General features: G+C 44.9%; 1 protein-coding gene across 1 annotated transcript; it reads left to right on the top strand.

Annotated features, from left to right (window-relative positions):
• Window positions 1-2,354: 2,354 nt before the first annotated feature.
• Window positions 2,355-21,494, top strand: LOC132387578 (nuclear factor 7, ovary-like). Its single transcript, XM_059959962.1, has 6 exons — window positions 2,355-2,831; window positions 3,436-3,531; window positions 3,942-4,175; window positions 5,987-6,009; window positions 6,097-6,215; window positions 16,623-21,494. The coding sequence occupies exons 1-6, from the start codon at window positions 2,421-2,423 to the stop codon at window positions 17,171-17,173; spliced, it is 1,434 nt and encodes a 477-aa protein (XP_059815945.1). The 5' UTR covers window positions 2,355-2,420; the 3' UTR covers window positions 17,174-21,494.
• The last annotated feature ends 33,506 nt before the right edge of the window (window positions 21,495-55,000 follow it).

Below are 55,000 nucleotides of genomic sequence, written 5' to 3'. Positions count from 1 at the left end.
CCGAAACTCAAATTTCAAAATAAATTTTATTATCAGAGTACAGATAAATCACCACATTCAACCCCGAGAAGCATTTTCCTGCGGACGTACTTAGAAAAAGTATAGAATAGTAACCATAACAGAAGCAGGCAGTGAAAGATCAGCCAGAGTGCTTAAGGTAACAAACTGTGCAAAAACACAGAAACACCGATAAAATAACGAGAGCATGAAATAACCGCAGCGGCTGCTGATGGATCTCCGGAGCTCTCACCGCTCCCCTGTGCAATCCGACAGGCGGAAGGCCAAGGGAGAACAAGGGGCAAAGGTAAACTCGTGCTTTAGAAAATAAGAAACAGGATCAAGCGTTGCCATTCGGCCCGTTGCACTGTTCTGCCCCTCACTCAGAACATGTTGAACTTTGCACTCAGCGCCACTTTCCTGAAACGTTCCCAACATCGCCGAGCTCCTAAATATGTCCGTTTACTTTAGGAAACTTGTGGAGAAAACTCCAAATATTCACTGCACTGTGTTGGGGAAATTTCTCCTCATCTCAGTCCTGCTGAGGTGGCCTCGGATTTTGAGACTGTGACCCCTTGTTCCACTGCCCAGCCAGGAAAAACATCATTCCTGCCCCTACCCTGTAAATACCCCATGAGACTGTGTCTGTCTCAGTCAGGAAGCTTCTCCATGTGAACCTTGTGTTAATGAAATTGGTGACAGTTCTTTCAGACCAGCAGCTTTGACCACAAGAACACCAGGCAGTGGTCAGCACGGAATGTCCTGCAGTTACTGCAGGAGAAGGACTGGATGGACACAGTGGAGTGGTTCCCTGAGCAGACAGTCCAGACCATCTGGCAGAATGCCTCATCACCAGATCTCTCCAACGGGCAGCAAGACCTCACCTGTCTGGCGGCGATTCGGGCCCCTCCCAGTCTGATCCTTGCTGCATGCCCGGAGATCAATCCCACAGCGCGCTGCCCCGAGATTACTGCAGTGGAGACGAGACGGTCACTCACCTCTTTGCGGACTGTGGGCTGGCGAAGATCTGTGGAGAAAGATGCAAGGGCCTGTGCCACAGCAGCTGCGTGACAGAAGGCTCACTGATCCTCGGGCTGTTCCCAGGATCCAAAGAAAATCGGACAGCGAGTGCTGCTGGAAGATCATCAGCTCGGGGAAAGACACTTTAAAAAACGATTGAGAACCGCTGTCGTACAGGAATACTGCCGAATGACACATTCCAGACTACAGGGACACCATTGGAACTACAGGGATCCTCTACACTGGACAGGGAGAGGCCGGGTTGGCTGAGGAAGCCTCACAGTTATTGTAGTAGTGAACCACCCCACGGCTTCTCCTTTCAGCGCAGGACTTCAATCGTCTTCCAGGGGAAGGTCCTTCCGACCGCAGGGATGGGGCCTTTTGAGATTCAGCTGACGTTTTTGTCGCACTGGGATTTTACAAGATGGGGTTGCTCACACACTAAACATAGAAATGGTCAGAATTTCCACTGAACACATCCAGCAAAACCATGTTGATTCCCGCAGCAAACACGAAGAAATATGCTGATGCTGGAAATTCAAACAACACACACAAAATGCTGGTGGGACACAGCAGGTCAGGCAGCATCTATAGGGAGAAGCACTGTCGATGTCAGGACTGACTGAAAGCAGAGATAGTAAGAGATTTGAAAGTAGTGGGGGGGGGAATGCGAAATGACAGGAGAAGACCGGAGGGGTGGGGTGAAACAGAGAGCTGGAGAGGTGATTGGCAAAAGGGATGCAGAGCTGGAGATGGGAAAGGATCATGGGACGGGAGGCCTCGGGAGAAAGAAAGGGGGAGGGGGAGCACCAGAGGGAGATGGAGAACAGGCAGTGATGGGGAGAGAGAGAGAAAAAAAGACAAACAACTAAATATGTCACTGATGGGGTAAGAAGGGGAGGAGGGGCATTAACGGAAGTGACAGAAGTCAATGTTCATGCCATCAGCTTGGAGGCTGCCCATGTGTTGTTCCTCCAACCTGAATGTGGCTCCATCTTGACGGTAGAGGAGTCCATGGATAGACATATCAGAATGGGACTGGGAAGTGGAATTAAAATGTGTGGCCACTGGGAGATCCTGCTTTCTCTGGTGGGCAGAGCGTAGGTGTTCAGCGAAAGGGTGTCCCAGTCTGCGTCGGGTCTCACCAATATATAAAAGGCCACACCGGGAAGACCGGACACAGTATACCACACCAGCTGTCCTGACGAAGAGTCTCGGCCCGAAACGTCGACAGTGCTTCTCCCTACAGATGCTGCCTGGCCTGCTGTGTTCCACCAGCATTGTGTGTGTGTTGTGTGATTCCCCGAGTCTGCAGCGCGCGTAGTGGACAATCCCGGTACTGCAGGGGATCAGCAACTCCCCGAAAGTGAAAGCATTCTGAATCAGGAAGTGCCGGAGTTAACATGGCTTCGAAAGGAGAGACCGAGAGTTTGAGCGAGGAGGTGATTTGTCCGGTCTGTCTGGATTTCTTCACCGATCCGGTTATACTGGAGTGTGGACACAACTTCTGTCGGTCTTGTATCACACGGTGTTGGGAAAGGGAGGAGAGAAACTCCTGCCCGGAATGTAGAGAGGAGTTTGCTGACCGCACCCTCAGGGTGAATCGGGCCTTAGCAAATCTGGCTGAAAAATTTCGAAATCTAAACCTGAATCCGAAAGGGAAGGAAAGTAAACGTCACTGCGAGGAACATGAGGAAGAACTGAAGCTGTTTTGTGAAACGGACAAGACACTGATCTGTATGATCTGTGCAGTGGCGGAGGAACACCGAGAGCACCGCTTCAGGCCGATTAAAGAAGCTGTTAAAAATTATATGGTAAAAACTAACGTTAGTTCAATACTTAAAATATTTCCTTTGTCCTACACGAGCCTCTATAACTAACATATCACTCCCTGCAACTTCCGTCATCTCCAACGGGATTCTAGCATCTCTCCGTCTCACAGCCCACCTCCTCACCCCGGAACTCTCCGCTCTCTATACGGATCGCGCTCCCCGTACTGTATCGCCCTGATCCACTCGCTCCTCCCCACTGATCCCTCCTGGCACCGACACCTGCAAGCGGGACAAGTGCTACACCTGACTCCTAACCTCCTCCCTCGTCACTATTCAGGGCCGCAAACAGCCCAGTTCCTCCCGTTTCTTCCATGGTCGATTGTCCTCTCGTATTAGATTCCTTCTTCTCCAGCCCTTTACCTCTTCTACCTGTCCCCTCCCAGCTTCTCATTTCATCACCCTTCTGTCCCATTCCTTCCCAGTCCTAATGAAGGGTCTCATCCCGGAACACCGACTGTTTATTTCCCCTGAATAGATGCTGCCTGACTCACTGAGTTCCTCCGGCATTTTGTGTGATAATCGGGTTTGATCACCTGTTTCTTTTGATGCATCTTTCTTTCTATTTCCTTCACTCTCGGACTTCCAGGATCAGCTAAAATCTTCCCTAGACTCTCTCACAAAAAAGAAATCAGACTTCCAGGAAAAGGAGCAGCAACAGAAAGAGAAGATTTCCGGAGTTCGGGTGAGGCTTCCTGAGCGGAATTTCTGATATTACTGTCGAGTTTTGCTCCATTTAATGCAGAATAGCCGAGCGTCGCAGCTCCAGTGACCTGGGTTAGATCCTGACCTCTGCTGCTGTCTGTGTGGAGTTTGCATGCTGTCCCTGTGACCACGAGAGACTCCGACACATCCCAAGGACATGCTGGATGAATGGCTAATTACCGTTAACCCTGTAAAGGAGGGGAGCGTGTGTGTGAATCAGATGGGAGTTTATCGGTCAATAAGTGAGAATAGGTTTCAGGAAAACGTGAGGGAATGGTGTTGATGGGAATGCTCTCAGAAGTAGCATGGACTCCAATAGACCGAACTGAACGACAAAAGGAAACAGAGCACAGCAATGCAGTATATTAATCTTCACCTTTCCTTCGACAGGAACAGTCACACAGCCTTCAGTCCCACATCACATCCCAGTTTGCTGAACTGCGCCAGATTATCACTGAGAAAGAGCAGAGCTTACTCAGGAATCTCAGGGAAGAAGAGATGAGGATTCTCAACCCAATGGAGAAAAATCTTCTAGCTCTTCAAGAGAATATAAGGATTATTCAGGAGGAAATCACTAAGTTAAAGGAACAGATGGATCAAAAAGACAGTGTGATGTTTCTCAAGGTGAGGGATTATATTTCACTTTGTTTCTGTCAAAGGGCACGAAATGAACAGTGGTATATTTGAAATAAACACAGCACAGCGGCCAATTCTAACAAATCAATTGCCGCTGCTGGCGACCTCACACAAGTTGTTATATTTGCATGATGCGCCCTCCAATCACTCCAATAATGACATTTGAAAATGTCCAAAATACGCTTTCAGTCCTTCATTAGCAAAATACAATCTCGAAGCGATGAAACTTCAGGGTAATTCATTGTAAAGTAAGCTGCAACACAGCGGTCAAGAACAGAATGACATCCGCCCGTCCCCAGCTCAAAACTGCCCAGAACAAAGTACAGATACCTAACTTTTTCCCTTCGCTTTTACCACGTCCCCACTCACGTGACGAGTTACCATAATAAACACGTAACACAGAATACAATGCAGACAGAAAACAGACGTGTTGCTCCTACACACAGCATTTACAAATGGCAGCAAACTGTTTCTCACCAGACCATTGATGCATCTATTCAGGGTTGTTGTTGTCCCATAATAACAAGATTATTAAGGGATTGGACACGCTGGAGGCAGGAAGCATGTTCCCGCTGATGGGTGAGTCCAGAACTAGAATCCGCAGTTTAAGAATAAGGGGTAGGCCATTTAGAACAGTGATGCGGAAAAACATTTTCACTCAGAGAGTGGTGGATATGTGGAATGCTCTGCCCCAGAAGGCAGTGAAGGCCAAGTCTCTGGATGCTTTCAAGAGAGAGTTAGATAGAGCTCTTATAGATAGAGTCAAGGGATATGGGGAGAGGGCAGGAATGGGGCACTGATTGTGTATGATCAGCCATGATCACAGTGAATGATGGTGCTGGCTAGAAGGGCCGAATGGCCTACTCCTGTCCTTATTGTTTATTGTCTATTATCCTAAAACTGGGCTTCCACAACTTCTGTACATCCCAGGACAGAATGCAAATTTCTCTGAAATTATTTACTCCGATCATAACACAGAGCTGCTGACTGTTTCCTTAATTACCGCATTAAATATCCTCTAAAACTCCCATTAACACCCGGTTCCAGTCACAGGCTGTGAGTGTGTCTGTTGCAGTTGGTGTGAGGGTCGCTCAGTCAATCAGTGAGAACAAAGAATTTGACCCACACATTAGATTTATCCTCCATATCCGGTTTCCATCAGATTATGGAAACTTTCACTGTCTCTTTATTTTTTGGATATATTTCACATGGGATTATATCCCATTCTCTATCATAAACAGGCCATTAGGTCCATCTTCTATCAGATTCCCTGCTTCACAAGCCCCCTGCCACCTACTCACCGCACCCAGCAACAGTGCCCCGAACTCCCTGGTCCCTCACGTGTTTATCCAGCCTCCCCATTACAGTCAGTCTCTGCTGTTCCATTTCATCCACTCCTGTGGCAGCGAGTTTCACATCCTCCTCACTTAATTTCTTGTGGAATTTGTTAAAATCCATCTGGAATTACATATCCCCACGAGTCTTCCCATAAATAGAGGTACTTCCTCCACCCGCACACAATCACATACATCACTGATCTTAAATTCCTCCATCCTATCAGACTGACGTCATATCCAGATGATAATGCACAGCCTGTCCTGTCTTCCCTGTAAGTTTCATCCTCTCAGTAATGGTCTGATATTCAGAAACTTTCCCTGTAAATTCATGGTTCTGTATTGTCCGTGTGTCTGAGTGATTGTGGGAGTGGGAATTTTCAACACCTTGCAATGATTTGGATGAAATTCAGGATGTGGATAGTAAGTCCAAGTCTAATCAGATTTGTGTTTTATTTATTTCAGGAGGAAGCTCGTCGGAACAGGAGGTAGGACAGGCTCTTTACTGAAACACTGAATGGATTTGTAAGATAGTTCAGAATAGCAATTTATAACCAGTAGTTTAATATTTACAGGATTAATGACGATGTCCAGGAATTAGCAGTGACAGATGAGACCCTACCGGTTGAAAACTTCGATCACCCCTATTTGTTGAACACAGTGCTGAGAGAAACGCTTGATGCTATTAATCGAGGTAAAACGTACAACGATTCATTTCCCCTTGTTTATGAAGCTCAATTTAGTTCCAATGTGAGGCAAAGATTGTCTGTAATACTGGGCTGAAGGGGAACTGAAGTTTATTCCACATCAACCCCACCGACTGGGAGGCATCACTGTCACATGGTCAGCTGGAGATGTCAGACCCCTGAACATACCAGCACAGGGTCACAACACAATCAATATACGGGACTGTCAGATGAACCACTGTGTTCCAAACCCAGGCAAATGCATTAACACACCAGGACATAAGTTTGGATCTACCAGAGGAGCTGAGAATTTAATACTGACAATAATATTGTCAGGAATAAAAATGAGTATCAGTGTGGTGATAGGGATTGTCAGGAAAATACACAAGTCGTTCATGTGCCCTGTGAGTGCAGACTCTGACTGACACAGGTCTTCCCCCTTCCGGATCAGCATCTCTCATTGTTGTTAGAGGCAGAAGAGGGGAGTGGTCGTGATCGGGGACTGAATCGCCAGGGGAACAGACAGGAGATTCTATTGATGTGAACGGGACACCCGAATGGTACGTTGCCTCCTGGGTGCCAGGGTCAGGGATGGGTATCAGTGCATTAGGGAATCGTCAGGGGAACAGACAGGATAATCTATTGATGTGAACGGGACACCCGAATGGTATGTTGCCTCCTGGGTGCCAGGGTCAGGGATGGGTATCAGTGCATTAGGGAATCGTCAGGGGAACAGACAGGAGAATCTATTGATGTGAACGGGACACTCGAATGGTATGTTGCCTCCTGGGTGCCAGGGTCAGGGATGCCTCGAATCGTGTCCGCAGCATTTTAGAGAGGGAGGGAAAAGAGCCAGATATCTTTGTAAATTTGTGACAATGACATTGGAAGTAAAAACAAAGAGGTCCTGAAAATAGAATTTGGAGAGCTTGGTAGAAAGCTCAGAAGCAGCACCCCCAGTGTTGTAATTTCCAGATGGCTGCATGTGATACGTGCTGGTGAGGGTAGAAACAGGATAATTTGACAGATAAACATGGCTGAGAAGATGGTGCTGGGGACAGGGATTCAGGTTCTTGGATCATTGGGATCTCTTCTGGTGGAGGAATGACCAGCTCAAAAGGGATGGGTCGCACCTCGACCCGAGGGAGAACAATATTCTCACAGAGAGGTTTGATAGAGCTGTTGGGGAGGATTGAAACTAATTTGGTGGGGGGGGGGGTGTTGGAACTGGAGTGAAGGGATAAGACTGATGGTAAAAATGCAAAGATAGCGTCCAGTCAGACTGTCAGATAGGGCGGACAGATGAGAGGAGAAAATTGCAGCCAGTAGGGTGAGTATCAGTGCATTAGGGATGCAGAATTAAAAAGGGTAGCAGATACAGTACACCAAGTGTTATATTCCAATATATGGAGTATGAGAAATAAGGTGGATGATCTTGTTGCACTATTACCGATTGTTAGGTATGATGTTCTGGCCATCACTGAATTTTGACTGAAGGATGGTTGTAGTTGGGATCTGAATGTTCAAGGTTACACAATGTATCGGAGGAAGGAAGGAAGGCCGATGGGGTGGTGTGGCTCTGCTGGTAAATCAGTAGCAAGATGTGTCATAGGATTGGAAGATGTTGAATCTTGTGGGTTGAGGTAAGGAACTGCAAAAGTAAAAATGACACAGACACCAGTCATATACAGGCCTCCCAACAGTCAGTGGGTTGAGGCCCACAGATTACAACGGGAAATAGAAAAGGCTGATGCAAAGGACAATGATATGATAATCATGGGAGATTTCAACATGCAGGTCAATTGGGAAAATCAGGTTGGTAAAGGATCTCAAGAGAGTGAGTTTGTTGAATGCAATGTGATGGCTTTCTAGAGCAGTTTGTCGTTGAGCCTACTCGGGGAACAGCTCTACTGGATTGGGTGTTATGTATTGAACCGGAGGTGAATAGTTAAAAGAAACCTTAGGAGGCAGAGCTCACAACATGACCGAGTTCAACTTGAAATCTGGTAAGGAGACAGTAAAGCCTGACATTGTAGTATTTCAGAGGAGTGAAAGAAATTACAGCGGTCTGAGTGAGGAGTTGGCCAAAGCAAATTGGAAGGAGATGCTGGCAGGGATGAGAGCAGAGCAGAAATGGTGTCAGTTTCTGGGAAAATGAGGATAGATATACTCCAAAAATAAATAAATACTCAAATGGCGAAATAGTTCAACCATGGCTGACAAGGGAAGACAAGTTAATGTAAAGGCAAAGGAGAGGGCATACAACTAAACAAAAATTATTCGGAAGAAAGAGGATTGGGAAGCTTTGAAATATCTACAGAGAGGAACTAAAAGGATGATTGGGTGGGAAAAAATAAACAAGAAATTGATTTGAATTGAACTGGCCTGGTTGAAGAAGCTGTCCCGGAGCCTGTTGCTCCCGGCTTTTATGCTGCGGTACCGTATCCCGGATGGTAGCAACTGGTACAGGTTGTGGTTGGAGTGACTCTGGTATCCAATGATCCTTCAGGCCCTTTTTACACACCTATATTTGGAAAACAAGATAGCAAACAATATCAAATTGTTTTTCAAGTATTGTAAAAAAATAAAACAGAGATGAGAGTGGATATAGGACAGCTAGAAAATGAGGCTGGATACATAATAACAGAGGATAAAGAGATGGCAGATAAGCCAAATATTTTGCACCAGTATTCACCGTGGAAGACACCAGCACTGTGCCCGGTGTTGAAGAGTGCGAGGGAAGAGAAGTGAGTGCAGTTACTGTTACAAGGGAGAAGCTGCTCAAAAAGCTGAAAGCCCTAAAGATACATAAGTCACCCAGACCAGATGAACTGCACCCTAGTGTTCTGAAAGAGGTCGCAGTAGAAATTATGGAGGCATTCCAAATAATCTTTCAAAATCATTGGACCCTGGCATGGTGCCAGAGGACTGGAAAATGGCAAATGTCACTTGACTCTTTAAGTAAGGAGGAAGGCAGCAGAAAGGAAATTATTGACCAGTTTGCCTCACCTCTGTGGTTGGGAAGAAATTGGAGTCAATTGTTAAGTGTGAGGCTATGGAATACTTGGTGATACTGGACAAGATAGGACAAGTCAGCATGGCTTCGTTAGGGAATATCCTGTCTGACAAACCAGTTGGGATTCTTTGAGGAGATTACAAGCAGGATCAATAAAGGGGATGCAGTGGATGTTGTATATTTGGAATCTCGGAAGGCCTTTGACAAAGTGCCACGCATGAAGGTGGTAACCAGGTTAAGAGGCCATGGTATTACAGAAAAGTTACAGGCATGGTTAGGACATTGGCTGATTGGTAGGAAACAGCGAATGGGAGTAAACGGAACCTTTCCTGGTTGGCTGCCAGTGACTCGTGTTGCACAGGGACACAGGTGTTAGGACACCTTCATTGTATGCTGTATATCAAGATTTAGCTGATGGAATAGAAAATAAGATATAGGAGCAGAAATAGGCCATTCGGCCCATTGAGTTTGCACCAATATTCAGTCATGGGAAGACCCAATTCTTCCGGACATCCCCACTCCCCTGCTTTCACCCCATACCATTTGATGCCCTGGCTAAATGAGAACCGGTACATCTCTGCCTTAAATATGCCTTGGCCTCCACAGCCACATGTCGCAACAAATTCCACAGATTCTCCACACACACTGACTAAAGTAATTTCTCCACATCTCAGTTCTAAAAGGACGTCCTTCAATCACGAAGTCACACCCTCTTGTCCTAGAGTAGATGGCTTTGTTTCCAGGTTTTGCAGATGATACGAAGATTGGCGGAGGGGCCGATAGTGTTGAGGAAACAGTTAGGCTGGACAAGGACTTGGATGAGGAGAATGGGAAAGAAATTGGCAAATTATATACAATGTTGGAAAATACATGGTCCTGCACTTTGGTCGTAGAAATAATGTGCAGATTTTTTTTTCAAATGGGGAGAAAATCAAAAAATCTGAGACGAAATTGGACTTAGCAGTCATTCTGCAGAACTCCCTAAAGGTTAACTTGAAGGTAGAGTCACTGGTGAGGAAGGCAAATCCAATGTTAGCATTGAATTCAATCGGTTTAAATAGCATTCATTTCAAGAGCAGGGATGTGATGCTGAGGATTTATAAGGCACTCACCATGAGTATTGTGAACAATTTTGGGCTCCTCGTCTAAGAAAAGATGTGCTGGCATTGCAGAAGGTTCATTTCATAAGGATGATTCCAGGAATGAAAGGGTTATCATACGAGGAAAGTTTGATAGCTCTGTGTCTGTACTCGATGGAATTTAGAAAGATGAGGGGGGATCTCATTGAAACCTTTCGAATGTTGAAAGTCCTAGAAACCTTTCGAATGTTGAAAGTCCTAGACAGAGTAGATGTGGAAAGGATGTTTCCCATGGTGGTGGAGTTTAGGACAAGAGGGCACAGGCTCAAGACAGAGGGGGAATCTATTTAAAACATGCGGAGAAATTTGTGCCAGCAGCTAGTGAATTTGTGGAACCTGTTGGGTGTATTTAAGGCAGAGCTTGATAGGTTCTAGATTGGACACAGCATCAAAGGTTACGGGGAGAAGGTCAGGTAGTGGGGCTGAGGAGGGAAAAAAGGGATCAGCCATGATTGAATGTTGGAGCAGACTCGATGGGCAAATGGCCTAATTCTGCTCCTATGTCTTATGGTGATCAGACCACTACATTGAAGCATTGTGAGAATGAGCTCGGACACACCAACAAGCATTGACATGGGTCAAGATTTCATCTCGGGAGAAGCACACACAGCATAACCGGCCTGGCAAAGCTCCCTCACACACATACACAGGAAGGACTGGCAGATTGTAGTCAGAGCCTCAGCAATGTACGTTGTTATTTCCCTCAGTAACCTGGAAACCAGTCTCTTCAGAGATAGTCACTTATTCATTTAAACAACTCAATCACGTGTGACACATTGTCAACACACACCAGACATGTGATGACACACTGTAACATACAAATTCTTCAATGTGCACACTATCCTTAAATGTGTATACACAACACACACACACACACACACACACACACACACACACACACACACACACACACACACACACACACGCACACACACACACTATCAGAGTGTGACACTCTGCCACAGAAATAGGCACAAATTCCCATTTAGAATTGAAATCTGCCGTCCTTATCCAGTCTGTCTGTTCTGTGGCACTGAGCTGCCCTCTGACGTGACGTCACATCAACACTTCACAGACAGACTCCGGGGTGAGATTCCTCAGGAGGATGATCTGGGAGGGTTTGATGGATGTTGAACTCACGGCCCACTTCATCAATCTGCAAGACTAAGATGTCTTCTTGAGCATGGCCCATTTGTGTGTATTTGCACACACCCCCCCCCCATCCCTCTAACCATTTCCCATCTGTGTTTTTATTTTAAAATATGTTATTTTTTACCTGTTTCTACAGCGTCTGAGGGCAAATTCCGTTCACCAACCTCCCTCTCTCTGAGAATGTTACCCAATTTCCCATCTCACTTTCAGTCTGATGCCTCTGGTTCTGTGCTCCCATTTCTTGGAAAAAGAACGTTATTTAAGCTCCTTAGAATTATTTACCTTGATAAGGGGTCATACCTGAACATCCTACACTACAGCTGAATAGCCCAAGCTTACTCACTCTTTGCTTTTAACCCAAGCCCCCAGTCCTGGTAACATCCTCCTGAAGCCTCCTGTCCAGTGTAATGACATCCTCCCCATATTCGGGAACCGGAAATGCAGACAATGCTCCAAGTGTGGTCCGTCATCGACATCAAAGGCCTTGCTGAATTTCATGTGGACAGTGTGGAATAGGCTGATGAATACACGACTGAAGGTGGTTTTTTAGATTGGGACAAGAAGGGCGGCGTGGGAGCTAAATTCTGAAGGAAGACAGTGTAAAAAAAAACTGCGTACAAGAACGGCGAGACTGCGCAGGACAGCGCGGAGAGTTTAAAAAGATGACCACCCTATACAGCGGGCAGCGGAGTGGGTGGCAGCAGAGTGTAGGGCTTTGGCTCAACGAGCTTAGGCGAAAGCGAGGCGAGAGCGAGGCACCGACTCTTTTTCTCCCCTTGGCAAATCGGCCCAATGGACGGGAGAACAGCAGGGCACATTAGCGAACGGTTTAAAAAGTTTGTGTGTTTGGTGAAGTAAGTGGGTGAGTAGACCTATCTTTCTTTGTTTCATTCCTGAAGAATTAGGTAGCATGTCTGCAGGGTTCGTGCTTTGTTCAGGGTGTCAGATGTGGGAATCCTGGGAGACCTCCAGCCTCCCTGATAGCCACATCTGCGTCAGGTGAACCGAGATTCAGCTCCTCGGAGACTGTGTTAGGGATCTGGAGCAGCAGCTTGATGACCTACTGCTTATTAGAGAAAATGAAGAGGTGATAGACAGGAGCTACAGGGAGGTAGTCATCCCTAGACTACAGGGGTCAGAAAACTGGGTGACTGTCAGGAGAGGGATGGGAAATGCCCAGATAGTGGAGCGCACCCCTGTGGCTGCCCCCCTCAGCAACAAGTATATCGTTTTGGATGCTGTTGAGGGGGATGACCTGACAGGGGACGGCTACGGTGACCGGGTCTCTGGCACTGAGCCTGGCGCTGTTGTGCAGGAGGGAAGGAGGGAGAAGAGGAATGCGGTAGTCATAGGGGATTCCATAGTCAGGGGAACAGACAGGAGATTCTGTGCGCCTGGTAGAGATACCCGCATGGTGGGCTGCCTCCCAGGTGCCAGGGTACGGGATGTCTCGGATCAGGTCCAGAATATTCTGAAGGGAGAGGGCGAGCAGCCAGCTGTCTTGGTACATGTTGGTACCAATGACATAGAGAGGAAAAGGGAGGAGGTCCTGAAGAGAGATTTCCGTGAGTTAGGAAGGAAGCAGGGAAACAGGACCTCCAGGGTAGTTATCTCAGGATTGCTACCTGTGCCATGTGCTAGCGAGGGCAAGAACAGTAGGATCAGGCTGATGAATGCGTGGCTGAGAGACTAGTGCAGGGGGCAGGGCTTCAGATTCTTGGATCATTGGGATCTCTTCTGGGGGAAGTATTACCTGTTCAAAAAGGACGGGTTACACCTGAACCCGAAGGGGATCAATATCATCGCAGGAATGTTTAATAGAGCTGTTAGGGAGGGTTTAAACTAATTTGGCAGGAAGGTGGTAAACCGGAATGTTAGAGTGGAGGAGAGGGAATCTATAAATCTAAGATAGTGAGCAGTAAAGATGTCAGGAAGGACAGGCAGGTGATGGGGCAAATTTGCAGCCACTGGGATGAGTTGCAGTGCAATCAAAGCAAAACTGACCAAATACTGTACTTAAGGTGTTATACTTAAATACACACAGCATAAGGCATAAGGTGGATGATCTTGTCGTACAGCTACAGATTGGCAGGTATAATCTTGTGGCCATCACTGAGACGTGGCTAAAGGATGCATGGCTGTGATAGCTGAACGTCCAAGGATACACGGTGTATCGGAAGGATAGGCAGGTAGGCAGAGGGGGTGGCGTGGCTTTATTGGTATGAAATGATATTAAATCATTAGAAAGAGGTGACATAGGATCGGAAGTGCAGAATCTTTCTGGGTTGAGCTAAGAAATCGCCGGGGTAAAAGGACCCTGATGGCAGTTATCTACAGGCCTCCTAACAGCTGCAGTGATGTGGATTACAAATTACAACAGAAAATAGAAAAGGCTTGCCACAAGGGCAGTGTTATGATAATTGTGGGGATTTTAACATGCGAGTGGATTGGGAAAATCAGGTCAACACTGGATCTCAAGAGAGAGAATTTGTAGAATGTCTACGAGATGGCTTTTCAAAACAGCTTGTTGTTGAGCCCACTAGGGGATCAGAGATACTGGATTGGATATTGTGTAATGACCCAGAGGAGATTAGAGAGATTGAGGTGAAGGAACCGTTAGGAGGCAGTGATCGTAACATGATTGAGTTCACTGTGAAATTTGAGAAAGAGAAGCCGAAATCCGATGTGTCGGTATTGCAGTAAAGGAAATTACAGTGGCACGAGAGAGGAACTGGCCAAATTTGACTTGAAAGGGACATTAGAGGGAAGGACGGCCTAGCAGCAGTGGCTGGAGTTTATGTGAGGAGTGAGGAATGTGCAAGACAGATATATTCCAAAAAAGAAGAATTTTTCAAATGGAAAAAGAGAAGTCAAAGCCAAAGTGGCTGACAAGAGAAGTCAAAGCCAAAGTAAAAGCAAAGGAGAGGGCATTCAAAGAAGCAAAAATTAGTGGGAAGACAGAGGATTGGGAAGATTTTAAAAGCTTACAAAAGGAAACTAAGAAGGCCATTAAGAGGGAAAAGATGAACTATGAAAGGAAGCTTGCAAATTATATCAAAGAAGATACTAAAAGCTTTGTCAAGTATATAAAGAATAAAAAACGGTTGAGAGTGGATATTAGACAGATAGAAAATGATGCTGGAGAAATTGTAATGGGAGATAAGGAGATGGCTGAGGAACTGAACGAGTATTTGCATCAGTCCTCACTGAGGAAGATATCAGCAGTATACCGGACACTCAAGGGTGTCAGGGAAGAGAAGTGTGCGCAGTCACAATTACGACAGAGAAAGTACTCAGGAAGCTGAATAGTCTCAGGGTAGATAAATCTCCAGGACCAGACGGAATGCACACTTGTGTTTTGAAGGAAGTAGCTGTGGAGATCGCGGAGGCATTAGCAATGATCTTTCAAAAGTCAATAGATTCTGGCATGGTTCCGGAGGAGTGGAAGATTGTAAATGCCACTCTGGTATTTAAGAAAGGGGCAAGGAAGCAAAAAGTAAATTATAGACCTGTTAGATTGAGAAATGGTTGTAAAGTTTCTGGAGTCAATTGTCAAGAATGAGGTTACGGAGTACCTGGACGCATATGACAAGATAGGCCAAACTCAGCATGGTTGCCTTAAAGGAAAATCCTGCCTGACAAACCCATTGAAATCTTTTGAGGAGATTACAAGTAGGCTAGACAAGGGAGATGCAGTGGATGTTGTGTATTTGGATTTTCAGAAGGCTTTTGACAAGGTGCCACACATGAAGTTGCTAAACAAGATAAGAGCCCATGGAATTATGGGAAATTTACTTATGTGAATAGAGCGTTGGCTGATTGGCAGGAAACAGAGAGTGGGAATAAAGGATCCCATTCTGGTTGTCTGCCAGTTACCAGTGGTGTTCCACATGGCTCCAAGTTGGGGCCACTTCTTTTTACATTGTATATCATCAATTTGGATTATGAAATAGATGGCTTTGTGGCTAAGTTTGCTGATGATACAAAGATAGGTGGAGGGGACGGTAGTGCTGAGGAAACAGAGAGTCTGCAGAGAGACTTGGATAGATTGGGAGAATGGTCAAAGAAGTGGCAAATGAAATACAATGTTTAAAAGTGTATGGTCATGCACGTTGGTAGAAGAAATAAACGGGCTGACTATTATTGAAATGGAGAGAGAATTCAAAATTCTGAGATGCAATTGTACTTGGAAGTGCTCGTGCAGGATACCCTTAAGGTTAACCTCCAGGTTGAGTCGGTGGTGAAGAAGGTGAATGCAATATTGGCATTCATTTCTAGAGGAATAGAAAATAAGAGCAGGGATGTGATGTTGAGGCACTATAAGGAACTGGTAAGACCTCACTTGGAATACTGTGTGCAGTTTTGGGCTCCTTATTTACGAAAGGATGTTCTGACATTGGAGAGGGTTCAGAGAAGATTCACGAGAATGATTCCTGGAATAAGAGTGTTAACATGTGAGGAATGTTTGACCGCTCTTGGACTGTACTCCGTGGAGTTTAGAATGAGGGGGAACCTCACAGAAGCATTTCGGATGTTAAAAGGCATGGACAGAGTGGATATGGCAAAGTTGTTTCCCATGGTGGGGGAGTCTAGTACGAGAGCATGACTTAAGGATTGAAGGGCGCCCATTCAGAATGGAGATGCAAAGAAATTTTTTTAGCCAGAGGGTGGTGAATCTGTGTATTTCTTGCGGCAGTGGAAGCCAAGTCATTGTGTGTATTTAAGACAGAGATTGATAGGTATGTGAGTAGACAGGGCATCAAAGGTCATGGTGAGAGGGTGGGAGAGTGGGACTAAATGGGAGAATGGGAAAATGGATCAGCTCATGATAAAATAACTCCTGCTTTAAAAATCAAACACAAGAAAATCTACAGATGCTGGTAATCCAAGCTGCACAGGTCCTGATGAAGGGTCTCGCCAGATCTCTCTGACACCTGTCTGGAGAGAGTTGATGTTGGGAGGATGTGGGTGGGTCGAGAACGGTGAGCACAGCCTCCGACTATAGGGATGTCCATTTAGGACAGAGTCTCCCCCGATCCCCGGGGCCGCGCTGTCCGAGTCTCCCCCCGATCCCCGGGGACTCTCTAATTCTCTGCTTCTCCCCCCAGTCTCTGTCACCCTGGATGTGGAAACGGCGAGTCCGTGGCTCGAGGTGTCTGGGGATCGGAAGAGTGTGAGATGGACCCGGACCCGGAGGAATCTCCCTGACACCGGGAAGAGATTCACAGACTGGGAATGTGTGCTGGGATCGGAGGGATTCCCATCGGGGAGACATTACTGGGAGGTGGAGGTGACGGGGATTCGGTTCTGGTGTCTGGGAGTCGCCTCAGAGTCTGTGGAGAGGGAGGAATGGGTCAGTCTGAGTCCGGAGACCGGATTCTGGGTCATCGGGCGGGATTATGACGTGTTACATCGGGATTATGACGTGTCCGGTCCCCCCTCCCCCGAGTCCCGTCTCGCTGCCGGTCCCATCCCCGGGAGGGTGGGAGTTTATCTCAGTTACGAGTCCGGGACAGTTTCATTTTACAACGCGGAGACCAAGTCCCATCTCCACAGCTTCACTGGGAATAAATTCACGGGGAAACTTTATCCTTTCTTCCGGACCTGGGATGTGAACCAGTGGCTGAGAATCTGCTCCGGTTCCGCTCCGGGTCTGTAAACGGGTCGGGTCCCGGGACCGGCGTCAGGAGTAAAGTCCCTGTAAATATAAATGTGCGGAGAGTGCAGCTAAATACGTGGCTCAGGGGATGGTGCAGGAGGGAGGGTTTCATGTTTCTGGACAATTGGGCTTTGTTCCCGGGAAGGTGGGGCCTGTTCCGACGGGACGGTTTGCCCCTAAACTGGGCGGGGGGGAGGGGGGAGGAATAACATTCTTGCGGGTAGATTTGCCAGTGCTGCTCCGGGGAATTTAATCCAGATTTGCAGAGGGAGGGGAACCAGAGTGTCAGAGCAGATAGTGAGGTGCAGGAGGATAAGGAACATGAGAGGACTGCATGTATAAACGGAAATGAAAAAAAAGCAGATGATATACATATTCTCAGGTACATCTATTTCAATGCACGGAGTATTGTCGGTAAAACAGATGAGTTCAGGGCTTGGGTTGACACGTGGGATAACGACATGACTGCTATTAGTGAGGGGCAGAACTGGCAGCTTAACGTTCCGGTAAAATTGGAGAACGGCCAATTTTGTGGAAATGAAAAAGGATCTAGGAAGAGTGGATTGGGATAAGTTTTTTTTTCTGGCAAGGATGTGTTCAGTAAGTTCACAGGCATAAGAAATTAAATAGAGATTGGGTTGGAAATGTTATAGCAATTTCATTTAATTCAAAATCGAGAGGAGTTGCAATTTCGGTTAATAAATCTTTACCAATTAAAATACAAAATGTAATAATTGATTCTGTGGGGAGATACGAGATTATACATTGTCAAATTTTTTCAGAATTATGCAAATTTTATGAACATTTATGCACCAAATGAAAATGATGCAAAATTCATACAAGAAGATTTTTTGAACTTGGCTGACGCAAATGATAAAATATTAATAGGCAGAGATTTTAATTTTTGTTTAGATCCAGTTTTGGAAAGGTCAACTACAGTTGTTACAAAATTAAAAGAAATAAAACTAACTTTATCATTAATGAAAGATTTAAACCTGATTGATATATGGAGGAAAATTAATCCAAGAGAAAGAGATTATTCATTTTATTCAAATAGACATAAAGCTTAGATGGAGATTTAATACAATTTTATTAAAACGTCAAGATTTTTGTGATTTTATGAAAAAACAGATTCAATTTTTTTTGGATACAAATTTACATTCAGTTGAGGGTAAAATTGTATTATAGGAAGCGATGAAAGCATATTTAAGGGGTCAGATTATAAGTTATACATCTAAAATTAAGAAGGAAAATTGGGAAAAGATATAAAGTTAGAAAAAGAATCTCAAAGATATATGACAGAACAAAAACAAAGACAACTTGTTAATAAAAAACTACAATATAATATCGTACATATCGTACAGAAAAAGTAATTATGAGAACTAAACAGAAATATTACGAATTAGGTGAAAGATCACATAAAATTCTTGCTTGGCAGTTGAAAACAGAACAGGCTTTTAAAACAATAAATGCAATTAGAACAAGTGTAAATAAGGTTGCTGATAAACCTTTGGAAATTCATGAAACTTTATTTTTTTTTTATATACTGAACTATATCAATCAGAATCACAAAATAAGATTACTGAGATGGATAAATTTTTATCACAAATAACCCTTCCGAAATTTAATTTGGAAGAACAGAAAGGATTAGATATGCCCTTTACATTAAAAGAGGTTGAAGAAGCTGTAGGATCACTTGAGAGTAACAAATCCCCAGAAGAAGATGGTTTTCCTCCTGAATTTTATAAAAAAAATTAAAGATATATTAATTCCTCCCTCTATGGAATTAATATACCAAGTGGAAAGAATGCATAAACTCCCACAATCTTTTTTAACAGCGATCATAACTGTATTGCCAAAAAAAGAGATCCTCTAAAACCAACATCATATAGGCCTATTTCTTTGTTGAATACAGATTATAAGATAATAGCAAAAATTTTATCTAATAGAATATCTAAATATTTACCAAAATTAATGCATATGGATCAAACAGATTTTATTACAATCAATGGATAATCTAACCTGGTTACTTAGTATAATTCATCTGGCACAAAAAAGAGAGGAAATGAGTGTGGCATTTGCTTTGGATGCAGAAAAAGCATTTGATAGATTGGAATGGGATTTTTTTGTTTAAGGTATTGGAAAAATATGAGCGAGGAAAATCTTTTATACAATGGATTAAAACCTTAAATACTAATCCTCAAGCTGAAGTAGTTACAAATGCTCAGATTTCAACACCATTTTGCTTAACGAGGTCAACTGGACAAGGCTGCCCGTTATCACCTGCTTTATTTGTATTGGCAAAAGAACCATTAGCTGAATTAATTAGAACAGATTCAGATATTGGCGGTTTTAGAGTTAATCAAGAAGAATATAAAATTAATTTATTTGCTGATGATGTTTTGATTTATTTTACAAACCTATTACAATCTTTGCAAAGATTATCTTTTAAATTGGAAGAATACGGGAAAGTATCAGGGTATAAATTAAATTGGAATAAAAGTGAAATTTTACCCCTTACAAAAGGAAATTATAATCAATGTCGATTAGTAACTCAATTTCGATGGTCAATAAATGGGATAAAATATTTAGGTATCAGAGTTGACAATGATGTAAAAAATTTATATAAACAAAATTATTTGCCATGATTAAAAAAAAATAAAAGAGGATCTTGATAAATGGATGATGTTACCAATAACATTAATAGGTAGAGTTAATGCTGTAAAAATGAATATATTCCATAGATTGCAATATATATTCCAAACTTTACCAATACAATTACCGCAGAAGTTTTTTCAAGAACTAAATAAATATGTAAGGAAATTTCTTTGGAAAGGAAAGATGTCAAGAATATCATTGGAAAAATTGAGATGTAAATTTGATTTAGGAGGGTTACAACTTCCAAATTTTAACAATTATGATAAAGCAATTCAACTTAGATTTATTGCATCTTTTTTTGATGAAAAAAAAACCCGGCATGGATTAGAATAAAATTAGATAAGATAGGAGAAAACATACCAGAAGATTTTACATATAAATGGGAATCCAAATTGATACGGGAAAAAAAAAGAATCTCCTATATTAAGACACTTGAATGATTTATGGAATAAGGTAAATATGGACGATAAGATAAAGAAATCTTTATTAGCAAAAATAAACTTTAATTCAAAATAGGCTTATTCCTTTTACAATGGATAATAAACTTTTACATAATTGGTTCCAAAAGGGGATTAAATATATATGTAATTGTATTGATGTCGTTTGAGCAATGAAAAAATAAATATAAAATATCAAACAACACTCTTTTCTCTTATTTTCAATTAAAGGACAATTACGAGAAAAGCTGGGTCAAACAATGTTGATGCCAAAACTTAGTGAAATAGAAATATTAATTCAAAAAGGAAAAATTTAAAAAATTACATCTTGTATGTACAATTTGATTCAAAAACAGACTGAATCTGGAATTCATAAATCAAGACAAAAATGGGAAACTGATTTGAATGTTAAAATTGTTGGAAAAAGTTGGTCAAAATTATGTTCTGATAGTATGATAAATACAATAAATGTTCAAATTAGATTAATACAATATAATTTTTACATCAATTATATATAACACCACAGAAAATAAATAGATTAAATTCAAATATGTCTGACCAATGCTTTCGATGTAATCAAGAAATTGGTACTTTTTTACATTCTACTTGGTCTTGTTTTAAAATTCAACCATTTTCGATATATCTGACTTTTATTGGAACAAAGTACTGGAGTTCAACTCCCAAATAGTCCAATATTATTTTTATTAGGAGATATTGAAGGGACAATACCGAAAATTAAATTGAATATGTATCAGAAAAAAATTATAAATATTGATTGGCAGTAGCTAAAAAAGTTATCGCAATTACTTGGAAATCTGAGTTATATTTAACTATGGATTATTGGAATAATGAAATATATAGTTGTATTCCACTTGAAAAAATTACATATAATCTAAGAAATGAATATGATATATTTTTAAAAATTTGGCTCCCATACCTACAAAAGATAGGATTAAATATATAGGTCCTTTGAAGATAAAATTATAATGTAATTGGGGAAAGTAAGAATAAATATTAAAATTATTTTGAACTCCATGGAGCATGTGGGTATCCTCCAATATCGAGGCAATCTTTTTCTTCTTTATTTCTTTCTTTAGATAAGGGTTAAGGTGGGGATGGGGAGGAGGACTAATATTATTTTTCTTTTTCTTACTAATTTTTCATTACATTTATTCTTTGTAATTTTCTAAAAATTTAATAAATAAATAAAAAGAGCATCTCAGTAATCCAACAGCCCACTCACCTTTGCTACCCTTTATGTTATTTCCTTACGTTTAACACAATTATTACGTGCCTTTTCCAGCTCAAACTGTGAATTGATTTAAAGTCAGTCCCATAATTTAATAGCTTTTATTTGAAAACTATCTACCCTCGCAAAGATTGTACTGAAGACTGCATTTGATTTTTCTTCAGCCTTGTACGCTTCACATTGAAATAGTATGTGTTTCGACGGTTTCATAATGACAAAATGTACACGACACAGAATGAAGTTTTCCAATTAGTTACAAGGCATAATTAAGCATAGTGTGGATATTTCTGTCATGTGAATATCATTCCTTCCCTTGTTTTAAGCCCTTCTTCTATAAACCCAACAGGTTTATGTATTCTGGAAAGGTGTCTGTCTTTACGTCCATTATCCTACGTCTTGCCATAAGCCCCTAATTCTTAACACTACCAACCCTTTAGCTTCTAATTTGCTAAGTGGAAGGTCTATATCCACAGCTTAACATTTAACAGCTTTTGGTGCTAAACAGTCAACATCATCATTTCCCTCAACAGTGTGATATGCAGGCCCCATAATGTGCAGACATATAAATCAAACTTTATATATGAAATACCGTTTGTCAAGTTTCCAACAGTCAATCTGACCTACTGCCAGAATGACCTGTTTAAGACTCATCAAAACTGAAATGTATTCTGAGCAAATTATAAGGACCAATTTCCTCCATCCACTGTAAGCCTAAACTGTTGGCAAAGAATTCTGCTTTCTATGCTGATAAATGGCTATAAGTCATTTCTTTATCATTACCTGCTATTCAGGCACACAAAAACAGCCACACCAACATCCCCAATTAAATTATCTTTTGATTCATCTGTAAAAATGGTTACTGTATGATAATAACTTTCATTAATATACTGATGACCAACAGACTCTCAGGCAGAACCGAATCCGATCGTGTAAAAAGTAAAATCACCTGAAGTCAATGGAAAAAACAATGTGGGGTTACAGAGAACGCTACAGTGGGACATACTGTGTCATCAAATACACCCATATTCGCAGCATGGTAAGAACCCAGCCACCCAAAACAAAAAACACTCTTCTAGTGATGTTCCCAACCGTCCTCTAGCACAACTTTAACAGGATGATCATTTCCTTGACCCGCAAATTAATCCAGTATGTTGACATCAACTTGAACCTCTGTTACTTTGAGGGCAATTGTCCCATTGCAATCAGTAAAGCCAAAGCAGGAGACAACATTACCGCACCAGAACACAATTAAAAGTCTGTAATTGTATCACATACAAACACTTTTAATTTGAAGATGAAGGTGATCCACAAGCCACACAGACATAATCATGAACAGATCAAATTAAACAAATATAATTGGTCAACAAAGATTTTCATGTTGCACCCAAGAATACCCACATAGATGTCTGAGGAGATTTAAAGCTCCTTTATATTTATCAATTATTTTACTGACAGGTGCTTCCCCATCAGCTTATTATTCATCCACATACTGAGAAATCTTACCACTGACACTTCCTCGAGACATTAATCCCATAAGTTAAAATCAAGTGCAAGTCTATTAATGCTGTTTGTAAACCACGTAATGTGTTTTAACGACTGAAAGCTTACAATCCTCATCAATCTGCCCACTGTTTGATCTATTAATTGTAAATTGCAGTTAATACCTCAAATCCATAAAGCTAAGTCATCTGTATATTGTGATTTACCCAGGGAATCCCATTTTCCCATCTCACAGAAAATATCATTAATCATAATATTAAATAATGAAGGGCTACAAATACTGCCTTGTGGGATTCCATTCTCTATCTCATAGACACAAACATGCCGACCGTTACTTGGACAGTCCATACAAAAAAAAACTCAGAAAAAAATACAATGACCCCCTTACTCCTAATTTAATCAAAAGTCCTTTCTTCCATATCATTTCCCTTTTCAGTCTCAATACTGCTATTACAACATCTTTATTTAATTGTGCTTTCCGAATATCATCTTCCAAACCTAAAACTGAATCTAATGTCATTTCACACTTCCAAAATCCACTCTAATAAAACACTTTATCACCACTCTTTCCAAAATATAACTCAAGCGCTTGATTACCATACATTCCATAAGTTTACATAAATGAGACTTTCACGATATAGGCACTTAACTAGAAGGATCAAATGGGGATCTACCAGGTTTTCAGGCACTACTATTTCCATTTTCCATGAGGAAAGTGGATGCACAATTCAAATATTTAATATTTTACAAATGCAAATTATATACAATTACAATTTCAAATATCACTCTTTCCTGGAGACACCTGACCTGCATTATTAATAGACTTCTTAAATTCATACAAAGAAATCTCTCCATCTGTGATACTATCATTGCTGCAGCAGACTTCCAACACATCAGGGTATTCACTGAAAAAACATATCCCTATATTGTTTAATTTCTTCACTTAAATTATCCTGATTATGAATCTCTGCAAATGACCCAGCCAGTAACCCAACCTTCCCTGTTTCAGTAACAATCATTTTGCCCTCAATAATCAACACAGGAATATTATGATCCCCACAAATCCCCCCATTTTCTAAATCATATCCCAAACAATTCCAAGTTTGATATCCCTTCCAATATTATCTCCATATAACCTCCAGTAAATCACCTCCTTCCTCACCACGGCCTTTGCCCTTTTATTGTTAATAATGTAACTCGGAGACTGATGCACCATCACATAAAAACTCACATTTCTCCCAATTTGCTTCCTGTCCCGTTATAAATCCAAATCCAAACTCATAAAGACAGGAAGGCTGACTGACGTTCACATAAACTAATCACCCTCCGAGTTCCCATTTGAGCGACAGGCACTGCAGCCAATGACAGCAGGCGTCAGTGTTAGGTCTGAGCTGCGATAGGCTGGAGGAAATCGGCCCTTGACCAGCCCCTCCTCTTCCGCTCCGTCGCCATGGCGGAGATCAGCGAGTCGCTTCTGTCGTTGTCGCCGGCCTCGGCGCCCACAAGGACGGGTGTGATTCCCCTTCGCGCCTCGGTGGGTCTGTTTCGGTGGCGTCTGTGGTGGCTGACAAAACATGCTTCGACAGGGAGCGAGCGAGGTCCAATGACTACAACTCCCAGAAGGCCCCACTGATGACGTTGTGGTGTTTAGGGGTAAGGTATAAAAGCAAAATGGAGGAAAATGTAATGCATTACGTTTTCTGGACTGTGTCGTGCCTTCAATAAACAATTAAACTAAAAGAGAGATTCCAGCGAGAAATAGATAGAACATAGAACAATACCGCACAGTACAGGCCCTTCGGCCCACAATGTTGTGCCGACCCTTAAACTCTGCCTCCCAATCTTAACTTCCTCCATATACCTGTCTAGTTGGCACTTAAACTTCACCAGTGTATCTGCCTCCACCACTGTCTCGGGCAGTGCATTCCACGCACCAACCACTCTCTGAGTATAAAATCTTCCCCCTTGAACTTCCCTCCCCTTACCTTAAAGCCATGTCCTCTTGTATTGAGAGTGGCGCCCTGGGGAAGAGGCGCTGGCTGTCCACTCTATCTATTCCCCTTAATATCAACTATACCTCTATCATTTCTCCTCTCATCAGCCTTCTCTCCAGAGAGTAAAGCCTTAGCTCCCTTAATCTCTGATCATAATCCATACTCTCTAAACCACACAGCATTCTGGTAAATCTCCTCTGTACCCTTCCACAACATTCTTATAGTGAGGTGACCAGAACTGGACAGAGTACTCCAAGTGTGGCCCAACCAGAGTTTTACAGAGCTGCATCATTACATCGCGACTCTTAAACTCTATCCCTCGACTTATAAACGTTAACACCCCATAAGCTTTCTCAACTACTTTGTCTACATGTAGCCCCAGCTCCCTCTGCTCCTCCACACTTCCAAGTATCCTGCCATTTACTTTGTACTCTGCCTTGGAGTTTGTACTTCCAAAGTGTACCACCTCACACTTCTCCAGGTTGAACTCTATCTGCCTCTTCTCAGCCCACTCCTGCATCCTATCAATGTTTTTCTGCAATCTTTGACAATCCTCTTCTCTATCTGCAACATCACCAACCTTTGTGTCTTCTGCAAACTTGCCAACCCATCCTTCTACTCCCACATCCCGGTCGTTAATAAAAATCACAAAAATTAGGGATCCCAGAATTGAAACTTGTGGGACACCACTAGTCACAACCCTCCAATCCGAGTGTACACCCTCCACCACAACTCTCTTTCTGCCGGCAAGCCAATACTGAATCCACCTGGTCAAACATTCCTGGGTCCCAGACCTTCTGATTTTATGAATAAGCCTACCGTGTGGAACCTTGTCAAATGCATTACTAAAATCCATGTAGATCACATCCACTGCACTACCCTCATCTATATGCCTGGTCACCTCTTAAAAAATCTCCATCAGGCTTGTTAGACACGATCTGCCCTTCAGAAAGCCATGCTGACTGTCACTGATCAGACCATGGTTCTCTAAATGCCATCCACCTCTGCGTGTTTCCCATTCCCCAGTGTACTATGACAGGTATATGTAGCTTCAGGTCCCCTGGGCGGGAGGGGGCAAGAGAGTAAATGCTCCGGGGGCCCTGGCCTTCATCCTATGGGGGGGAGGGAGAAGGTCTGTCACCCCTGTGGTGAGGCGCCTTGGTGGCTGAGGTGGGGCATTTCCTGTCTCAGGAAATCTCTGAGTTCTGCCCTCAGGCAGTTTCAGGTAAGGAAGGTGCAGAGGGTGGGTTGGTGTGGGCATAATCTGGCTGGGTGGGGCGGTCTGGGTGGTCTTGTTGCAGCTAGATTTGCCCCTGTAATGCAGAGAACGAAGTGAGATTGGGGAGAAAGACGGGGGAGTGGGGAGAGGAAAGAAGGGGGAGTGGGGCCTGTGAGAGAGAGGGAGAGAGGGCAATAGAAGGGAGTGTGGGGACCGGGAGAGAGACGGGGAGTGGATATGAAGAGACGGGGTAGTAAAAGAGAAAAGGGATTGTAGGGGGAAAGAGAGAGAGAGAGAGAGAAGGGAGAGTGTGGATTGAAAGAGGTAGAAGTCCGAGTGGGGAGATGAAGAGAGATGAGGAAGAATAGGGAATAAGTGACGAGTAAGGGCAAGTGTGTTGTGGAAGAGGGATTCCGGAGAAAGGGGAGAAAGAGTGTCACTCCACTCTTCAGGAAGCGAGAGAGGCAGAGGGAAGGAAACTGAAGGCCAGTTGGTCTGACCTCAGTGTTTGGGAAATGTTGGATTCGATTGTTAAAGATGATGTCTCAGTGCTCTTTGGGCAAATGATAAAAAGGGCCGTAGTCAGCATAGTTTCCTGACAAATCTGTTGAAATTCATTGAAGAAATAACAAGCGGGATCGACAAAAGACAATCGGTTGATGTTGTGTGTTTTGAATTTCAGGCCTTTAAAAAGGTGGCAGACATGAGGCTGTTTAACACGCTACGAGCCCATGGTATTACAGAAAGAGCCCAGCACAGATAAAGCAGTGGCTGATTAACAGGAGGCAGAACCTGTGAATAAATGGAGCGTTTTCTGTCTGGCTGCAGATGTCCAGTGGCATTCCACAGGGGTCTGTGATGGGACCCATTCTTCTCTGCTATATGGCAATGACTTGGATGATGTATTTGATGGTTTTGCTGCAAAATCTGCAGAGGAACAGAGATTGAGGGAAAGGTAGTTCTGAGGACGTAGAGAGGCCACAGAAGGAGCTAGACAGATTAGGACTGGAAACGGCAGATGGTATTCAGAGCATTCATTTCATGAGGACTAAAAGGTAAAAGCAAGGACGAAATGTTGGAACTTTAAAAAGCTCTGGTGAGGCCTCACTTGTATTTTGAGCAGGTTTGAGCTCCTTGTCTTAGAAAGGATGTGCTGAATCTCGAGGGGGTTCAGAGGAGGGGCACGAAAATGGTTCCAGTATTGAACAGGTTGTCATATCACCATTGATGTCTCTGGGCCAGAATTCAGAAAAATAAGGGGTGAACTCATTGAAGGAGGAGCCATGATAGAGTGGATGTGGGCAGGATTTTTCCTGTGATTGCTGGAAGACCGGATGAGCCATAACGGAGGGCATCCTGTTAGAATGGAAATGAGGAGGAGTTTCTTCAGCCAGAGTGGAGAATCTATGGGATTCTTTGCCACAGGCAACGGTGGAGGCCGTCTCTCTGTACATTTACTACAGAAGGTCATATATTACTGATTGTTCAGGGTGTGAAAGAATACGGGGAGAAGACAGGAGATTGGGTCTGGGACGAAATTGGATCAACCAGGATGATATGCTGATATATTGAAATAGAGTCGATGGGCCGAATGTCCTAACCTGCTCCAGCACCTCATGGTCTTATGGACTTTCTGCCTTTTGAACACTTCTGTCTCTTTGGGATGTGTATATCCTGTGCTTTCTGAATTGCTTCCCGAAATTCCACCCAGTCTTGCTTTGACGTTATCGGTGCCAAAGGTCTTTTCCAATCACTTTTGGCCAGCTCCTCTCTCATGCCTCTGCAGTTTCCTTCATTCCACTTCAACACTGCATCTCCGTTGTGCTTCCCCTTCTCAAATTGCAAATTCAATCCCGGTTCATTGCATCACACCCTAACCAGAATAGCAGATCCCTTAGTGCAGTGGTCCCCAGCCACCAGGCCGCAATGCATGTTCTACCGGGCCGCGAGGAACCGAAATGATTTGGCGATAGTGGGGTTAACCACGAGCTGCTCTCTGAAGCCACCTCGCAGGCATTCTAGAAATTCTCCCCCGGGGCATCCAGCACCAACCGGGCTTTCCCAATCTATTTGTGTACTGAAATCCCACATGACTATTGTAACGTTGACCCGCTGACTTGCATTTTCTGTTTCCCGTTGTAGTTTGTAGACTACGTCCTTACTACTGTTTGGGGGTCTGCACAAACCTTCCACCAGGGTTTCTTTGCACTTGCAGTTCCTCAGCTCTCCCCACAGCGACTCAGCACCTTCCGCCCCTATGCCAGCTCTTTCTGATGGTTTGATTTTGTTATGTTTACCAACAGGACCACGCTGTCAGTGATGCCCACAACCTCATGTATGCCAGTCCGCAGCTCTTCCTCCACGTCAGTCTGTACAATGCGCGCATTCAAATGTAATACCTTCAGTCCTGTGTTCAGCCTTTTAGATTCTGTGTGTCTTTTCCATCGCAACTCATCCTGTCGACTGCCAGGTTGCCCTATCAGCAGCCTTTCATTGCCAGCAGTCTCACAACATACTGTCTCTGTCTACAAACCAACTACCTCATCCTCGGCGGTAGCACATCGGTTCCCAAACCCCTTACCTAACTCACAAAATATCTTTTTTAGGGCCTGCTGACATTTTTAACTGTCATTGGTGCCAATATTTACCAACAAGTCTGGTTGCTCGCCCTCCCCCTTTAGAATGCCAGGGGCCTGATCGGAGTCATCCCTGTCCCTGGCACCTGGACACATCTCACCATCCGGGTGACTCTATCGCCAGCACAGAACCGCTGGCCGTTGGTTGACAACAGGAGGAACTCTAACCCTGTTACGGCGGAGGGAGGATCGGGTGAGAGTTAATGTTCTGGAAATGGAGGGGTTGTCTCATGGATCAGAGGGAATGAAAGGTTGGAGAGGCTTCAGTTGTTTGCTCTGTAGCGATGGGGGCTGAGGGGAGACCAGAGGCAGACTGACGCTGAGTAGGGATCTGAGAGAAGAGAACCAACATTGTTTGTTCACCAGGTGAATATCTCAATTACCAGAGGATGTGATTTCAAGGTGAGCGTGGGACAGTTCAAAGATGATGTTTACCTGTGTCCCGGTACTCTACTCTGCTCCACAGTCCTCTCTCTCTCCCTTTCTCCCTCTCTCTATCCCCCTTCATTTTCTTATCTCCGTCTCTCTCTCTCCCTCTCCCTCTCCCTCTCCCTCTCCCTCTCCCTCTCCCTCTCCCTCTCCCTCTCCCTCTCCCTCTCCCTCTCCCTCTCCTCTCCCTCTCCCTCTCCTCTCCCTCTCTCTCTCTCTCTCTCTCTCTCTCTCTCTCTCTCTCTCTCTCTCTCTCTCTCTCTCTCTCTCTCTCCCTCTCCCTCTCCCTGTCTGTCTCTTGCTCCCTCTCTCTTTGTCTCTCTCTCTATCTCCCTCTCTCCCTTGCTCCCTCTCTCTCTCTCCCTCTGCCTGTCTCTGTCTCTTGCTCCCTCTCTCTGTCTTTCTCCCTCTGTCTCCCTCCCTCCCCCTCTCTCTTCCGCTCCCTCTGCCTTTGTATCTGTCTCTTGATCTCCCTCTGTCTCTCTCTCTCTCACTCTCTGTTCCTCTTTCTCCCTCTCTCTCCGTCTCTCTCACTCTCTCTATACATGTACAATTCCTCAACTTCTCTATCTCCTCTTTTCCTCTTCTTTATTCTTTTGCACCCTCCCAGTCTTTCCTTCAAACATTCTTCCCGACACAGTCACTAACCTGCATCTTTCCCTTATTGTCTCTTACTCCGTTTATGCCTAACCTTTCGCTTGCCTCTCGTTTTCTCCCCAATACCCCCTTTCCTGTAGCTTGCTGTCTCCGCCACCCACCCGTCCAGACCAGCACCCCTCCCTCACCCCGCACTGTGATGACGGTTTTACACACTCAGTGGATTACAGATGTTGTATAATTTCTCATCGGTTGGAAAGATTCAATGTTCTCTCAGAAGATAAAGGCTTGTGGTTTCCAGGAGAGGCCTGTATGTTTCCGTTTAGTGTGCTACAGAACAGGCGGTGGAGGAGTGTGGAGAAGGGGGGAGAGAGAGGGTAAGTGAGGACGTAAGAGAGGGGGAAAAAGAGGGGAAAGGAGAGGGGTAGAGAGAAAGGGAAGAGAGAGAGGGAGAGAGAGCGAGAGAAAGAGAGAGAGGATAGGCACAAAGAATGAGAGAGGGGGGAGAGAGAAGAGGAGAGGTGAGGAGAGGACAGTTGCTTTCAATGAATCAAAGTACAGTGATAACCTTTGATTCGCAAGCCGCCCATAAAGATTAATTCTTCACCTCGTGACTGGGAGTGCGGGGTCGCGAAATGTGAGGGCCAATTAATTAACTTAACGAATCATACATCCATGAGGTACTGAACTTGTTCACAGCTCTCTGCAGTGTTTCCGGTGGTGGCCAGTGCTGTTGCCATGACAACACGACTAGTTTCCGCACAGGATGTGTTCTGTAAAAACAGATGATGGTCGTCCAGGAGGCGCCGATTTTCTTCAGCCTCTGGAAGAAGCAGAGATGCCGCTGAGCTTTCTTGGCGATAGTGTCCTTGTGGCTGGACAAGGACAGGCTGTCAGTGGTGTTCACTCTCAGGAGATTGGAGCTCTCAACCCCCTTATCCTCTGCCGTTGATGTAAACAGGAATGTCGGCATCGCCCCGGCTGACTTCCTGTTGTCAGTAACCAGCTCTATTGTGTTGGTGAAATGGAGGGGGGTGGGGAGTGTTGATACCAGGTCACAAAGCTCTCCAGCTCCGACCCGACACGCGGGGTGAAGAAGGTTTACTGGAGTAAATTCCAACCGTGTGCAAACAGCACTGGCTCTGTGAACACGGGTGGAACTGTCCAGACGGACTGAAGGATCTATTTCCGCGCTTTCCCCCGAATCTCGTCCTTCTCTCTTACTTTTCTCACTCTCACCTTCCTCTCTCTCTCCTCTCTCATCCCAAACTCTACTATCCCTCCCCTTATTCTCCTCCATTACTCCCCACTCCCTCCGCCTTACACCACTCTCACACTGACCCCTCACCGTCTGCTTACTCCCTCCCTTCCTGAATCCTACATCACTCATATGAAACATATTCCTCCCGCGCCCTCCTCATCCAGCCGAAAGTCTTTATCTGCTGTCGCTTCCGCAGGACACGGATTTACTCAACTTCCGGTGACTCTGATTCACTGTCAAACCCTCAGCTGATTTACTGTCAAAGATAGAACAGGTAAAGAGCTCGGGAGAAGTTGAGAGGCAGCAGTTACTGGGAAGTTGGAGAAACAGGACTGAATGGAACCAGACAGGAGAGGAATTTTCACTCTCACCCTTTCCATCTCCCTATACGTCTCCATCTCTCTCTCTCTCACTCTTTCTCTCTCTCTCTTTCTGTCGCCCTCCCTCTCTCTCACACTCTCTCTACTCGCTGTCGTTCTCTCTCACTCTCTCCACACCCTCTCTCTCCCCTCTCTGTCTCTGTCTCTCACTCACTCACTCTCCCCATCTCATTCTCTCTACCTTTCTGTCTCTCTCCCACTCTGTCTCTCCATCTCTCCCCCTCTCACTTTCTGTTCTCTCCCTCTCTCTTTCTGTCTCTCTCTCTCTCTGTCTCTCCCTCTCTCCCCACCATCTCTCTGTCTTCCTCTCTCTCTGTCTCTCTCACTCTCTCCCCACCCCAACCTCCCCACCCTCTCTCTCTGCCTGTCTCTCTGACTCTCCTCTCTCTCTCTGTCTCTCCCTCTCCCTCTCCCTCTCCCTCTCTCCCTCTCTCTCTCTCTCTCTCTCTCTCTCTCTCTCTCTCTCTCTCTCTCTCTCTCTCTCTCCCTCTCCCTGTCTGTCTCTTGCTCCCTCTCTCTTTGTCTCTCTCTCTATCTCCCTCTCTCCCTTGCTCCCTCTCTCTCTCTCCCTCTGCCTGTCTCTGTCTCTTGCTCCCCTCTCTCTGTCTTTCTCCCTCTGTCTCCCTCCCTCCCCCTCTCTCTTCCGCTCCCTCTGCCTTTGTATCTGTCTCTTGATCTCCCTCTGTCTCTCTCTCTCTCACTCTCTGTTCCTCTTTCTCCCTCTCTCTCCGTCTCTCTCACTCTCTCTATACATGTACAATTCCTCAACTTCTCTATCTCCTCTTTTCCTCTTCTTTATTCTTTTGCACCCTCCCAGTCTTTCCTTCAAACATTCTTCCCGACACAGTCACTAACCTGCATCTTTCCCTTATTGTCTCTTACTCCGTTTATGCCTAACCTTTCGCTTGCCTCTCGTTTTCTCCCCAATACCCCCTTTCCTGTAGCTTGCTGTCTCCGCCACCCACCCGTCCAGACCAGCACCCCTCCCTCACCCCGCACTGTGATGACGGTTTTACACACTCAGTGGATTACAGATGTTGTATAATTTCTCATCGGTTGGAAAGATTCAATGTTCTCTCAGAAGATAAAGGCTTGTGGTTTCCAGGAGAGGCCTGTATGTTTCCGTTTAGTGTGCTACAGAACAGGCGGTGGAGGAGTGTGGAGAAGGGGGGAGAGAGAGGGTAAGTGAGGACGTAAGAGAGGGGGAAAAAGAGGGGAAAGGAGAGGGGTAGAGAGAAAGGGAAGAGAGAGAGGGAGAGAGAGCGAGAGAAAGAGAGAGAGGATAGGCACAAAGAATGAGAGAGGGGGGAGAGAGAAGAGGAGAGGTGAGGAGAGGACAGTTGCTTTCAATGAATCAAAGTACAGTGATAACCTTTGATTCGCAAGCCGCCCATAAAGATTAATTCTTCACCTCGTGACTGGGAGTGCGGGGTCGCGAAATGTGAGGGCCAATTAATTAACTTAACGAATCATACATCCATGAGGTACTGAACTTGTTCACAGCTCTCTGCAGTGTTTCCGGTGGTGGCCAGTGCTGTTGCCATGACAACACGACTAGTTTCCGCACAGGATGTGTTCTGTAAAAACAGATGATGGTCGTCCAGGAGGCGCCGATTTTCTTCAGCCTCTGGAAGAAGCAGAGATGCCGCTGAGCTTTCTTGGCGATAGTGTCCTTGTGGCTGGACAAGGACAGGCTGTCAGTGGTGTTCACTCTCAGGAGATTGGAGCTCTCAACCCCCTTATCCTCTGCCGTTGATGTAAACAGGAATGTCGGCATCGCCCCGGCTGACTTCCTGTTGTCAGTAACCAGCTCTACTGTGTTGGTGAAATGGAGGGGGTGGGGAGTGTTGATACCAGGTCACAAAGCTCTCCAGCTCCGACCCGACACGCGGGTGAAGAAGGTTTACTGGAGTAAATTCCAACCGTGTGCAAACAGCACTGGCTCTGTGAACACGGGTGGAACTGTCCAGACGGACTGAAGGGTCTATTTCCGCGCTTTCCCCGAATCTCGTCCTTCTCTCTTACTTTTCTCACTCTCACCTTCCTCTCTCTCTCCTCTCTCATCCCAAACTCTACTATCCCTCCCCTTATTCTCCTCCATTACTCCCCACTCCCTCCGCCTTACACCACTCTCACACTGACCCCTCACCGTCTGCTTACTCCCTCCCTTCCTGAATCCTACATCACTCATATGAAACATATTCCTCCCGCGCCCTCCTCATCCAGCCGAAAGTCTTTATCTGCTGTCGCTTCCGCAGGACACGGATTTACTCAACTTCCGGTGACTCTGATTCACTGTCAAACCCTCAGCTGATTTACTGTCAAAGATAGAACAGGTAAAGAGCTCGGGAGAAGTTGAGAGGCAGCAGTTACTGGGAAGTTGGAGAAACAGGACTGAATGGAACCAGACAGGAGAGGAATTTCACTCTCACCCTTTCCATCTCCCTATACGTCTCCATCTCTCTCTCTCTCACTCTTTCTCTCTCTCTCTTTCTGTCGCCCTCCCTCTCTCTCACACTCTCTCTACTCGCTGTCGTTCTCTCTCACTCTCTCCACACCCTCTCTCTCCCCTCTCTGTCTCTGTCTCTCACTCACTCACTCTCCCCATCTCATTCTCTCTACCTTTCTGTCTCTCTCCCACTCTGTCTCTCCATCTCTCCCCCTCTCACTTTCTGTTCTCTCCCTCTCTCTTTCTGTCTCTCTCTCTCTCTCTGTCTCTCCCTCTCTCCCCACAATCTCTCTGTCTTCCTCTCTCTCTGTCTCTCTCACTCTCTCCCCACCCTCTCTCTCTGCCTGTCTCTCTGACTCTCCTCTCTCTCTCTCTCTCCCTCCCTCTCTCTCCATCTCTCCCCCTATGTCTCACTCTCTGTTCCTCTCTCCCTCTCTCTCTTTCTGTCTCTCTCCCTCTGTCCCTCTCTCTCTGTCTCACCCTCTCACTCTCTGCACCTCTCTCTTTCTCACTCTCTTACTCTCTCTCTGTCTCTCTCCTGCTCTCTCTCTCACTCCCTCTCTCTCTCTCACTCCTCACCCTCTGTCTCTCCGCCCCCCTCTCTCGGTCTCACTCTCTCACCACACCCTCTCTCTCTGCCTCTCACTCTCTCTGTTTCCCACTTTTTTTCTCAGTCACTGTCTCTCTCACTCTGTTCCTCTCTCTCCCTCTCTCTTTCTGTCACTCTCTCTCCCTCCATTTCTCTCAGTCTCTGCCCACCCTCTCTCTCTGTCTGTCGCTCTCCCTCTCTCTCTCTTTTCCTCTCCCTCTGTCTGTCTGTCTCTCGCTCTCCCTCTCTTTCTCTTTCCATCTCCCCCTCTCTTGCTCTCCCTCTCTCTCACTCTGTTCTCTCTCTCCCCCGCTCTTGCTGTCCCTCAGTCTCTCTCACTCTGTTTCTCTCTCACTCTCTGTTTCTCTCTCTCTCCCTCTCTCTCACTCTCCTCTCTTCTGTCTCTCTCTCACTCTCTGTTCCTCTCTGTCTGCCTCTCTCCCGCACTCTCTCTCTTGCTCTCCCTCTCTGTCTCTCTCACTGTTCCTCTCTCACTCTCAATTCCTCTCTCTCTTCCACTCCCTCTCCCACCCTCTCTCTCTCCCTCTGCCTCCCTCCCTCTCTGCCTCTCTCTCTCACTCTCTGTTTCTCTCTGCCTCTCTCCCCCTTCTGTCTAGCTCCCTCTCTCTGTCTCTCTCACACTCTCCCCACCCTCTCTCTCCCTCTCACTCTCTCACTTCCCACCCTCCCTCTCTCTCCCTCTCCATCTCTCCCTCTCTTTCTCTCTCTCCCGCTGTCTTTCTCCCTCACTCTCTCCCACCCTCTCTCTCTGTCTGTTTCTCTCTCTCTCTGTTCCACTATCTCTCTCCCTCTCTCTCTTGCTCTCCCTCTCTCTCCCCCCTCTCCCTCCCTCCCTCTCTCTTTCTCTCTCACTCTGATACTCTCTGCCTCTCTCTTTCTATCTCTCTCTCACTCTCGGTCTATCTCCCTCTCTGTCTCTCACTCTCTCCCCACACTCTCTCTCTCTCCGCCTGCCTCTCCTTCTCTCCCTCTGTGTCTCTCTCACTCTCTCTCTGTCTCTCTCCCCCTCAGTCTATCTCCCTCTCTCTCTCTCTCACACAATCTCCCCACCCACTCTCTCTCCCTCTCACTCTCTCACTCCCTTCCCACACTCCCTCTCTCTTTGTCTCCCCCCCTCTCCATCTCTCCCTCTGTCTCTCTCTCTCTCTCTCTCCCCCTCTCTCTCTGTCTCTCTCACTCGGTATCACTCTTTCTTTCTGTCTATCTTCCTCTCTCTCTCTCTCTCTCTCTCTCTCCCTCTCTCTCTCACTCTCTGCACGCCCTCTCTCTCTGTCTCTCTCTCCCTCTCCGCCCCTTTCTCTGTCTCACTCTCTCCCCACACCCTCCCTCTCTGTCTCTTGTCTCTCTCTATTCCTCCCTCTCTCCCCACCCACTCTCTCTCTCTGTCTGTCCCCCCCTCTCTCTCCCTCTCTGTTCTTCTCTCTGTCTCCCTCTCTCTCTTGCTCTCCCTCTCTCCCCTCTCTCTCTCTTCCTCCCTCTCTCTCTGCCTCTCTCTTTCTATCTCTCTCTCTCACTCGGTCTCTCTACCCCTCTGTCTATCTCCTTCTCTGTCCAACTCTCTCCCCACACTCTCGCTCTCTGCCTGTCTCTGTCTCTCTCTCCCTGCCTCTCTCTTTCTGTCTCTCTCTCTCTCTCTCACTCGGTCTCTCTAACCCTCTGTCTATCTCCCTCTGTCTAACTCTCCCCACACTCTCGCTCTCTGCTTGTCTCTGTCTCTCCTTCTCTCTCTCTCTATCTCTCCCTCTCCAACCCTCTCTGTCTCTCTGTCTGTTCCTCTCTGCCTCGCTCCCCCTTTCTCTATCTCTCTCACTCTCTCTTTCTCTCTCACACTCTCCCCACTCTCTCTCCCCCTCACTCACTCTCTTCCCACACTCCCTCTTTCTCCCTTTCTCTCTGTCTCTCTCCCTCTCCATCTCTCCCTCTGTCTCTCTCTCTCACTCTCTATCCCTCTCTCTCTTTCTGTCTCTCTTCCTCCCTCTCTGTCTCTCTCTCTCTCCCGCTGTCTTTCTCCCTCTCTCTGTCTCGCACTCTCTCCGCACCCTCTGTCTGCCTCTTGTCTCTCTCTGTTCCTCTCTCTCTCTCCCTCTCTCTCCCTCTCTCCCCACCCACTCTCTCTGTCTCTCTCCCTCTCTCTCTTGCTCTCCCTTCTCTCTCCCTCCCTCTCTCTTTCTCACTTCCTCTCTCTCTGCCTCTCTCCCCCCTCTCTCTCACTCTGTTTCTCTCCCCCGCTCTGTCTATCTCCCTCTCTCCCCACCCTCTCTCTCTGCCTCTCTCTGTCTCTTTCTCTCAGTCTCTGTCTCTCTCTCACTGTTCCTGTCTCTCCCTCCCCACCCTCTCGCTCTGCCTGTCTCTTGCTTTCCTTCTCTCCCTCTCTCTCTCCCTCCCTCTCTCTGTCTCCCTCTTTCTCTCACTCTCTCGCCACCCTCTCTGTCTATCTCTCTCTGTCCCTCTCTTTTCCTCTCCCTCTGTCTCTCTTGCCCTCCCTCTCTCTCTCTCTCTCCCTCTCTCTAGCCCTCTCCCTCTGCCTGTCTGTCTCTTGCTCCCTCTCTCTTTGTCTCTCTCTCTATCTCCCTCTCTCCCTTGCTCCCTCTCTCTCTCCCTCTGCCTGTCTCTGTCTCTTGCTCCCTCTCTCTGTCTTTCTCCCTCTGTCTCCCTCCCTCCCCCTCTCTCTTCCGCTCCCTCTGCCTTTGTATCTGTCTCTTGATCTCCCTCTGTCTCTCTCTCTCTCTCTCTGTTCCTCTTTCTCCCTCTCTCTCCGTCTCTCTCACTCTCTCTATACATGTACAATTCCTCAACTTCTCTATCTCCTCTTTTCCTCTTCTTTATTCTTTTGCACCCTCCCAGTCTTTCCTTCAAACATTCTTCCCGACACAGTCACTAACCTGCATCTTTCCCTTATTGTCTCTTACTCCGTTTATGCCTAACCTTTCGCTTGCCTCTCGTTTTCTCCCCAATACCCCCTTTCCTGTAGCTTGCTGTCTCCACCACCCACCCGTCCAGACCAGCACCCCTCCCTCACCCCGCACTGTGATGACGGTTTTACAAACTCAGTGGATTACAGATGTTGTATAATTTCTCATCGGTTGGAAAGATTCAACGTTCTCTCAGAAGATAAAGGCTTCTGGTTTCCAGGAGAGGCCTGTTTGTTTCCCTGTTTGTGTGTGGGGTCTTTGATAATGTGGACTGTTTTATTGAGGCAGAGAGATGGGTAAACAGTCCATAGTTTCCATGAGGTACTGAACTTGTTCACAGCTCTCTGCAGTGTTTCCGGTGGTGGCCAGTGCTGTTGCCGTGACAACACGACTAGTTTCCGCACAGGATGTGTTCTGTAAAAACAGATGATGTTCGTCCAGGAGGCGCCGATTTTCTTCAGCCTCTCAGAGAAGCAGAGAGGCCGCTGAGCTTTCTTGGCGATAGTGTCCTTGTGGCTGGACAAGGACAGGCTGTCAGTGGTGTTCACTCTCAGGAGATTGGAGCTCTCAACCCCCTTATCCTCTGCCGTTGATGTAAACAGGAATGTCTGCATCGCCCCGGCTGACTTCCTGTTGTCAGTAACCAGCTCTATTGTGTTGGTGAAATGGAGGGGGTGGGGAGGAGGGAGACTAAGGGATAATAAGATGTGGGGAGAAGTAAGTGTGTAGAAGGAGAGATAGAACAGATAATGAGCTCGGTGGAAGTTGAGAAGCAGGAGATACCGGGAAGATGGAAAAACAAGACTAAATGGAACCAGACAGGAGAGGAATTTCACTCTCACCCTCTCCATCTCCCTCTCCCTATCCGTCCCACTCCTCTCTCTTTCTCTCTCCCTCTCACTCTCTCTCTCTCCCCCTCTCTGTCTTCCTCTCATGCTCTCTCTCACTCTCTCTCTCTTTCTCTCTGTCTGTCTGTCTCTCACTCTCCACAACCTCTCTCTCTTCCCTTCTCTGTCTGTCTCCCTCTTCCTCTATCTCAATCTCTCACTCCCTCTCTCCCTCTCTTTCTCTCTGTCTGTCTCTCCCTGTCTCTCTTTCCCTCCTCTCGCTCACTCTCCCCACCCTTTCTCTCTCTCTGTCTCTCTCCCTCTCTGTCTCTGTCTCTCTCCCTCTGTCTGCCTCTCTCTCTGTCTTTCTCCCTCTCTCTCTGTCTCTCCCTCTCACTCTCTCCCCACCCTCTGCCTCTCTGTCTGTCTTTCTCCCTCTCTCTCTGTCTCTCCCTCTCACTCTCTCCCCACCCTCTGTCTGTCTCTCTCTCTCTGTTCTTCTCTCTGCCTGTCTCTCTCCATCTTCCCCTCTGTCTCTGTCTCTGTCTGTCCCTCTCACTCTCTGTTCCTCTCTCTCTCTCCCTCCCTCCCTCACTCTCTCCCCACCCTCTCTGTCTCTGTCTCATTCTCTCCCTCTGCGTGTCTCTGTCTCTTTCCCACTCTGTCTGTCTCTCTTGCACTCTCTCTTTCTGTCTCTGTCTCTCTCCCTCAGTCTGCCTCTCTCTCTGTCTTTCTGTCTCTGTCTCTCTCCCTCAGTCTGCCTCTCTCTCTGTCTCTCCCTGTTCCTCTCTCTGCCTGTCTCTCTCCATCTCTCCCTCTCCCTCTCTCTCTGCCTGTCTGTTTCCCTTTCTCCATCTCTCCCTCTCCTTCTTTCTGCCTGTCTCTCTGTCTCTCACTCTCCCTCCCTCTCTTTCTGTTTCTCTCTCCCTCTCACTCTCTCTCTTTCTCTCCCTCTCTTTGTCTCTCTCCCTCCTCTCTCTCTTTCTCTCTCAGTGTACTATAAAGGCATGGATGAAGGATATGCAGTCTGGGGGAAAGCTGGGGTCACTGAACGAAGCCAATGCCGATACAATCAATACGAACAATCTACTAAACAAGTGTAAACAGAGCACAGAATCATTTATCTGTGAGAGGGGGTGTAGAGGGGGAGATAGGGGGTGAGAGGGAGAGTGGGGGAGACTGGAGAGGGGTGGAGAAAGGGGAAAAGGGAAGGGGGAGAGGGAGGGAAGAGAGTGAAAGAAAGAGAATGTGGCAAGAGAGGGTTCAAGAGTAGGAGAATGGGGTATACTGGGGAGGAAAGAGTGAAGCAGAGAGTTGGGAGAGTGGGAAGTGTGGGGAGAGAGTGTGGAAGAGGGGAGGAGAGTGTGAGAGATAGGGAGAGAGTTGAAGGGGAGGGAGGGAGAGAGAGAAGAGAATGGTAAGCAGTGAAAGTGAGGTTTGTAGGCTAGAGAGTGGGGAGAGGGGGAGGGACAGAAATGGATGGGTGGTGCCTCACCTCATCTTGCCCTGATGACGGATGCTGCTTTTCCTTTTGCTAAGGCAGACGTTGATGGACTTTCGATCGGTCAGGGCATGAAAGGATACGCAGTGAAGGCAGGAAAATGGGGCCGGGAGGAAAAATGGATTTACCATGATGAAGTGGCAGAGCAGTTTTGATGGGCCAAATGGCCTAATTCTGCTTCTGTCCCTCATGGTCTTATGGTCCAAGAGCAGCCTCTCATTCAATGAGAGCAAGAGCAATGAACTGCTTCTGGACTTTGGAGGAGGAAACAGGAACCCATGAGGCAATCCTCATCGGGGCTCAAAGGTGGAGACGTTCAGCAACTTTAAATTCCACAGTGTGAACATTTCAGAGGATCTGTCCCGAGCCCGGGACACAAGTGCAATTACAAGAAAGCAGGAACTCTCTGTCCTCAGTAGTATGGCCCAGCACATCATAGTGGATATGGCCCAGCACATCACGGGTAAAACTCCCCTCACAACCGAGCACATCTCTGCGGAGTGCTGTCGCAGGAAATCAGCATCCGTCATCAAGGACCCCCACCACCCAGGCCATGCTCTCTTCTCAATGCTGCCATCAGGAAGAAGGTGCATGAGCCTCAGGAGCCTCAACCCCAGGTTCAGGAACAGTTATTACACTCAACCAACAGGTCCTTCTTTCTTTTTACAATGTTTTTATTCAGAGGAAAAAAAATTTACAGAGTGCAACACATGGATACATTTCAACATAACTTGTATACATTTATATCTTGTAATAAAATTGTTATAGCATAATACATAAAGGTATACCACTCTGTAATCAAAAACTTAAAAATAGGTCATACATCATAAAAGAAATTTTTTATATATATAAAAAAAATCAACCCCCTACCAACTACCAAAGAAAAAAGCTGATGGATGACAATGGATAATTAGAAAAAAAACATATTCACTTAAGAAGAGAAAAATATACGTAAAAGTATATTTATAAATTGGAAAAAGTAATTTAGGAAAGGTCCCCAAATATCATTAAAAGATTGTTTCAAATTTCAGACTGAGCAGCAGATCTTTTCTAAATTTAAATACTACATAATATCATGTAGCTATTGAAGATGTGTAGGAGGGGTAGACTCCTTACATTTAAGCAAGAATGCTCTTCTTGCTAAAAGGGAGGTAAAAACTAAAACCTGTAGGTTAGGAGTATTTAAAGTTATATCTCCATTTGCAATAATACCACACAAGGTAGTAAGCGGATTTGGGTCAAATTGGACCCTAAAAAGTTGAGAGAAGGTATGAAATACTACCCGCCAAAACTTTTCAATTCTAGGGCAAAACCAAAACATATGAATTAAAGAGGCATCAGCAGAGTTGCATTTATTACAAAGTGGAGAAACATTCGGGTAAAAACCGGAGAGCTTCTGTTCAGAAATGTAAGCTCTATGAACCACTTTAAATTGTAGAAGAGAATGACGAGCACAGAAAGATGATTTATTTACCCATTTAAGAATTTTATTCCATCTATCATCAGTAATCTGACATTATAGGTCATTCTCCCAAGCTTTTTTAAGTTTATTTTAAAAGTCTTGCCTAGAATCAATCAACAAGTTATAGATACCGGTAATAGAACCTTTAAGAAAAGGTTTTAAATTTAAAAGATCGTCCAGTAAATTTTTATCAGGACCTATAGGAAAAGTAGCTAATTGGAAATGTAGAAAATCTCTAACTTGAAGGTATCTGTAAAAATATGATTTTGGGAGTGCTAATTTATTTGACAATTGGTCAAATGACGCAAGAGATCCTGAGATAAACAAGTCCCAAAAACACTTAATACCTAGTTCATCCCAATCCTTAAAGGGATAAAAAATAATTAAGGAGAATGGGAGACGATAATGAAAAATTCGCTAAACCAAAACATTTTCTATTTTGACAAATTTTCTAAAATTATCAATTTTCTAAATTGAGACCAGATCCCTAAACTTTGCTATTCCCATAACCAATGGACACAATCAACAGCTCTTCATCTCATGTTCTTGATGTTTATTTCTGGGTTATTTTTTTAGTTTTATTTATTATGTATTTGAATTTTGTTTTCTTTTGCACATGGTTTTGTTTGTCCTGTTGGGAGGCAATCTTTCATTCATTTTATAATGGTTCTTGAGTTTACTGAATTTACAACATATTCAAATCCCAGGATTATACATGGTGATGTGCCTATACTTTGATAATAAATTTACTTTGCACATTTTAAGTTCTACATTTCAATTTGTAAATAACTGAAACACAAGAGCTCAGTCAGCTGGGTAAATGATTTTGTTCTGATCTGAATGGTCGGCCCAACACTGTGTCCCGTCTTTCGAGGCACATCAATTACTGGAAATATTACTGCATCGAACTGGAAAGCCTCAAATACTCTGTCTCTCTGCTCAAGCTTGCAAACACACGTAGACACACACACACACACACAGGTTTCAAAACGCCGACAATCATACCAGTGCCCAAAAATACCAGGGTGACCTGCCTCAACGACTATCGCCCAGTGACGCTCACTACTGTGATGAAGTGCTTTGACGGGATGGTCATGGTCAATCAAATTCTGTCTGTGTGTAGGGACCCACTGCAATTTCCCAATCTCTACAATCTGTCAACAATCCTCACTGGCTCACACTCGGCCTGGATAAAAGCAAGTCAGGCTGCTGATTACAGCTCAGCATTCAACACAATCAGACCCTCAATTGTATCAACAAGCTCCAAAACCTGGGCCTCTGTACCTCCTTCTGCAACTGGATCCTCACCAGGAGACCCCCGTCTGTGTGGATCAGAAATAACATCTCCTCCTTCCTGACAATCAACACCGGCACACCTCAACGATGCGTGCTCATCCCACTGCTCTACTCTCTCTACACCCACGTCTGTGTTGCTAGGCTCATCTATAAACTTGCTGATGACACAACTATTGTTGCTGGAATTTCAGACGGTGATGAGGAGGAGTACAGGAGTGAGATAGATCAGCAAGTTGAGTGGTGTCACAGCAACAACCTTGCACTCAGCATCATGAAGACAAAGGAATTGATTGTGGATTCAGGAAGGGGAACTCGAGGGAACACACACCAGTCCTCATCGTGGGATCAGAAGTGAAAAGGGTGAGCAGTTTCCATTTCCTGCCTGTCAGCATCTCTGAGGAACTATCCTGGGCCCAACATATTGATGCAGTTACAATGAAGGCACAACATCGGCTATATTGCATTCGGAGATTGAGGGGAATCGGTCTGTCACTAAAGACACTTGCAAATTTCTACAGATGTACTGTGGAGAGCATTCAAACTGGTTGCATCACTGCCTGGTGTGGAGAGGCCACTGCACAGGATCAGAAATTGCTGCAGAAAGTTGTAAACTCAGCCAGCTCCTTCATGGGCACTGGACTCCACAGCATCCAGGACACATGCAAAAGATGATGCCACAAAAAGATGGCATCCATCATTAAGGACCCCCATCATCCAGGACATCATTGCTACCAACAAGGAGGATGTACAGGACCCTGGAGACACACTCACCGGTTCAGGAACAGCTTCTTCCCCACAATCAGATTTCTAAATGGACAATGTACCGATAAACACTTTCTCAGAATTTTCCCTCCCTTTTTGCACTTCATTTTAAATATAATTTCACATACTAATTGTAATCTGTAGTTTTTATTACTAAATATTGCAATCTACTGCTGACAAATTTCACCACAAACGCCGGTGATATTAAACCTGATTCTGATACGCAAACACACACAGCTGGGCTCAGACATACAACACTCCCACATTCCTCCCTTTGTGACACCCTGTTTGCTCCGTGGCCCCCGGTATGAAGCTCAAACTGTTGCAACACCTGCCCTTTGAATTCATGGCTGAGGCTGTGTTGTGTCTGTTCACTGTTTGAGTTCGATATTAAATGAAGAGCATTGAATGGGAAGGAAGGATTGAATAGAAGAATAAAGATCTCCTCTGAAGGTATATGGGGTCCTGGTGAGAGCGTACATGGAACACTGCACAGGTCTGGTCTCCCTCCCGGAGTCAGCCTGTGGGATGAAGGGAATGAAGAGATTTCCCAGATTGATTTAGGAGGTGAGGTAGTGTCCTCAGAGAGATTGAACTGACCGGGCCTGTCTCAGAATTAGAGAAATAAAAGGCCGTCTGACTGAGACAGACACAGTCTCACAGGGTAGAGGCAGGAATGATGTTTCCTTTGGCTGTGGTGAGGAATGGGGGTCACAGAATCCGAGTTCACCTCAGCAGGACTGAGATGAGGAGAAATTTCCTCACCCAGAGGGCAGGGAATCTTTGGAATTTTCTCCACAAGGTTTCTAAAATCGAAGGACAAGTTTTAGGGCTCTGCGATGCTGGGAACGTTGCGCGAAAATGGCGCTGAGGTCAAAGATCAGACATGTTCCGAGTGAAAGGCAGAACGGACGCAAGCGGCCGAGTGGCCTGCTCCTGTTACGTATTTTCTAAAGTCCGAGTTTACCTTTGCGCCTGGCTCTCCCTGGGCCTTCAGCCTGACCTTTTGCACAGGGGAGCGCTCACACACCGGAGCTCCATCGGCAGCCGCTGCGGGCCAGCTCCCGTATCCCAGCAGCAGGAGACAGGACTGGGAGGAAACTCCGGACAACAGGCCCCGATCCACGGCGGGGAAAGACCGGGCTCCCCCTGTGGGGCTGAAACATCTCACCGAATCTCCGCCCGAATCGTCACCTCCGCCATCGGAAGGATTCAAAACTCCGGCCGCTGTTGCAGCCTTTACCCGGGGAGCTGCTCCCAATCTCGGGTCTCTCACCGGGTCCACTCGTTCCCGGTTCCAAACTTCGGTCCGCCCAGCGTCCCGCCCACTGACACTCCTCAGCCAATGGAGGCCAGAGTCTCCCAGTGGTCTTCTCTGATTGGCTGTGAGTGTGTCCGAGGGCGGACTGTTACCGGGAGCTGGAGATGTCAGTCACAGTTTGTTCTCAGAATCATAGCAAGTTCCCCGAGGCTCAAAGTTCAAAGTAAATTTTATTATTATTTTTTAATATTTTAACTTTTTATTGAAAACGAACAAAAACAGAAACACTAAACATATGCTAACAAAGCCAGGGAAGCACACAAAAGCAGCAACGAATATATAACCATTAACTTTAAATATACAAATAAACAAGGAAAGCCGCTCTAAATATTTGTGACAGAGAAATGATCCCCATGAGATTTGGTGTTATTAGTAAACCCAGATAAGACATTTTCAAAACTAAAAGTAAAATCCACATCAATATATTGATCTTTAAATTGACAAACATCAACCTAAAATGTTTTAACATATTCACAATCCCAAAACAGATGAAATAAATCCTCTGGTTATAAACCACAAAAATAACAGTTAGTTTCAATATCAGAATTAACCCGTCAAATAAACACTATTTGGATAATATCTATGTATAGTTTTAAATAAGCCCCAAATACTCCTCCACCTCAGATTCCCCAAGCGACTATTCCAAAAACTAACAGAGTACATATAAGTCGCCACATACAACTCCTACAAACATACAGAGCAAAGCTACAGAACGGTAACTATATCTGGATCACTGAAAGATCAACCAGAGTGCAGAAGACAACAAAATTCGCCAATGCAAATAAACAACGAGAACATGAAATAACCGCAGCGGCTGCCGATAGATGTCCGGTGCTCTAAGCGCTCCCTGTTCAATCTGACAGGACAAGAAACAGTAAGGCGCAAAGGTAACTTCGTGTTTCAGAAATTAAGAAATAGAGGTGTGGCCATTCGTCCCCGTGCACCTCTACTGCCCTTCAACTCAGAACAATCTTGTCTTTTGACCTCAGCACCACTTTCCTGCAACTTCCCATCACCGCCGAACCCCAGGATATGTCTATTCAATTTAGAAAACTTGTGGAGATAATTGCAATGATTCACTGCACGCTGGGTGAGGAAATTTCTCCTCATCTCAGTCCTGCTGAGTTGTCCTCGGATTTTGAGTCTGTGAGCGCTGGTTCCACACCTTATGGAAAACAGCATTCCAGCCCTTCCGCGATAAATATCCTGTGAGATTGTGTGTCTCTAATTCTGAGACAGGAATGTGATCTGTCTCAGTCAAACCACCTCTTATTTCACTCATTTGGAGACAGTCCCAGTGCGATGATTTGTTGTGGGAGCATCTCTATGGACAGCAGGTGAGTGCAGTTATCCTGTGTTGTTCCACAGCCTGATGGTTGACCTGTTCCTGACCCTGGAGGGGCGAGTCCTGAGGCTCTTCTACCTTCTACCTGATTACAGCAGTGAGAAAAGAGCCTGCCTGTGTGGTGAGCCTGATCACAGCCACCTGTATCACTGTCCCCCTCTGGCCTGTCCTATGGGACCAAAGAGATTGTGGAGAGTAAATGTGTTACTCTGTCGAGTATTACTGTCATCCAGGCTCTCTTCCTGCCTCTTATTAGTCTTGTCTGTGATTGCAGTGCGACAATCTCTGGCCCAATGTCCCCTCTTTCTACAAACCCCGTTTCTGTCCTTAGCCAAGTGTCCTCTTCATCTGCACCATCCGCACGGTCCTGCCACCCGTTCTGGGTTCTTCGTCGGGACCCGAACTCCATCTCCTCACTACCGGTTCCCTGTGCACACTCTCGCTTTTCCCCAGTCCCTTTAAAGAGTCAATTGCGCTCTCTATTCATCAGAATTTATGTCACCATGGGGCCAGGTCTGACACAGCGAATTGAGATTAGTTAACTTAAAGGAGTGGGCCGGCTTGGGCCTGAGAGAGTTTAGAAAAGTCTGCACTGCCAGCTGGACACACTGATCTGTCCAGGGGTTTGCCGGCATTGGACTCACACGTATCCTTAAAACGAGCGATAAAGTACGCAAGGGATTCTCCTTTTTTCTGTAGTTATCGGGTAAATTCACCAAAATCCGCCTGCAGTCGGGCTGTCATTCAAATGGGTTCCCTTACCTCAGTGACCCACCGTGCCAGGGCTTGTATTACATCAGCCCCTCTGGTGGGCTGCGAAGAGGACGTTAGGAGAATACAGGGAGACTTGGATAGGCTGGGTGAGTGGGCAGATACTTGGCAGATGTCATTCAATGTGAATAAATGTGAAGTTATCCACTTTGGAAGCAGGAACAAGAGGGCAGAGTATTGTCTGAACGGTGTCGAGTTAGGTAAGGGAGAAATGCAAAGAGACCTAGGAGTCCTAGTTCACCAGTCAATGAAGGTGAATGAGCAAGTGCAACAGGCAGTGAAGAGGGCAAATGGAATGTTGGCCTTTGTTACAAGGGGAATTGAATACAAGAGCAAGGATGTCCTTTTGCATTTGTACAGGGCCCTGGTGAGACCACACCTGGAATATTGTGTACAGTTTTGGTCTCCAGGTTTAAGGAAGGACATTCTGGCAGTTGAGGAAGTGCAGCGTAGATTCACTAGGTTGATTCCTGGGATGGCAGGGCTGTCTTACGCAGAGAGATTGGAGAGATTGGGCTTGTACACGCTGGAATTGAGGAGATTGAGAGGGGATCTGATTGAAACGTTTAAGATAATTAATGGATTTGATAGGATTGAGGCAGGAAATATGTTCCAGATGTTGGGAGAGTCCAGTACCAGAGGGCATGGATTGAGAATAAGAGGTCAGTTATTTAAAACAGAGTTGAGGAAGAGCTTCTTCTCCCAGAGAGTTGTGCAGGTGTGGAATGGACTACCTCAGAAGACGGTGGAGGCCAATTCTCTGGAAGCTTTCAAGAAGGAGCTGGATAGATATCTGATGGATAGGGGAATCAAGGGATATGGGGACAAGGCAGGGACTGGGTATTGATAGTGAATGATCAGCCATGATCTCAGAGTGGCAGTGCAGACTCGAGGGGCCGAATGGTCTACTTCTGCACCTATTGTCTATTGTCTATTGGCTCCCTGTCACCTTCGGGCGTCTGCCTGGGAAAGGGGAACCCACTCCCTGTCCCTGTCCGAGAGGTTCCATATATAACCCTGAGGAGTTGCACAAGTCCCCGGTCAGGGTCTCGAAAGGGGAACCCATTCCGTCCCTGCCCGAGAAGTTCCATATATAACCCTGAGGAGTGGCACAAGTCCCCGGGCAGGGTCTGGAAAGGGGAACCCACACCCTGTCCCTGTCCGAGAGGTTCCAGGTATAACCCTGAGGAGTGGCACAAGTCCCCGGGCAGGGTCTGGAAAGGAGAACCCACTCCCTTTTTCAATGAATTCAGGAAAAGCCCCTGGTCCGGATGGTTAAACTGCTGAATGTTTAAAGTCCTTTTCTTCTATACTCGCTCCTTAGCTTTGTAAAATTTTTAAAGATGCATTAACTGTAGGTAAATAACCACAATCTTTTTATGATCCTCCATTAATCCAATTCTTAAAAAAGATAAAGACCCCACTGAATTTGCATCCTATCGGCCAATATCCTTGCTGAATACGGATTCTAAGATTTTTACCAAAATTTTGGCCACTACATGAGAAAATGTATTACCTCAAATTATCTCTGAAGATCAGAAAGGATTTATTAAAATCTGTTATACATCTTTTAACATTAGAAAATAAATTAATATAATTTATACTTCTTCATCTAAAATACTAGAATGTCATTTCTTTAGGTGCTGAAAAAGCGTTTGATAGAGTTGAATGGCTATATTTAGTTAATACATTGCAGAATTTTAATTTTAGCTTGAAATTTATATCATGGATTAAATTAATGTATTATACACCTTTGGCTTCACTTCTTACCAATAATCAAAGGTCTCCTTTTTTTCAGTTGTCCCGTGGGACGAGGCAAGGCTGCCCTTTAAGTCCTCTATTATTTGACATTGCTTGGAACCTTTAGCCGTTGCCATTCGTGAATCACCTAATATTTTTGGTATTACCCGTGGGTGAGGGACTTATAAGTTATCGTTATATGCTGATGATTTGTTACTATACATATCTGACCCTGAGAGATCTATTCCTGCTGTTTCATCCTTGCTTGCTCAGTTTAGTAGCTTTTCTGGCTACAAACTGAATTTTAATAAGTGTGAATTATTTCCATTAAATATGCAAGTTCCAATTTATAAACACTTACCATTTAAAGTTGTCACAGATCATTTTACTTATTTGGGTATTAAAATTAGCAAGAAACATAAGGGTTTATTTAAAGTTAATTTTTTACCTTTAATTGAACAAATCAAGCAACTTGTTACCAGGTGGTCCCCATTATCTCTGTCATTGGTTGGTCAAATTAATACTAACAAGATGATAGTATTACCCATATTTTTATATTTAATCGAAGCATTACCAATTTTTATTCCTCAACCTTTTTTTGATATTATTGATTGCAAAATATCTTCATACATGTGGCAGAATAATAATCCTAGATTAAGTAAGAAATATTCACAGAAGATTAAGTAGGAAGGTGGTTTGGCTTTGCCAAACCCAAGATTTTACTACTGGGCAGTTAACAGCCGATTGTTAATATCTTGGACACGAGAATTGGTCGTAGTATCTTGCCCACAATGGGTAAATTTGGAGTGTAAATCTGTACAAGACTTCTCATTGTTTTCTATTTTAGGATCTTTGCCTCCTTTTGCTTTATCTAAACCAAATAAACAAATAACTAATCCTGTAGTTAAACATACACTAAGAATATGGTTTCAATTTCGTAAATTCTTCAGCTTGAATAAGTTTATCTTATCAACCCCTATTATATCTAACTTTTTGTCCAGCCCTCTTTTATGGACTAAGCCTTTGTGTTATGGAAAGCAAAAGGTATAACATGTTTTTGTGATCTATTTTTAGATAACAGTTTAATGTTCTTTGAACAGCTATCCAGCCTAAAACTCTTTTTTTTTAAGATACTTGCAAGTTTGAAATTTCTTGAATGTTAGTTTTTTCTGAAATTATGCCCAATGGACATTACAGAAAAAAATTCTGGCTCTGAATCCTTGCCAGAAGGGTTTAGTAGCCATCATTTATAATATGATCATGAAAATACAGCCAGGAGTATCAGAAAAAATTAAGAAGGAATGGGAAAAAGAACTTCATTGTCTTATACTCACAGGGCAGTGGGAGAACATTTTACAATTAATCAATTCTTCTTCTATTTGTGCTAAACATGCCTAATACAATTTAAGGTTGTTCATAGGGCTCACATGTCCAAGGATAAACTCGCTCGATTTTATTCTTATGTTAATCCAGCCAGTGACAGATGTCATTCTGAAGTCGCTTTATTGACCCACATGTTCTGGTCTTGCCCATGTTTGCAAAATTATTGGAAAGATATTTTTGGTATTATTTCAAAAGTTCTGAATATCAAATTGCAACCACATGCTTTTACTGCAATTTTCAGTTTACCAATGGTGGATAATAGTCGTTTATCGCCCCCCCCCCCCCACCAGCTTGGCGGATAATTGCATTTGTTACATTAACAGCTAGAGGATCTATCCTATTGAATTGGAAAGAAATTAATCCTCCAACGATATTTCAGTGGTTTTCTCAAATTATTTCTTGTTCAAGTTTAGAAAAAATTACAAGTGTTGTCTTTGACCCTTCAGTTAAATATGAAGAAACTTGAAGACCATTTATTCAACATTTTCATATGAGCTAAACTGACTTTTCCAAAACCTGACTTTTATTGTCCTTAATTATTTGGATGGAGGTGTGGAATTATTGACACTACTGTGTATAGTTGATATAATGCAATGGCCCATGTCGGTTAGGATTTTTTTCTTTTTTTTTGGGGGGGGGGTGTTTCTTATTTTCTCCATTTTTTGTAACCACTATGAGTTTGGGAGGTTAATATCATCTATTTGTATTTATACCGGAACCTATTAATTATGTACTCTCCAGCTCTTTGTATTCATGTTTCATTTATGTTTGTTTAAAATCAATAAAAAGATTTAAAAAGAAAGGACTACTCTGAGGAAAAGTTGGAATAGGCGCAACGGGCCGAGTGGCCTGCTCCTGTTACTTATTTTCTAAAGTCCGAGTTTACCTTTGCGCCTGGTTCTCCCTGGGCCTTCAGCCTGACCTTTTGCACAGGGGAGCGCTCACACACCGGAGCTCCATCGGCAGCCGCTGCGGGCCAGCTCCCGGATCCCAGCAGCAGGAGACAGGACCGGGAGGAAACTCCGGACAACAGGCCCCGATCCACGGCGGGGAAAGACCGGGCTCCCCCTGTGTGGCTGAAACATCTCACGGAATCTCCGCCCGAATCTTCACCTCCGCCATCGGAAGGGTTCAAAACTCCGGCCGCTGTTGCAGCCTTTACCCGGGGAGCTGCTCCCAATCTCGGGTCTCTCACCGGGTCCACTCGTTCCCGGTTCCAAACTTCGGTCCGCCCAGCGTCCCGCCCACTGACACACCTCAGCCAATGGAGGCCAGAGTCTCCCAGTGGTGTTCGCTGATTGGCTGTGAGTGTGTCCGAGGGCGGGCTGCTGCCGGGAGCTGGAGATGTCAGTCACAGTTTGTTCTCAGAATCAAAGCAAGTTCCCCGGGGCTCAAAGTTCAAAGTAAATTTTATTATTATTTTTTAATATTTTAACTTTTTATTGAACACAAACAAAAACAGAAACACTAAACATATGCTAACAAAGCCAGGGAATCACACAAAAGCAGCAACGAATATATAACCATTAACTTTAAATATACAAATAAACGAGGAAAGCCGCTCTAAATATTTATGATAAAGAAATGATCCCCATGAGATTTAGTGTTATTAGTAAACCCAGATAAGACATTTTCAAAACAAAAAGTAAAATCCACATTAATATATTGATCTATAAATTGACAAACATCAACCTAAAATGTTTTAACATATTCACAATCCCAAAACAGATGAAATAAATCCTCTGGTTATAAACCACAAAAATAACAGTTAGTTTCAATATCAGAATTAACCCGTCAAATAAACACTATTTGGATAATATCTATGTATAGTTTTAAATAAGCCCCAAATACCCCTCCACCTCAGATTACCCAAGCGACTATTCCAAAAACTAACAGAGTACATATAAGTCGCCACATACAACACCTACAAACATACAGAGCAAAGCTACAGAACGGTAACAATATCTGGATCACTGAAAGATCAGCCAGAGTGGAGAAGACAACAGACTTCGTCAATGGAAATAAACAACGAGAACATGAAATAACCGCAGCGGCTGCCGATAGATGTCCGGTGCTCTCAGCGCTCCCTGTTCAATCTGACAGGACAAGAAACAGTAAGGCGCAAAGGTAAACTCGTGTTTCAGAAAATAAGAAATCGAGAAGGCGTGGCCATTCGGCCCCTTGCGTCTCTACTGCCCTTCAACTCAGAACAAGCTTGTCTTTTGACCTCAGCACCACTTTCCTGCAACTTTCCATCACCGCTGAGCCCCAGGATATGTCTATTCAATTTAGAAACCTTGTGGAGATAATTGCAATGATTCACTGCACTCTGGGTGAGGAAATTTCTCCTCATTTCAGTCCTGCTGAGTTGTCCTTGGATTTTGAGACTGTGACTGATGGTTCCACACCTTATGGGAAACATCATTCCAGCCCTTCTGCTGTAAATATTCTGTGAGATTGTATTTCTCTAATTCTGAGACAGGAATGTGATCTGTCTCAGTCAAATCACCTCTTATTTCACTCATTTTGAGACAGTCCCAGTACGATGATTTGTTGTGGGAGCATCTCTATGAGTGCAGTTATCCTGTGTTGTTCCACAGCCTCAGAGTTGAGGGGTAGTAACTGTTCCTGGCCCTGGTGGGGCGAGTCCTGAGGGTCTTGTGCCTTCTACCTGATCACAGCAGTGAGAAAAGAGCCTGCCTGTGTGGTGAGCCTGATCACAGCCGCCTGTATCACCGTCCCCTCTTGCCTGCCCCATCCGGGACAAAAGGGATTGTGGAGAGTAAATGTGGTACTATGTCGAGTATCACTGTGATCCGTCCCCTCTGGCCTGTCCTATCCGGGACCAAAGGGATTGTGGAGAGTAAATGTGGTACTATGTCGAGTATCACTGTGATCCGTCCCCTCTGGCCTGCCCTATCCGGGAGTAAATGGATTGTGGAGAGTAAATGTGGTACTCTATCGAGTATCACTGTGATCCGTCCCCTCTGGCCTGCCCTATCCAGGACCAAAGGGATTGTGGAGAGGAAATGTGGTACTCTGTCGAGTATCACTGTCATCCAGGCTCTCTTCCTGCCTCTTATTATTCTTGTCTGTGATTGCAGTGCGACAATCTCTGGCCCAATGTCCCCTCTTTCTACAAACCCCTTTTCTGTCCTTAGCCAAGTGTCCTCTTCATCTGCACCGTCCGCACGATCCTGCCACCCGTTCTGGGTTCTTCCTCGGGACCTGAACTCCATCTCCTCACTACCGGATCTCTGTGCTCACTCTCGCTTTTCCCCAGTCCCTTTAAAGAGTTAATTGTGCTCCATATTCATCAGAATTTATGTCACCCGGGGCCAGGTCTGACACAGCAAATTGAGATTAGTTAACTTAAAGGAGTGGACAGGCTTGGGCCTGAGACAGTTTAGAAAAGTCTGCACTGCCAGCTGGACACATTGATCTGTCCAGGGGTTTGCCGGCATTGGAATCTCACGTATCCTTAAAACAAGCGATAAAGTATGCAAGGGATTCTCCTTTTTTCTGTAGTTACTGGGTAAATTCACCAAAATCTGCATGCAGTCGGGCTGTCATTCAAATGGGTTCCCTTACCTCAGCGACCCACCGTGCCATGGCTTGTATTACATCAGCCCCTCTGGTGGCTTCCGGTCACCTTCGGGCATCTGCCTGGGAAAGGGGAACCCACTCCCTGTCCCTGCCCGGGAGTTTCCAGATATATCCCTGAGGAGTGCAGGCAAGTCCCCAGTCAAGTTCTGGAAAGGGGAACCCACTCCCTGTTCCTGCCTGAGAGGTTCCAGATATAACCCTGAGGAGTGGCACAAGTCCCCAGGCAGGGTCTGGAAAGGGGAACCCACTCCCTGTCCATGTCCGAGAGGGTCCATAGGTTACCCTGAGGACTGGCACAGGTCCCCGGGCAGGGTCTGGAAAGGGGAACCCACTCCCTGTCCATGTCCGAGAGGTTCCATATATAACCCTGAGGAGTGGCACAAGTCCCCGGGCAGGGTCTGGAAAGGAGAACCCACTCCCTTTTTCAATGAATTCAGGGAAAGCCCCTGGTCCGGACGGTTATACTGCTGAATTTTTAAAATTATTTTCTTCTATACTCTCTCCTTTGCTTTGTAAAATTTTTAAAGATGCGTTAACTGTAGATAAATAACTGCAATCTTTTTATGATGCCTCTATTTCTCCAATTGTTAAAAAAGATAAAGAACCCACTGAATGTGCATCCTATCGGCCAATATCCTTGCTGAATATGGATTCTAAGATTTTTACCAAAATTTTGGCCACTACATGAGAAAATGTATTACCTCAAGTTACCTCTGAAGATCAGAACAGATTTATTAAAACCTGTTATTCATCTTTTAACATTAGAAAATAAATTAATATAATTTATACTTCTTCATCGAAAATACCAGAATGTCATTGCCTGAGATGCTGAAAAAGCGTTTGATAGAGTTGAATAGTTATATTTATGTAATAATCTGTAGAATTTTAATTTTAGCTTGAAGTTTATATCATGGATTAAATTAATGGCTTTGGTTCTTACCAATAATCAAAGATCTCCTTTTTTTCAGTTGCCCCGTGGTACGAGGCAAGGCTGCTCTTTAAGTCCTCTATTATTTGACATTGCTTTGGAACCTTTAGCCGTTGCCATTCGTGATTCACCTAATATTTTTTATATTACCCATGGGTAAGGGACATAATTTATCATTATATGCTGATGATTTGTTTCTATACATATCTGACCCCGAGAGATCTATTCCTGCTGTTTCATCCTTGCTTGCTCAGTTTAGTAGCTTTTCTGGCTACAACCTGAATTTTAATAAGAGTGAATTATTTTCATTAAATATGCAAGTTGCAATTTATAAACACTTACCATTTAAAGATGTCACAGATCATTTTACTTATTTGGGTATTAGAATTACCAAGAGACATAAGGGTTTATTTAAAGTTAATTTTTTACCTTTAATTGACCAAATCAAGCAACTTGTTACCAGGTGGTCCCCATTATCTCTGTCATTGGTTGGTCAAATTAATACTATCAAGATGATAGTATTACCCAAATTTTTATATTTAAACCAAGCATTA

This window comes from Hypanus sabinus, unplaced genomic scaffold (assembly GCF_030144855.1).
Source record: "Hypanus sabinus isolate sHypSab1 unplaced genomic scaffold, sHypSab1.hap1 scaffold_1999, whole genome shotgun sequence".
In the NCBI taxonomy this organism is placed as follows: Eukaryota; Metazoa; Chordata; class Chondrichthyes; order Myliobatiformes; family Dasyatidae; genus Hypanus; species Hypanus sabinus.
Note: the sequence above shows the minus strand (reverse complement) of the source record. Positions and strands in the feature narration are given on the sequence as shown.

Bases quoted from the DNA above. Each gene is read 5' to 3' on its own strand.
- LOC132387578 (XM_059959962.1), top strand. From the start codon at position 2,421: ATGGCTTCGAAAGGAGAGACCGAGAGTTTGAGCGAGGAGGTGATTTGT. The intron at 6,010-6,096 runs GTAGGACAGGCT...TAATATTTACAG, and splicing joins GAAGCTCGTCGGAACAGGAG to GATTAATGACGATGTCCAGG. The intron at 6,216-16,622 runs GTAAAACGTACA...TTCTCCCCCCAG, and splicing joins GCTTGATGCTATTAATCGAG to TCTCTGTCACCCTGGATGTG.